Raw genomic sequence first — 72,089 nt, forward strand, 5'->3', positions numbered from 1 at the left:
CTTTTGCAAAGGATATGACATTTGCTCATATATGCATCTCCATGTTATAATGTAATGAATAAGCCAATGAATGGCCTCTGGATTTAGGTAGGTGTGGGTTAGAATTCCACTCTGCTACTTCTAAGCTATATGACTCGGGGAGGATTCTTTTCCTTGCCACAGTTTCTTCATTTAGAAAATAACAATGATCCGGGTATGATGGCACACGCTTGTAATCCCCACACTTGTGAAGCTGAGACAGGAGGATCGCACAGGTTCAAAGCCAGCCTCAGCTACTTAGTGAGGCTCTCAGCAACTTAGTGAGACCCTGTTTCCAAATAAAATATAAAATAGGTCTGGGGGTATAGCCCAGAGGTAGAAAGCCTCTGAGTTCCACCCCCAGTGCCACCAAAAAAAAAAAAAGAAAAAGAAAAGAAAATAACAATGATTGTGCCTTCAATTCAGGCTTATGGGATTACATTAAAAAAAAAAACTCACATAAACTGGGTATAGTGTCACAGGCCATTGTAATCCCAGCACTTGGGAGGCTGAGACTGGAGGATCACAGATGCAATACCAGCCTCAGCAATTTAGCAAAACTGAGCAACTTAGCAAGATCCTGTTTCAAAATGAAAATAAGAAATAAAAGGGATGGAGGTGTAAGTGAGAGTTAAAATGCCCAGGAGTTCAATCCCCAGTGCCAAAAACAAAGAAAGAAAAAATTCACATTTATGTACTTAGTACATGCCTGCCTCACAGTAATTGTCCTAGGAAGTATAGTTGTCATTATTATTACTATTATATTTCTGTAATTATTTGAGAACTTTGAAAATCTATATTATTTTATAAACCATATAAAAAATTGAACCCAAAAAGAAGCAAAGTGTATCATTGGCAAACTTAAAATATCTTTTGGACAACTTTATTTTTTTAACAATTTTTTTATTGAACATAAATAGTATACATTTAAACTATATTTGGTGCACTCTCCCTCCCCGCCCCCATTTTCCCTTCCCCCCTCCCACCAATGGTTGTCCAGGTTAACCATGTCTTACTCATAATTTTACACATGTTCAGATGTAGACCCTCATTAATCAAGATCAGCCTTCCTCCTCTCCTATCTTTCCATTCAAACTTTGCTTGTATTTCCCCTCTAATATCTGGAGTCCCACTGGTATCCTTTGTGTTTCCTAGTTTGGGCATATTAGAGGAAACATGTATCTTCTCCTTCTGTGCTTGGCTGATCTCACTTAACATAATGTTCTCCAGGGCTTTCCATCTCCTTGCAAATGACATAATTTTGTTCTTCTTTATGGCTGAATAGAATTCCATTGTGTGTATTTCCCACAGTTTTGCTATCCATTCATCTGTTGATGGTGATCTGGGTTGGTTCCATATTTTGGCTATTACAAATTGTGCTGCTATGAACATAGGTATGCATATGTTGCTATATTTCTCTGAATTCAACCCCTTTGGAAAGATACCCAGGAGTGGTAAAGCTGGATCATATGGTGGATCTATTCCCACCTTTTTTTAGGAATCTCCACACAGATCTCCATAGTGGCTGAACTAGTTTGCATTCCCACCAACAGTGTAAAAGAGTTCCTCTTTCCCCACATCCTCGCCAGCATTTGTTGTTGTTTGATTTCTTTATGCTTGCCACTCTGACTGGGGTTAGATGGAATCTCAGTGTAGTTTTGATTTGCATCTCCCTGATGGCCAGTGATGAAGAACATCTTTTCATGTTTCTATTAGCCCTTTGTATCTCTTCTTTTGTGAAGTGTCTATTTAGTTCATTTGCCCATTTCTTGATTGGGTTGTTTGTTTTGCTACTGTAGAGTCTTTTGAGCTCTTTGTATATTCTGGATATTAGCCCCCTATCAGAATGGCAGCTGGTCAACTTTAACTCTCCCTTTAGAAAAACCCATCTTTCTTGATTTTTAAAGTATTTTTTCAAAGCATTTCTGGAGAAAGAGGCATATAAATAAAGTACTCACTTACATATACTGATAAATTGCATGCCCCTGTCCTGTTGCTATCCTCCAGTGCACCTTCCCTCTTATCTGCACTCTGGCACACAACCCTGTTCTGGCCGAGGCTGTTCTGCACTACAGCTGAAATGTGATCAATAACTGGTTGAGCAGATGTGTGCTGCCAACTACACTCGGGGAAAAAGAAGGTGTAGCCCAGCTCTGTCACCAACTGTATGACCGAGTGAATTTTAAAATGGGGTTAATAATACTACCCACCTCAGAAAGCTGTGTGAGTTAATATATTAAATTGTGAAGAACAGTACTGGCCTATGGCAATGTTTCACAAAGCACAGTTTTTATTTTGGTTTGCTGAACTCAGAATAGCATTGCATGCGCATATACACACAAACAAAAAATATGTACACAAACACAAGCATATCCTTTTATGTGGCATGCTAACTACCTTTATTTGCATGGTGTATCCTTAAGTAATCCACATTGCATAGGAATCCACAAAAGATGGCATTCATTTGATTTTCCTCTTAGGATCTCATTTATGTCTTCATATTGTTAGGAATTTGGAAACCTCAAATTCTTATTTTAGGCCACAGAAGTACATTCTGTGCTCTGATGTTGTTTTATCTGAATGATGCTATATAGTATAGCTTTACTATCCAACATTTTAATCCCCCCAAAACTTTAAGGCCTGCATTGTATACTGGTAACTAAACCAACTATGAAACTAATGCACTTTGATAGGAGCCTTTTAATATCATTATAGTCAATATCTTATCTATAGCATAGTATCTAATAAGTTTATAGTTCATCAATGTGCAAGCCAAATATGCACGCACATGCGTGCGTGCGCACACACACACACACACACACACACACACACACACACACACCTAACTTCAATATGCAATTGGAGGATCTTAAGAAACATTTCTTGGGTTTTTAAAATTTCTGTAGTAAATTGACTCTTATTCTCTGTGTCTCAATGGCTCAGACATTTTGGTATCAACAATTCTAGTGACAATATCTGGGATATTAGATCCACAAAACAGTTTTTGCTAAGAAAATAAAAAGTTAACCGGACGTGGTGGCACATGCTTATAAATCCCTGTGCTTGGGACCCGGACACAGGAGGATCACCCAGGTTCTGAAGCCAGCCTCTCTGGCTTTAAGAGACCCTGTTTCCAAATAAAAATATAAAATAGGTCTGGGAGTATAGCCCGGAGGTAGAAGGGTTTCCAGGAACCCCAGTACCACCAAAAAAAAAAAAAAAAAAAAAAAGTTAGCCAGGCATTGTAGTGCATGTCTATAATCTTGGTACTTGGGAAACTAAGACATGAGGGTCACAGGTTCAAGGTCTCAGCAACATAACAAGGCCCTCAGCAAGTTAGTGAGATTCTGTTTCAAAATAAAAAGTTCTGTGGGTATAGCTCATAGGTAGAATATCTCTCAATTCAATCCCTAGTACCAAAAGTTAAGAAAAATTTTATCTTTCTTTGGAAAGACTAAGTATCCTAAGGAAAATTATATTCTTACTAGGCAAGTTAATTATTTCTATGTAGAGCATTTCTTCTTGACTTGAGAGAGGTAACTCCTTTGGGGGAGATATATTTATCATAAAATGAGAGAATTTTGTAACATCAAGTTTAGAAAGAATCAGGTGTGATACTTGATATCTATGACTTTAACTTTATTTCTAACTGCCATGTTATTAGAATTTATAGTGCTTTGCATTATTGTAGGAAAGGATATATTGCTTCAAGGTTATTATTAGAAGAATTTATAACATAAATGTTTGGAACTAAATCATGTATATGAGATAATTAGAGTCTTTAGGAAGCTGAAATCAGCCTGGTATCCACACTCAGGAACTGAGAGCTTAATAGCTTTATTAAAGATTATGAGACCCTCTGCTTTTGTATATTTGGCTAATAATTTCTTTTTTTATTTTGGCATCATTGATGCTCTTGAGAGCATTGGCCAGGACCTTCAAGTGCACCATTATGACAGAATGGAAAAATGGCAGAGGAGTAATAAAATATATTTATACATATGGGTTGAATATATATTATTTCCTAGGTTATAAGAATAAAACATAAAAATTTTGACATAAAATTACTTTATATGGATATATTTTATGACATTTTATATAATACGGTTATAGTTTTTTAAGAGTGAATAAAAAGGTCTTTTATAAAAAAAGGATTTAAGTCAGAGTAATAGAATTTAGCATAATTGTTTTAAGAATAAGGTTTTGGAGTATTTGGATCACTTGGAAAATTTCAAGAATAGTAGTCTTGCTGAACAGTTTCTTAATAACTAATCTCTCTTTTGTAAGTATTATATTAGAGATCTACTGATTTTCTCTTGCTTTTAGCCTAGTTATCTGAGTTCGTAGTCAAAAGTTTGGTAGTTATAAGTCAAATCATGGATTTTGAGGCAGCAGATTATAAATTTAGCTTATGTTAATGAAAAATGATTTCAAAGTATAAAGTACAAAGGTTAATTGTGCACACACATAGAGAAGACATTATTAAATTAAGAAGTCAACTTCAATATATGAACTAACTCGGAGCTATATATAATGAAAAATGAAGACAATTAGGCATTTTTAAAAATTGAATATTTAGGTAAAATAGATACATGTTTACTATACTTTGTCACCAAAATTGACACAAGATAATTACATTACTCTCTCAGAAATTTCAAGTTACTCAAGAATCACCACTAGAAAGTTGGTCAGCCTAAGATGTGTAAAGGTTGTTTAAACTTTCTAGGTATACACAATTACTAAGCTATCTACATTTTTGCAAAGTACCATATAAGAAAGAATTTTTTCTAATTCATTTTAAAAGAGTAGCATATATCTGATCTGAAAACCTGACAAATATAAAAAGAGAACACTATAAAGCAATTTCACTATTAATAAAGTTGCTAAAATTACAAATTAGAAAACTGAATACAGTACAGTAACATATCAAAAGAATATTGTACCCTCAGTATAGTCAACAAATTTTTTTTCCTCAACACAACTCAGACTGAGTCAATCAAGTCACCACCAACTTCAAACACACCTTATCAGTTGAAGAAAGCCTCCTCAGTTTGCTTTAGTGTTGCCCAAGATTAAAGCCAGTTGGAAGCAGAGTGTGCTGGTGCATGCCTGTAATCCCAGTACTTGCGAGGCTGAGACAAGAGGATGCAGGTTCAAGGACAGCCTCATCAAGTACTTAGATACTCATCAACCTAGGGAGATACTGTTTCAAAGTAAAAATGTTATAGGGCTGAAGGTGTAGATCAGAGGTAGAATGTCCCTGGGTTCCATCCCTAGTACTGCAAACAACAACAACAACAAACTCAAACCAATAAAAATTAAAACTCATTTGAAACTGTAAGAGTACTGATAAGTCAGGTCCCTCCCCCACGTGATCTCACAGCGGAACAGGAGGCAGAACCCCGGAAGCTAGAAGCGAAGATATCAAGAAACTCCAGGCGCCTTGAGACTCCAAACAGACAGACTCCAGAGGTCAATGAATCGGCATGTCTATAAAACATTGGTGCCTCTGATCTGCCATGTGACTCAGCTGGCTGATCAGGACTCTGCTCAACTCTCCAGACACATGGCCCATAGGTCCCTTCCTCCACACCTGGCTGACTCTCTGGAGGGGCCAGTTCCCAATCAGAGGTCTCTGATAACCCGGTTGGTGTTTTTACCTCCCTCCTAAACCCCCTAGCTCTATTTTCAACCTTTCAAGTACCTTTAAATCAAATTGCTAAAAGAATAATTGCTCATATAATAATTGCTCAATAATAAAATTTGTTTAGTTAAACAGACATGATTTTACTGAGTACAGAAATATAAATTATAAATTTTGTTTTTTTAATTTTTTATTGGTGCATTGGGGTACAAAATGGTGGAGGCATACATGCACATATCACCCAATTAGCCCTTACCCAATTCCTACAACATTCTCTCCCCACTCCCTCCTCATGTTTGGTTTAGTGACTGACTTTGATATGTTTATGAATGTACATCATGTACATTAGAAAATTTCCCTCTTTCTCCCTCCCATCCCCTCAGGTCACCTTATTTGCTCATCTATAGTATCTCCTTCTTTGTCTAGAGTTCCTCCTACAACCCATTTTCTACCTAGCTTCTGCATTTTAGGGACAGCATCCGACTTCTTTGTTGTGACTGACTAGTCTCACTTAGCATAATGTTCTCCAGTTTTATCCATTTATATAAATACATGCACACACAAACACATGAATATATGTGTGTAAATATACATGTATATATGTGTGTGTATATTTTGAAAGATAATAGCTACTCATAATCTAAAATCACTCTTATACGCAAAATATCTCATTGATTGTGAAAAAAATTAATGTCCTCTCAAAGATTTCTGCAAGTTTCTGGGAACTAATGTTCTTCCAGCTTTAAGTCCCTGCCTCTTCTGAATTATTTAAATTCAGATGTCGAGGCGACCCCCTCCCCACCCAGAAGGACTCTGAGGTCCAGGCTGCCAGGCCCCGACCCTGTGCGGATGGGCAGGCGCTGGTGGGGCACCCTTAGGCGACTCCCTCCCCACACACCCAGAATGAAAAAGAAATTTTTTTCAGATGCCGACCGAGAAAAGCGGGGCTTAAGAGCCCCGCTAACAACCAATCTCCACTACCACAAAATCAGCGCCTTTCATAGCCAGAAAACACCATCACCAGAAAAACAAAAAAAAAAACACCAGGCTCCAGAGAGAAAGCGGACTGAGAACAGAGCTCAGAGCCACAGAGGAGATCCGAGGACGCGGCAGCAGCGCCATACTGCCGGCGGCAGCAAGATGATCATTCCAAATTCACCAGACGGCTACAGCAAGCCGAGGTGAGCTGCTGCGGAACAGCCAGGCGGGATTTCTCGCCGCTGGTAAAATCTAAAGCTCCCAGTGGCTGAGCTCAGCACACGCTGCAGGTATTCAGAGTGGAAATCAAAACCAAGAAGTAATACGCCAGCCTCACGGCCGAGGGCGTAGCAGCGGCGCCATATTGCCACCAGCGGCAGCAGCAGAGAATTCACCGAATCCAGTACAGCTACATCTGCGTACTCAAGAACAGTGAGTCAAATTGCGGGCCACAGAGGAGAAATCCCAGTACTGTACTCCCTGGGACTCGACCCAGTGGGGGAGGGGCGGTGGCAGAGATATCACACCATAGGAGAACATGCAACCTGGCACCCCCCTCAGTCTAAAGCAGCCTCTATCGACTCTCTGGGTCGGAGACTCTGTGATACAACCCAGTAAAGGAGTAGTGGGGTCTGAGATACTACTGAATCAAGATCCAGGACACCTTAAGTGAAGTCATAGTGACCCTAGGGAAGAACCCAGAGAAGGCACAAACTTCCGAAATCATGGGAAAGAGGAATAATACTGGAGCAATGAATGCCCACAACCCCACAACATCAGAACCCGATAAAACAGAAATTCAGAGATTTCTAGAAGATCAAATCAGGAAAATAACTGTAGAAATAATAGAGGTGCTTCGAAAAGAACTCAGAGAGAGCCAAAAAGAGATGAAGGATGCAATTAATGAAGTAAAGGCCTCAATTCAAAGCACAAACAACCGATTAGACCACATGGAGAACAGAATCTCGCTCTTAGAAGATGATCATTCCAAAAATGAACGCATAGTTTCTAATCTAGGAAAAAAAATCCGACAGCAGGAATCTGATATTGAAGAAATATGGGCCCATTTTAAGAGAGCTAACCTAAGAATAATTGGAATAGAGGAGGGAAAAGAAAGTGAAACTAAAGGGATCAACAATCTCTTCAAGGAAGTAATAGCAGAAAATTTTCCAAACATAGAGCAAGAGGTTGATACACAGGTCCAGGAAACTTATAGAACTCCCTTTAGACAGGATCAGAGAAAAGGATCTCCACGCCACATAATTGTCAAAATGACCAATGTGGAAGCCTAGCAGAGAATCTTAAAGGCAACAAAAACAAAGGGCCAAGTGACATTCAGAGGCAAACCAATTAGAATCACTCCAGACTTCCCAAACCAAGTTATGAGAGCCAGAAGGGCTTGGAGTAACATATTCCAAACTCTGAAAGAAAACAACTTCCAGCCAAAAATTTCCTACCCAGCAAAACTTTCTATCAAATTAGATGGAGAAATAAGAAGCTTCCATGACAAACAGAAACTGAAGGAATTTATGTCTTCAAAACCAGCACTAGAGAAAATACTCAAAGAGATTAACTACAAAGAAGAAATAGGTAACACTCACCAGAACCAGAGAAACAAGAGTTTCCATCCAACAGTCAACTAAGATTGGTTATCTGCGGAGATTCATTACTTATGTTAGTCTTTTACCTATCTCTAAATGGTATTGTTTGCCTTTATTGTTGTTAATTTTTAGGATTTCTAGTTGGAATATTAATATACCTTCAGATATAGCATTTGGAAATATTTTATCCCATTCTATTAGTAACTGTTAACTCTGTTTACATTGTCTTTGGATATACAATATTTTTTTATTTTTTAGGGAGTTTGTATACTCTTCTGTTGCCTGTGCCATTGAAATCATATCCAAGAAATCACTGCCAATTTCAATGTTGTGAGGTTTTATGACCCAGATTTTCTCCTAAAAGTTTACAGTCTTAAGATTTATATTTAGGGCTTTTATCTATTTTGAGTTAATATTTGTATATGGGATTAAGTAAGGGTCCAATTTTATTCTTTTCCATGTAATTATTATGTTTCAACAATATTTAGTTAAAACATTATTATTTCCACCACCAAATGTTAATGGAAACCTTGTCAAAAATAACTTGACAATATAGGGAAGAATTTAGCTCTAGGCTTTTATTTAACTCCAATGGTTTATATATCTGCCTTTAGAATAGTACTACACTGTTTCAATTATTGTAGCTTTATATGGTTTGAAATCAGAAAATATATATCTTCTAGCTTTGTTCTTTTTCAAGATCATTTTGGGTATCTAGAGTCCATAGTCCATATTAGGATAGATTTTTTTTTCTGAAAAATAAATATAGAAATATATGATAGTTTCACCTAAAAAAAATAGAAAAAAAATATTCTCTGGTAAGAAAGAAAGTAAAAAGAAATATTGAAATGTTATCTTTAAGTCATCAAAAGCTTGGTATCAGACAAATGTAACTGTTATGTGAGATTATCATTTTTAATTTTGGATAAATTGCTAAAATACTAGATGTCAACCACTAAGCCAAGCATGGGAGGGAGGGATGGGGAGAGAATGGGGTGGGGATCGGGTGGGGGCTGACTGGGCGATGTGTGCATGTATGTCTACAAAAGTATGTATCCCACTATGATGTATGAATACAGTACACCAATAAAAATAAATAAATTTAAAAAAAAAAAGAAATTTTTTTCATCGTTACCGAGTGCCTGATCCCACATCCTCCCGAAACCACACATACTCTCTTCTCTTTTTTTAAAAAAAAAAAGGGAAAAGAAAAAAAGAAAAATATTTGAGAGGGGTTAAGATGGCCAAGGCGGCAGCTAGAATATTGGAGATGCAGACAAAGCATATACATCTGAACTAGAACTTTTGGAAAAATTCCCTGCAAAGAAGGACTGAGGCTTCTCTACATCTTTAAGAATCCTGGACGTCACCTGTAAGGAGAGAGTCTAGTAGAGACCTAGGAGGAAAGAAGTGGCAGCAGCAGTGGCGGAGATGGCAGTGGAGACTTGTCTTTGGGAGAGGCAGACATCTGATCCAACCTACCCTGATCCTCTGAAGAAATTACCCCAAAGATCGAATGCTACTGTCGCACATGCTTAGGAACACTGGACATTATGAGGTATGGGAAAAGAGCTTGGGAAAGATTTGAAATGGTGGAAGCAGTCGCATTGGCAGTGGCAAGTACTCAGGGGAGACAGAGATCTGATGTAATACACCTGGAACTTTTGAAGAAATTACCTCAGAGGTGGAATACTACCACCATGCACCTCGGGAATGTGAGACAACCTGCTGGGTGAACAGGGGGCTTGGATCGGAGCCTGCCATGAGGCAAGGCAGGTGATGGGGCCTCCAAGGCTGGGATCGGAGCCTGACGTGGGGTTAGGTCAGTGCCGGGGCCAGCAAGGCCAGGATCGGAGCCTGCTGTGAGGCAAGGCTGGTGCTGGGGCCTCCGAGGCCAGGCTCAGAGCCTGCCAAGAGTTTAGGCCAGTGCTGCGCCCAGCAAGGCCGGGATCAGAGCCTTCCGTGAGACGAGGCTGGTGCTGGGGCCTCCGAGGTCGGAACTGGAGCCAGCTGATGCGTTAGGCCAGTGCCAGAGCTGGGATCAAAGCCTGCCACGAGGCAAGGCCGGTGTTGAGGCCTCCGAGGCTGGGATCAGAGCCTGCCAAGGGGTTAGGCCAGTGCCCGGAATATCGAGGCCGGGATCAGAGCCTGCTGTGAGGCAAGGCCAGTGCTGGGGCCTCCAAGGCCTGGGTAGGAGCCTGCTGAGGGGTTAGACCAGTGCTGGGACCAGTGAGGCTGGGATCGAAGCCTGCCTTGAGGTATGGCTGGTGCTGGGGCCTCCAATGCTGGGATTGGAGCCTGCCGAGGGGTGAGGTCAGTGCCGGGGCCAATGAGGCCGGGTTCAGAGCCTGCTGTGAGGCAAGGCCGCTACTGAGGCCTCCGAGGCGGGGATCAGCGCTAGCCAAGAGGTTAGGCCGGTGCCTGGGCCAGCAAGGTTGTGATTGGAGCCAGCCATGAGGCAAGACCGGTGCTGGGACCTCAAAGGCTGGGATCGGACTCTGCCGAGAGGTAAGGCCGGTGCCAGGGCCAGTGAGGCCAAGATTGGAAACTGCCGTGAGGCAAGGATGGAGCTGGGACTTACAAGACCAGTTTAGGAGCCTGCCGAACGGTTAGGCCGGTGCCAGGGTCAGCGAGGCCGGGATCGGAGCCTGTCGTGAGGCTAGGCTGGTGCTGGGGCCTCTGAGGCTGGGAAAGGAGCCAGCCGAGGGGTTAGTTCAGTGAGGGGGCCAGCGAGGCCAGGATCAGGACCTCCCATGAGGCAAGGCCGGTACTGGAGCCAGCGAGGTCAGGATAAGAGTTCTTCGGGTGGCCAGGCCACTACTGGGGCCGACAAGAGTGGGATGGGAACTTGCAATGCGGCATGCACAGAGAGATAGCACAGAAAATAAAATCCAGATGTTTCCCCTAATTAGCAAGAACTAGGAGGAAAGGGGTAACAGGAGGAGGTCGAGTTATAGAAAGGGCCCTATTGAGAAGCAATTAAGGTGACCAATCAGAGGGGAGGGGCTGGGGGAGGATGAAATCTCTTTAAAACTCATAAGGTGCGTAAACAGTTATATCAAAGATAATCACCAATTAAGCATGGAATCGAGGGAGGGAGGGAATGGGATGAGGATTGGATGTGGGCTTATTGTATGATATGTGCTTGTATATCCTCTCAAGTCTTGTATTCCAAAGTGATGTATGATTACAAAAAATAATAATAATAAATAAATATATATTAAAAAAATAAATTCAGATGTCATCTTACCATCACCAATTTGTGTGGTTCTTGTCCTAAGCTAATAAAGGTACAACTCTTTTCACTAAGTTTCACTAAATAAATGCAAAAAACAACCAAGAACATAACAAATTTTAAAAAACCTTCATATAAGGAAATTGTGAATATAGATGACTTTATATACCAGAAACATAAAGAACTTAAAACTGAATATTTTGCCAGGTTTGGTGGCTCCTGCCTGTAATCCCAATACTCAGGAAGCTGAGACAAGAGGATTACAGGAGGATTGCAAGTTTGAGGCCAACCTCTGCAATCTAGGGAGACCCTCAGCAACTTAGACCTTATTTCAAAAATAAGGGGGGGTGCTTGGGGTGTAGCTCAGAAGTAGAATGCCCCTAGGTTAAATCTCCCATACAAAATACAACCACCCGCATACACACATACCCTGGACATTAGCTCTTTCTGTTCCAAAATAGGCTCTTAAACCTTTCACCTCCCTGAGAGATTCTGCCCTACTACAATGTAACAGTTCTTATTCCCCTCCTCTTAGTCATCCCTGCCACTCTTTCCCTCTTGGTTTGCCCTACTCTTCTCTTGTCTCTTTCCCCATCACCCGCAGACTGGCTATTACTTTTTGGTGTGATTGGTGCATGCTTTCAAGATCTCCTTTTCTACCTCAAGTCTCTAGTTAATTATTTTTTCAAAAATTTATTCCTAAGATAAAGTTTAAGCTGGAACCTGCTTAAAAAAACAGATAATATACTTTTATCCCTACTATATAATATGTAGCCAAATCAGTGAGAAGTTAATTTTTTTATATTTTTTATATTTTTTATTTTATTTTTTAAACAAATTTTTTATTGAACATAAATGGTATACATTTAAACTATATTTGGTGCCCTCTCTCCCCTGCCCCCATTTTCCCTTCCCCCTCCCACCAATGATTGTCCAGGTTAACCATGTCATATTCATAATTTTACACATATTCAGGTGTAGACCCTCATTAATCAAGATCAGCCTTCCTCCTCTCCTATCTTTCCATTCAAACTTTACTGATATTTCCCCTCCATTATCTGGAGTCCCACTGGTATCCTCTGTGTTTCCTAGTTTGGGCATATTAGAGGAAACATACCCTTATTCAGAAAGGAATTAACAATATTTTACTATCATCTAATATCAATAAATCTCCTTCTATAAACTTTGAAGTTGACTCAAATCTAAAACCTCTATGAGATCTATGTGAAATTATCTAAGCATTTCATAGTCTTATTGACATTTATAGCCATGACTATAAATTCTGGACTTAAATTTTTAAAATAATCAACTGCAGTTGGTGTGACGATGCACGATAGGCTGAGACAGGAGGATTTTAGGCTTGAGGACAGCCTCAAAAGTGAGATGCTCCTCAACCTAGTGAAACCCTGTTTCAAAGTAAATAAAATAGGGCTAGGGTTATAACTCAGAGGTAGAAAGCCTATGGATTCAATCCCCAGTGCCACAAAAAAATAAAAATAAAAGTAGTCAATTGCTGTGTTCAACCAGTGACTTAAACTAGGACTACAAAGTGGAGAGTTTGAAAACTAAGAACCTCCTATGTTTGCTGTGCTTTATAAGGAACTGAGAAAGGCTTGGCTTTTCCCTTTTTCAAAAAAAAAATGTTCCACACAATGCATGTTACTGTATACTGTTGAAGATTTTCCTTTTACTGTTGAAAAAGAAAATAAAAATTAATTCTGTTTCAAAATCACTTCTTGGGAAACAGGCTGCTACTGCCACCTGGGGGAAATTTCTTTCCACTTCCTTACAGAAAGCCAATGTGCTTGTCAGATGCATGGGTCCCTCCGTGCCCTCCTTGACTTTTGACTCTGCCCACGAAGTCGTAAGATGTTCCACATGTTTCCAAGTTCCATTAGCAGAAACACAAAGCAAAATATAATCATACTAGTGTTTCTACATCTTACATATTGTAAGAAATTATTTGGGGGAAGTATGGGAGCTACCTAATAAAAAATGGAAACAATCAATTTTAAGCTTTAGATAACAAAGTAACACCAAATTTTTTTTAATTTCTTATTTTTTGGTGTAATCATAAATAATTATGAAGTACAGAATAATAGAGGCATACATTTTAAAGAAAATTTTATTTTACCATAAGTTATAGTTAGTTGTACTCAATTTAAAACTGTTATCATTAATTGATATAAAAATTGCATGTACTGAGATAATGATGCTGGTGATTTTATCAGTTCCAATTAGATATAACTTTCAATTATATGGAAATATTCTAAAGAATTTTTTTAGAGAATTTTGAATGTATAAGATAAACACCATTATGATGTCAGTATCTAACTATGTACATATTTTATGTATCGTTTATTGAAACTTTTTATGAAGTAGTGAAAATGGTATTTATAAATTAAAATGGAAAAACTGTAGCCATTGATATGAAATTTTAAGATCTTTTATTTTTGTGCTATAGGTAAATTATTATTTATTAAAAGCACATCAAATCAAATGCTTTAATCTTAGAAGTTTCAGGAAGTATCTATTAAAATTACAAGCCTGTCAAGTTATATGCCACTGCTGATTAGAGGTGGACAACTAACCCCTCACAAAGAGGGTGTCTGGTAATAGATTAACTAAATAAAATAATACAGTATCAGTCCCCGACTGGTACAGTAACACTGTGACGAGGTTAAAGTTCATACCAAAGAACAGCTGTACTAGCTCCAGAGAAGTCTTTGGGAAGAAAGCATTTTCAAGACTGAAAAAGGTAAGTGACACACTAAAATTGGATTAGATTATATAGTTAGTTTTACAAAAAATATTATATATCTGATTCAGTAGTAAAAAGAACCCAGCTGCAACTTGGTGTGGTGGATTCAGCTCACTCACTGCAACAGGGTGAGCTGAATGAACTGGTAGAAACTTAGGGACCTCCAAATAAGTGACGCTTTGCAGGCGTGTGAGGGTCCATCAAGGTACTCATGTTTGGATCTGGAGATGCTGGGGTGAGAGGGCATTAGAGGATGAGAAAGACCTGGAGTACTTAAAACTATATAATAGAATTACAAGTATAAGCAAAAATAATAAATATGCTGCATTTTATGTGTTTAAGTATTAAGTGTTGCTGTATTAAATATCGGACTCTGCATCAGCAGACTGAGCCCCTCTGGCCATTGACCAGTAGCTCTGCTTAGAGGATTGATGACCCTAAAATGCTTTGAGAGCATATGCTCTGTACAAAAGACGAACTGTAACTGGAGTAGACGTTCCCGAGATTCTCCTACCTTGGAAACAAACTGCACAGTGTCCCAGGTTTCACTTTCTTTATTAAAGAGTCAATACTTTGCAATAATCAACCATGGAGAAAATTTAGTAATATTTTCATAAGAGAGATTATAAGTAGTTCTCATTTTCCTCAGAATTGTTGCCTGGTTGTAATAAAAAGAAATACTAGGTAAACAAAAATAGGATTCTTCATTGACATTACTTGCATGCCATAGGAGAGAAGCACTCAGGAAGTAGACAAAGGTGAGGATTTATAGATAGCATGTGTATTCAGGGAACAGAAGATAGGAAAGTAGACACTGTTAAAATGCTTAAAGGACTGTTGCTTCCACTGATTTGTTCCTATTTCTTTAGTAGTGAAAAATTTTCATGTACTTGTTTTGTTTCTGAGCTCAGGAACCTGAGAACTCACTCCTAAACCAGCTTACCTACCAAACCGATGTGTTAACATAGTCTTCCTAAATCTGTTATGTTCACGTAATTTGGGTTTCCCCCATTTTCCCACAATTGTTACTTCCTCTTACCTTCCTTATTTATATTTGACTTTTCTCTGTTTTCCTACTGTAAACCACTAATATTAGCTCAATCTTCACTTCTGTCTCTGTGGCATCTCTGCTTCAGCACAGCACCCCTCCATACGTAGTCACTATGAATGAGAGGAAGGCCAGTCAGAGAGTGGACAGTCAGTCCTCCATATCCACGTGTACTCTATCTGTGCATTCAGCTAAGCATGGATTGAAAACAGAAAAAAAAAATGTGTCTGTATTGATCCAGGTCCAGACTCTTCTTTGTGGGTTATGATACTGAAAGACCACTGTATATATATGGAAAGTTCCAGGCCAGGTAAGAAGCCTTCCACTTGTGGAGGTAGACCATGCTTATGCTGTGACTCTGCTTACCCACAGCCATGACAGACAACAAGATGATTATCAACTTGGCGCTGTTCGGCAGGACTCAGAGTGGAAAAAGTTTTGCTGGAAACATTCTGCTGGGGAGCGCTGACTTCCGCAGCAGCTTTGCTCCCTGCTCTGTAACCAAGGCCTGCAGCCTGTGCCGCAGTTGTCATCTCCACAGCTTCATGCGTCGAGGGGGGCAAGAGATAACCCTGCAGGTCCGGGTGCTGGACACTCCAGGCTATCCGCACAGCGGGCTGAGCATGGATTGCGTGAAACAGGAAGTCAAAAATGCCTTGATACAGCACTTTGGACAAGAGGGTCTCCACCTCGCACTGCTGGTCCAGAGAGCAGACGTGCCCTTCTGTGGACAAGAAGCATCTTACCCAGTTCAACTGATCCAGGTAATACAAGGATGCAATTAATACTAGCACCATTTGAAGGACATTATCCTGATTTTTTTAAAAAATGAAAAAACTACTTTAAAAAGCCATTTAAACCATAAAGTAGTAAGTAGTCACTTAGGAATAGTTAGTATTACTTGATTTTGCGCTAAGAATCATTTGTGCAATTTCCTTTAGAAGAATTTAGTCATTTTACAACTGTGTTACAAAAAAGAAAGATGAGAAAGTAACCTTGAGAAGTTAAATAATCTTCAGCTGAGTGTGGGGCACAGGCCTATACTCCCAGGACTCGGGAAGCTGAAAGAAGAGGATCATAGGATCAAGGCCAGGCTCAGCAACTTAGTGAGAGAGACCCCCATTTCAAAATTTTAAAAATAGCCGGGCGTGGTGGAGCACGCTTGTAATCCCAGCACTTGGGAGGCTGAGACAGGAAGATCGCACAGGTTCAAAGCCAGCCTCAGCTACTTAGTGAAGCTCTCAGCAACTTAGTGAGACCCTGTTTCCAAATGAAATATAAAAAGATAGGTTTGGGAGTATAGCCTGGAAGGTAGAAATCCTCTGGGTTCCACCCCAAGTACCACCCAAAAAAATATTTTTTAAAATATAAAGGGTGGGATGTTAGCTCAAAGATAAAAATCCCCTGAGTTCAATTCCCAGTACCCCAAAAGAAAAAAGTTTACTAGTCCTCAATACCTAAGAACTATAAACCTAAATAAGTTTATACAGTGTAGTCCCTGACTCTGCATCAGAATCAACTGGGCTACTTGTTAGAACAAAGATTCACCCAAGACCTACTGAAACAACATCTCTACAGAAGGGCCGGCATATATGCATTTTCGTTTCCTTTTTCTTTCTTTCATATTTGTTGTTGTTTTTGTTGCTCTTGTCTGGTTGTTGTTCTTGTCTGGTATCTTACTGGGGATTGAATCCTGAGGCATTCTGTCTCCAAGCTATTCCCCAGTCCTATTTTTTTTTTTTAATTCTGAAACAAGTTCTCTCTAAGTTCCTGAGGTTGGTCTCGAAACTTCAAGCCTCCAGTCTCAGCCTCTCAAGTGCTAGTATTACAGGCATGCAACACCCAGCTAGATCTACATTTTTTTTCTTGTATTTCCATATATTTGTTAAAATCAATTAGGTTTCAAAACCACTGAACTAAGACACTCACTTGCATTTATTAAATACCAAGGGAAGAGCTCATTGTGATTCAGCCCTAAATGGATGTTCACTCATTGATTAGGTTATTAACACCGTATGGAACACCTGCAAAGAGCTTAATAACTGGTAGAGACATGAGCCCTGACTTCCTAAAGTCTACAGTCCAGAAAAGGCAAATAAGTAAACAGGTCAGAATATTACAATACATTATTGCCAAAGTCATGTAACATGAGAGGGGCTTCATAAAACTCAGGATCATGGTAAGCATTCCGAGAAGAGCTATTTATTATTTATAGGAAAGAAATCAGGAGTCTCATTTACTTTGCCTGCCTCTTCATCTGTAGTATAGGAAACCGTCCCATCCACAAGGCAACCACAGGCACATCAGGTTGAACATAAATGATAGATGCCACTTTTACCTGGAGGGATCCCTGTTTGTTCATTCATCATAAATTGCTAAGTTAGAGGCTTATTCAGGTTACCTAGGAGAGGAGATGGGTGAGGGGATAAGTCCTGTGGGAAGAACTAGGAGATGGAGGAAGCATATATATTTACTCTACCTGTGTACAGTATATAGAAGCAAGGCCTATGAAGACTATCACTAACAATTCTTAGAAAATATTCATTGAGTTTCCCATTATATTCAACCTGTTGATTTTCTACTCAGGAACCATTGAGATTTAACTTCTGGACTTTACTAGTATTACTCAAGAGCTTCTTTGAGCCACTAAGTTCAGAGAAGCCAAGTCTACTAGAGGCTCCACAGGTAAACTATATGTAAAATAGAGAACAAACATTTTCCATTCAAAAAGAGTTTGGAGAAAAGCTGCTCTTAAATGTGTCCAATCTCAAGCCATGCTAATGTAGGCCCTGTGTGTCAAGAAAGATGGCATAGTTTGCTTTAATGATGAATTTTGTTTTACTTTTAACTAGTAAAGACAAAAATGATTGTTCTAAATGACAGACACACATTTTGTTTTTCGGTAATTGTGCATGTTTCCAAAATGAAAAAAAAAAAAAAAACATATGTGTAATCAGAAGAAACTAGTGGAAAAAATTAGGGTGACAATGGTATAAAGAATAATTCTCATCAGCCAACTCCTGAAAAATCAAGGACATGCTGCACAAAAGGAAAGAAGAAGAGATGATTGCAATTAAGACAAAATACAGAACCTAAGAAAGCTCATAACCCTCCCCAGACTGCTAAATCCTGCCTTTCAAGCAGTGTTTCTGGTAGAAATCAAGGGAAGGGCAACCTGTGCCCATGACATCAGTTTAATTTCTAAGCAGTGTTCAAATTTCACATAAAGCTACACTGAATCAACATTTAGATTAAACTATGGGTGGATGTTATTCAGTAAATTTGCTAAATGCACAGACTATTTCTCAAAAGCTACCCTGACTCTTCCCATATGCCCCCACGATATATTTTTCCTATGATGTGCCTATGCTGAGCACCAAAGGACATTTTCAATGGCATACATTTTGAAATGAATTTTTTTCTAGCTTTAGAATATAGAACAGTATTGTAATACCCTAAATTAACTTTATCCTTACTCCTCTCTGGTCTTTTAGAATCATGTCTGGCATCCGGCTGTCTTCTCTGGCAGTTGCCTCCCTTACGTTAGTGTCCAATTCATGAGTTGAAAAAAGAGAGGAAGTAGAAAAGGGCAAAGCTCAAATCTATAATATTTTTTTCCAGAGTAACTTCTGTCTCCTAGAAAACCTCAGCAGCCAAGATTTAGTAATCCTCAAAGAGCTCCATGAATCCTGGGAGGCACTGCACATCTCTTCTGGAGTCTTACCACGGTCTTTGGTTGATGGCTTCCAAAGCACAGACTGGACCTTTCTGACTTTCTTCCTGAAGGTGACTCAGAGGCTCATGGTGGCCATCTGTGTGTACTCACAGATTGGGAGTAGCTGCCAGATGTCTGACTATTCAACAGCACCAGCAGTCATTAGCAAGGCACTAGGAGCTGTTAAGGTTCTTGGGTTCCAGGCATATCCTGGATTACTTTTACTTCTTCTCTAATAAAAAAATAAAATAGAGCATCTTCCTTCCTTCTCCTTTTTCCTTTTTTTTTTTTTTTAATTGCAGTACTGGGGATGAAACCCAGGGGCATTCTACCTCAGAGCTACATGCCCAACCCTATTTTTTATTCTTTATTTTGAAACAGGGTCTCACTGAGATGCAAAGGGCCTCACCAAGTAGTAGCTGAGGCTGTCCTCGAACCGCGATCCTCCTGTCTCAGTCTCCCAAATGCTGGGATTACAAGCGTGAACCACCACATCCAGCTCCCCTTTTCCTTTATATCCTTTTTGGGGAATGCTGATGTCTGCCATGAGAAGAGTTTGCGAGGCCAGTGCCAGATATCTGTCCTCTCCTTTCCTGCACCTCCTTGTTTTCTGTTTAAATCTCTTTCCTGGTCTGTGTTCTAATATTTTGCAGGGTGGTTATAGGCTGCCAGTTATGACAATTGAAATGTTTCCTCAAATGATTCCTTTTATTAATTTAAAGCAAAATGATGAGATGTTAGTGAGTCATCGCCCCCAAATTGTGAAATAAAAGGAATGATTCATCTAAATGGTTTCTGGGATGTTATTTGAATATTAAAAACAAAACCCACAAGTAGTGGATCAGAGAAGACATAATAGTCACCTCGAGGAAAAAGCTAGCACGTAGCCAAGCTGCTCTAGGAACTGAACCCGAGAGCTCACTGACTGAGGCGCATATGCTTCCCCCATCATGTTATTATACATATTACTGGGCACAAATAGGCTTCTAGCATGGACTTTTGTTTCATAATCAACAGCTCAGCTGTTGATATTGTAGGTGAGAATGTAAACAAAGGGCTCAGAAAGGCCAATACAGGACCTGAATATAACTCAGATCGCAAGCTTAGTCGTTAGATACTAAGTTCTTTTTTCTTTTATTTTTGTGGTATTGGGGCTTGAACGCAAGGACACTCTACCTTGGAACTATAATAGCCCTACTTTATTTTATTTTTTAATTTAATTTAATTTAATTTTTTTTAATTTTAATTTTTTTAATTTTTTAATTTTTTAATTTTTAATTTAATTTAATTTAATTTTTAATTTAAAACGAGATTTTACCAAGTTGCTGAGGACTATGCTAAGTTGCTGAAGCTGTCCTTGAACCTGTAGTCCTCCTGTCTCAGCCTCCCCCAAGTACTTGGATTACAGACATGTACCGCCACACCCAGATTTAATGTAAATAAATTTTTCTTAATTTCATTTTCTCACTTGAAAAATGGGATAATTTTTCTTTTTTTAAATAGTTCTGAGCATTAGATTTAATAAATGTGACATGCTTGGCCACTGTGCCTAACTTAGAGTCACAGAAAAGATAAAGCATTGCTCTAATTGCAGTTGTTCCCAGACTGTGATATGTATTTATCCAAATAAACTAAATATGATGCGGGTGACATCAAGAGGTTAAAAGTGTCGGTTCTAAGTAAGTGACAGCTTCTCCTTAGCTAGTTATTTACTCTGTGACCACAGGCAAGTAACTTCTTTGAACTTCACTGGTAACATTAGGAATGATAATAGTATTTGCTTCTTTGGGTAAATTTGGAAATTAATGTCATCTTAATGCATCAAATTGTTTAACTGAGACATGGCAAGTGAGTAAATTTTAGCTCTGGTAACTCTCTTGAATAGTTATTATTTGTTTTATTCTAAAACAGGGACATAGCATTTGTAGAAATAAATTTATCTTGTGAAAGATAATAAAAGAATGGAATAAAATTTACATGGCTCTGATTTCTAACTACAAAGAGTCTCCTTATTAATTTTAAAAAATTTGGAAAAAACCTACTGGCTAATAGAGGGCAATGGAGAAGCCCCATTCAGTGGGAATACTGCAGCCTAATTGGGAATTCCTTTCCAGGCCCAGGCCTGGCAGTGCTTAGCTGTGTGGCTTTGTCAGAACTGTCGAACATCAAATGGCCTCAATGCTCTCATCTGTACAATGAGGCAGTGTGGACAGATGCTCTAAGGCTGAATATTCTCTTAGTCTTATCACTCAGTCTTGGCTCTATGAGTGGGAAAATGTGGCACTTTAAAGTGGAATGAGAGTAAGGGAATATCATAAAATATAAAAAATGGTCCTTATTGTCCTCCTCTTCTATAATTTTTTTCTCAGTTGATGTAATAGTTGGCTTTTTAAAAAGTTTCCCCCTAAAAAGTCCAGATGCTATGATTTCATCAACCACAAACAAATGGGGCAGGGCTGGTGAGGTCCTGGGAAAATGAATATAATTCCTGGAAAACAAAGTTTATATCCCAACTAGTTGTCCCAAAAGGACTAGATGGACTCCTACCCATTAGCACTCTGAAACCAAACAATTCATGATTGTAAAATGTCCATTTAGCTTAGTAGTATTTAAATTATTAACAACAAATAACTTAGATTAACTAATCTTACTCGTGTGTGTGTGTGTGTGTGTGTGTGTGTGTGTGTGTGCGTGCACATGTGTGTGTTATCAATCAACTGTGATTATTCTTTCTCTGGGTCCACAGAGAACATGTTTGGCCATTCACATGATAATTCTACACCAAGTGACACTACTTTTAAATATTCAACTCTTCTGGCCAAAAATAGATTAAAAGCTAAATCAACCACTCTCTTCTGCTTTTTGGCAGTAATTCAAAAGTGCAATTTCTCTGACAGTTTAGGACATGATCCTCCTTTCATAAATAATTATCGACATGCAGAAACCTTTCAGTGGCTGAACACATGGGCTTGTAAGTAATACATAACTTAGGATTCTCTTAGCCTTAGGTGCTTAAACTCACTTCCCCTGAATGAGATAATGGTTTAAAGTATATAAAATGTTTGATGTTAATAAAGAGTTCATTATTATAATATAGAAAATCTGAAACTAAAGAGATACTGTGAAAGATATGTCATTTACCTCCATAAGTACTAACCTTGCAAGAGAATAAGTCTGTGTTGTGGTATATTTCTTAGAAAAAGGCTGTTGTTCAGTTCATTTACCATGTACTTTTTATATGGAGCTTTTAAAAAATTACTAAATAATAAGTATGGTCCGGAAATCAACCAATTCATAGTGTAGATTTTGGCAGTGCTCAGGGGTTAAGGAAAGTAGCAATTTACTAACTTTTATGTAAACATTTTAATATGATGACAGTATGGTCACATTAATAGTATACAGAGTGAGTACACTACTGCATGCACTGGTTCAGCTATAAATCTGAGAAACTTTCAGGGATAAAATTTGTCAGGGATCTATAGCTATACTTGCATAGAAAGTCAACACTATATGATTCATTGTGTCATACTGGTCCATCAGTCATGCTCATTAGTCACACACACACACACACACACACACACACACACACACACACACGAGTAAGGTTAGTTAATCTAAGTTATTTGTTGTTAATAATTTAAATGTACTACTAAGCTAGATGGACATTTTACAATCATGAATTGTTTGGTTTCAGAGTGCTAATGGGTAGGAGTCCATCTTGTCCATCAGTTATGCTCATTCTGTTAATTCTCTTATTAACTCCTATGCACTTTTTTCAGGAATCAGCTCGAGGCATCATCACATGCAAGCAAGTTTTCCTGAGCCTTTCTCTTTACTTCCTCTTCCCACCCTTACCCCAAACTGTGCTAAATGTTTACCTTTATATGATCAGTATAATTTCTATCATAATACTTGAAACTACAACAAATTAAATATATTTATTTTCTGTCTGTCCCCTTTTTTCGCTCCATTTTAATACACGAGACTCTCCACTGGATATACACAGGAGATATATCTGTCTTGTTCTACACTGTGTTCAACACTGTGAAACATGCACAGAATAAAGTAGACCTTCAATAAATGTGTACAGAAAGAGTAAACCATTTGGAATTCTAGATAAAACTCAAGTCACCAGGCTCCAATGCTAAGCATTTTGATGCATTTAAAGTAAGCATCCTAGGTTGATTTTTTAAAATATGCTTGTATTGGTGTATTATAGTCTCACATCATAATGTAAATCATGTTAACAGTGACCTACATGCACACAGCACTTGGTGCCCCCTTCCCTTCCTCCCCATTTCCCCCTTCCCAGTATCAGAGTCCTGACACTAACGTTGGTTTATTCACATTTGTACACATAGTCAATTGTAGTATTTCCATTAATGAACCTCAATCTTCCCCCACCCCTTCCCTTAGACTACATTCCTGGCTCCACTGAGGTTTCTCCCCTGTTATCTATAGTCCCTCTGGTATCCTAATTACTTCCAGGCTTGTGCATATTAGAAAAAATCATACGACTTTCTGTGACTGGCCAATCTTATTTATTTATTTATTTATTTATTTATTTATTTATTTGGTGGTACTGGGGATGGAACCCAGGGGCCTTTTACCTTTGGGCTACACTCCCAGACCTATTTTATATTTCATTTGGAAACAGGGTATCTTAAGCCAGCTGAGGCTGATTTTGAACCTATGTGATCCTCCTGTCTCAGCCTCCCAAGCATTGGAATTACAAGCATGCGCCACCACGCCCAGCTTAATCTCATTTAAGATATAATGTGCTGGAAGATGGCAACCAAGAAAAGCGGGGCTTAAGAGCCCCGCTAACAACCAATCTTCATTACCACAAAATCAGCGCTTTTCATAGCCAGAAAACACCATCACCAGAGAAACAAAAAAATCACCAGGCTCCAGAGAGGAAGGGAACTCAGAACAGAGCTCAGAGCCACAGAGGAGATACACCGGCCTCACACCCGAGGACGCGACAGCAGCGCCTTACTGCCGGCGGCAGCGGCGAGTTCACCGGATGGCTACAGCGAGCCGAGGTGAGCCGCTGCAGAACAGCCAGGCAGGATTTTTTGGCACAGGGAGCATCTAAAGCTCCTAGTGGCTGAGCTCAGCACATGCTGCAGGGACTGAGAGAAGAGCTCAAATCCAGAGAAGAAATATGCCAGCCTCACGGCCGAGGGCATGGCAGCGGCGCCATATTGCCACCGGCGGCAGCAGCAGCGAATTCACCGAGTCCACTACAGCTACATCTGCATACTCAACAACAGTGAGTTAAATTGTGGGCCCTGGAGGAGAAATTTCAGAACTGTACTACCAGGGACTTGACCCAGTGGGGGAGTGGTGGTGGCAGAAAAATCACACCATAGGAGAACGCTCAACCTGGCACCCCCTATAGTCTAAAGCAGCCTCTATCGACTCCCTGGGTCTGAGACTCTGTGATACAACCCAGTAAAGGAGTAGTGGGGTCTGAGATACCACAGACTCGAGATCCAGAGCATCTTAAGTGAAGTCATACTGACCCAAGGGAAGAACCCAGAGAAGGCATAAACTTTCGAAATCATGGGAAAGAGGAATAACAATGGAGCAATGAATGCCCACAACCCCACAACATCAGAGCCTGATAAAACAGAAATTCAGAGATTTCTAGAAGATCAAATCAGGAAAATAACTGTAGAAATAATAGAGGTGTTTCGAAAAGAATTCAGAGAGAGCCAAAAAGAGATAAAGGATGCAATTAATGAAGTAAAGGCCTCAATTCAAAGTACAAACAACCGATTAGACCACATGGAGAATAGAATCTCGCTCTTAGAAGATGATCATTCCAAAAATGAACGCATAGTTTCTAATCTAGAAAAAAATATCCAACAGCAGGAATCTGACATTGAAGAAATATGGGCCCATTTTAAGAGAACTAACCTAAGAATAATTGGAATTGAGGAGGGAAAAGAAGGTGAAACCAAAGGGATAAATAATCTCTTCAAGGAAGTAATAGCAGAAAATTTTCCAAACATAGAGCAAGAGGTCGATACACAGGTCCAGGAAACTTATAGAACTCCCTTTAGACAGGATCGGAGAAGAGGATCCCCACGCCACATAATTGTCAAAATGACCAATGTGGAAGCCAAGCAGAGAATCTTAAAGGCAACAAAAACAAAGGGCCAAGTGACATTCAGAGGCAAACCAATTAGAATCACTCCAGACTTCCCAAACCAAGTCATGAGAGCCAGAGGGCTTGGAGTAACATATTCCAAACTCTGAAAGAAAACAACTTCCAGCCAAAAATTTCCTACCCAGCAAAACTTTCTATCAAATTAGATGGAAAAATAAGAAGCTTCCATGACAAACAGAAACTGAAGGAATTTATGTCTTCAAAAACAGCGCTAGAAAAAATACTCAAAGAGATTAACTACAAAGAAGAAATAGGTAACACACACCAGAACCAGAGAAATAAGAGTTTCCATCCAACAGACAATTAAGATTGGTTATCTGTGGAGATTCATTATTTATGTTAGTCTTTTACCTATCTCTAAATTGTATTGTTTGCTTTTATTGTTGCTAATTTTTAGGATTTCTAGTTGGAATATTAATATACCTTCAGATATAGCATTTGGAAACATTTTATCCCATTCTATCAGTAACTTTTAACTCTGTTTACATTGTCTTTGGATGTACAATTTTTTTTTTATTTTTTAGGGAGTTTGTATACTCTTCTGTTGCCTGTGCTATTGAAATCATATCCAAGAAATCACTGCCAATTTCAATGTTGTGAGGTTTTATGACCCAGATTTTCTTCTAAAAGTTTATAGTATTAAGATTTATATTTAGGTCTTTTATCTATCTTGAGTTAATATTTGTATATGGGATTAGGTAAAGGTCCATTTTTATTCTTTTTCATGTAATTATTATTTTTCAACAATATTTAGTTAAAAGATTATTATTTCCCCCACCAAATGTTCGTAGAAACCTTGTCAAAAATAACTTGACAATATATGGAAGAATTTATCTCTAGGCTTTTATTTAACTCCAGTGGTTTATATATCTGCCTTTAGAACAGCACTACACTGTTTCAATTATTGTAGCTTTATATGGTTTGAAATCAGAAAATATATATCTTCTAGCTTTGTTCTTTTTCGAGATCATTTTGGGTATCTAGAGTCCATATTCCATATTAGGATAGAGTTTTTTTTCCTGAAAAATAAATATAGAAATATATGATAGTTTCACCTTAAAAAAAAGAAAAAAATATTCTCTGGTAAGAAAGAAAGTAAAAAGAAATATTGAAATGTTATCTTTAAGTCATCAAAAGCTTGGTATCAGACAAATGAAACTGTTATGTGAGATTATCATTTTTAATTTTGGATAAATTGCTATAATACTAGATTTCAACCACTAAGCCAAGCATAGGAAGAAGGGATGGGGAGGGAATGGGGTGGGGATCGGGTGGGGGCTGACTGGGCAATGTGTGCATGTATGTCTACAAAAGTTTGTATCCCACTATGATGTATGAATACAGTGCACCAATAAAAAATTTTTAAAAAGACATGTAAAAAAAGACATAAATGAATGAATGAATGAAAAAAAAGATATAATGTTTTTCAGGTCCTTCGATTTTCTTGCAAATGACATAATTTTTTTCTTAATTTCTGAGTAGAATTCTCATAATTTTGTAATCCATTTATCTGTTGATGGACACCTAAATTGGTCCTATATTTTGGCCACTGTAAATTGTGCTTCAGTGATCATGGATATGCATATATTACTGTAGTTCTCCGATTTGGGCCCCTTTGGAAAGATAACTAGGAGTGATATAGCCAGATCATATGGTGGATCTATTCCTAGTTTTCTGAGGAATCTCCACTCTGATTTCTATATCAGCTGAACTAATTTGCAATTCCACCAACAATGTAGAAGAGTTCCTTTTTCCTCACATCCTTTACAACATTTATTGGTTTTTTACTTCTTAATAATTGTCATTCTGACTGGGGTTAGATGGAATTTCAGTGTAGTTTTGATTTGTATCTCCCTGATTGCTAATGATGTTGAATGCTTTTTTTTTTTTCATGTATTTATTGGCCATTTGTATTGTTTCTTTAGTGAAGTTTCTATTCAATTCAATTTTCTTGATTGGGTTATTTGATGTGTGTGTGTGTGTGTGTGTGTGTGTGTGTGTGTGTGTGTGTGTGTGTGTGTAAAGTCTTTTAAGTTCTTTATATACTCTAGATATTAGTCATCTGTCAGAGGGATACCTGGCAAAGATCTTCTTCTATTCTGTAGGCTTCCTCTTTAGATTCATGATGTTTTCCTTTAATGAACAGAAACTTTTTAGTTTAATGCCACCCCACTTATTAATTATTTTAATTTCCTGAGCTTTGGGGATTCTATTCGTTGAGTGTTGAGCCTATGCCTTCCTTGGTAGCTTCATAGTCTCTGATCTAATTAATTTCTGGGTCTTTGATCCATTTCGAGTTGACTCTTGTGCAGGGTGAAAGGTAAGAATTCCATTTTTCTATGAATAGATAACCAGTTTTTCAAGCACCATTTGTGGAAAAGGCTGTATTTTCTCTGAAATACATGTCTGGCATTTTTATCAAAAATCAGTTGTCTATAAGTATGTCATTTTGTTTCTGTATCTTCTATTCTTAGTCCATTGGTCTGTATGTTTTTGTGCCAATACCATGCTGTTTTGTTTTGTCTAGTTTTGATGTTTGTTTGTTTGTTTGTTTGTTTGTTTGTTTGTTTGTTTTATGGTACTGGGGAATGAACTCAGGGATACACCCCCAGCCCTATTTTTTATTCTTTGTTTTGAAGAATCTCACTAAGTTGCAGAGGTCCTCACTAAGTAGCTGAGGCTGACTTCAAACCTGCGTAATCCTCCTGTCTCAGCCTTCCAAGTACTGGAATTACAAGCATGTGCCACCATGCCCAGCTCATGCTGTTTTTTTTATTACTATAGTTCTGTAGTATAATTTGAAATCAGGAATTGTGATGCCTCTTGTATGGTTCTTATTGCTGAGAATTGTCTGGGTCTTTTGTTTCTCCATACTAAATTTGTGAATAATTTTTCTAGGTCTGTGAAGAATGATATTGGTACATTGGCTCTGTAGATCACTTTTAGTAGCATGGCCATTTTGATAATATTTATTTTGCGTACCCAAGTGCAAGTGATATCTTTTCTTCTTCTAAGCTCTTCTTCAATTTCTTTTGTTAGTGTTTTATATTTTTTATTGTAGAGGTCTTTTACTTCTTTGGTTAGGTTTATTCCTAGATATTTTATTTGTTTTGAAATTATTGAAAATAGAATTGTTTTCTGGATTTCTTTTTCAGTAGATTCATAGTTGGCATATAGGAAAACACCCTTTTTTTAGGTTGATTTTGTATCCCACTACTTTACTGAATTTGTTAATCAGCTCTACTAGTCTTTTGGTTAAGTTTTTGGGTCTTCAATATATAGGATCATGTAATCTTCAAGTGAAGATAATTTGAAATTTTCCTTTCCTATTTGAATTCCTTTGATATCCTTCTCTTGTCTTATTGCTCTGGCTAGTCTCGAGTACTGTATTGAAAAGGAGTGGTGAGAGTGGGCATCCCTGTCTTATTCCTGATTTTTTTTTATTGGTGCACTGTATTCATACATCATAGTGGGATACAAACTTTTGTATACATACATGCACACATCGCCCAGTCAGCCCCCACCCAATCCCCACCCCATTCTCTCCCCATCCCTCCCTCCCATGCTTGGCTTAGTAGTTGACATCTAGTATTATAGCAATTTATCCAAAATTAAAAATGATAATCTCACATAACATAAAAGCTTGGATACCAAGCTTTTAATGACTTAAAGATAACATTTCAATATTTCTTTTCACTTTCTTTCTTACCAGAGAATATTTTTTTTCTATTTTTTTAGGTGAAACTATCATATATTTATATATTTATTTTTCAGAAAAAAACTCTATCCTAATATGGAATATGGACTCTAGATACCCAAAAAAGGGAATTCCTGCAGTTTTTCCCTCATTCAGTATGATGTTGGCTTTGGATTTATTGTATATTGCCTTCAAGATGTTGATGCTCTGCAGTGTTTTATGTGGTACTTGGGGTAGAACCCAGAGGCTTTCTACCTTGGGACTATACTCCCAACCTTTTTTTTTTTTTTTTTTTTTCTTTTGGAAACAGGGTCTCACTAAATTGCTGAGAGCCTCACTAAGTAGCTGAGGCTGGCTTCGAACCCATGCGATCCTCCTGTTTCAGCCTCCCAAGCACGGGGATTACAAGCGTGCGCCACCACGCCCGGCTTCTGCAGTGTTTTTAATCCCCAGTGATTTTGATGTAAATTGTCCTTAAATCTTTCTATTGCCAGAGCCTACATCTGACATATGTTATACTTGATTAACTTTTTGACCATTTCCTTGCTAGGGCTGCTGTAACAAAATACTACATATTGGGTAACTTAAACAGTAAATATTTTTTGTCTCAGTTCTAGAGGCTGAAGGTCTAAAATCAAGGTGTTGGCAACTTTTATTCCTCCTGTATGTTCTTTTCCAGCCCCTCTCCTTGGCATGTGGCTAAACATTTTCATGAACACATGGAGTTTTTGCTGTATTTGTGTCTTTGTCCAAATTATCTTGTTTTATTTGTACATCAACTATATTGGAGTAGGAATTCACCCTAATCACTTACTTTACATCTGCAATGACCTTATTTGCTCATAAGGTCACATTCTGAGGAACTTGGGTTTAGGACTTCAACATACAAATTGGGAGGAAGGACACAACTCAACCCCAAACACCTCTCTTCATGTACTTTGCAACTCTGTGTCCCCTTTCCAATAAGATCTATTACAGTACAAAGTATATGACAAAAACCTAGGGGCCATTTACTATGGAGCTACATCCCCAGCCCTTTTTGTTTCTTTTGAAATAGGGTCTTGCAGCCGGGCGTGGTGGTGCACGCTTGTAATCCCCGCGCTTGGGAGGCTGAGACAGGAGAATCGCACGGGTTCGAAGCCATCCTCAGCTACTTAGTGAGGCTCTCAGCAACCTAGTGAGACCCTGTTTCCAAATAAAATACACATATAAAAAAAGGTCTGGGAGTATAGCCCGGAGGTAGAAAGCCTCTGGGTTCCACCCCCAGTACCACCAATACTTGAAATAGGGTCTTGCTAAGTTGCTGAGGCTGCCCTCAAACTTGCAATCCTTCTGCCTCAGCCTCCCAAGTAAGCTGGGATGACAGGCCTGTACTTACACACTTTGCCAGATAGTTCTTGTTTTGTTTATTCCTAGGCATTTTGCACTTTTCTTGCCATATTAAATTGGTAATAACTTTGAAAATATTTTGATGATGGGAGTGTTTGAAATGGAGAAAATTAATTTATTGTAACATTGTCATGATTTCACATAACTGCAGAAACATTCAAAATAATTTAATGGTTCTGGGCATGGTGTCTCATGCTTGTAATCCCAGCATTTAGGAGGCTGAGACCAGAGGATCATGGTTCTCGGACAGCCTCAGCTACTTAGTGAGGCCCTGTGCAACTCAGGAGACCCTGTTTCAAAATAAAGAATAAAAAATAGGGATGGAGGTGTAGCTCGGAGGTAGAATGCCCCTGGGTCCCATCTCTACTACTGAAAAAAAAAAAAGTTAAATGGTTATTTCTAAATGACTTTCATATTGTGTGATTTGCCACATGCTATTACTTCTGCTTTATATCAGTCTATTTTCACTAATCAAACAAATGTATTACATAACCAATTTTCACATATTACTAAACAAAGGAACACCCGTCTAACGGTTTTCGACCATATTAGAAGTCATTCAATAATTTGTGTTTGGTTCTAGACATGTGGCCTGAGAAAGTGAGAATTACAGTATTACTTTGTAGTCGTTCCAAATCACCAAATGTATTTCGATCTTAGCTGTTCCATTATATGTGTCTGATTAATCAGCAGAATGCAACAGATTATGTGTTTTAAGCATATGATATTTTAAATGGTGATAACACATCCCTTAAAAAATGGTGTATGTGTGTGTGTGTGTTTGAGAGAGAGAGAGAGAGAGAGAGAGAGAGATTGATTTTCCTTGGGCTAGGCCCTTTGACTTAAAGAAATTTCGTGGTTCTAACAGAGTCAGGTTGTCAAGCAAGAAAAAATGATTAATGAATGTTATAATTATGTCACATGCAACATAATCAGATAATATTCAGTGTTGACGTTGTATACATTTATTGTAACAGGAAAACATTTTTTTTCAGAAAGCCCATTCATCTCCCTGTATTTGCTTACAGTACTTGACTTCATTTCTGCTTCCCATTACATATATCAGCTTTCAGAAATACAGTGACACATGGAACTGTTAGCTAATTGTATTGACCTTAACAACTCCTTCACTCATTTCTGAGGAATAGAGTCCAAGGTAAATAGCAATTTAACTTTTTCTGTCTTTCAGGAACTTCTGGGACATAGTTGGAAGAATCATACTGCTGTTCTTTTCACCCATGCAGAAAAAATAGAAGAGGCTGGGCTCAGTGAAAATGAATATTTAAGTGAGGCCTCTGATACACTGCTAACCCTTCTCAATTCTATCCAGCACAGATATGTTTTCCAGTATAAAAAAAGAAACTCATATAATGAACAAAGAATGAAAATCTTAGAAAGAATTGTGGATTTTATAAAAGAGAATTGTTATCAAGTTCTTACCTTTAAATAAAATTTAAGAGAAAGAAAAAGAGCATTGAATATTAGAGTCATAAACCTGGTTTCAAAAACTGCCTTTGTTAGCATGGCTGTAGACCATGAGAATTTCATACATAATTAGAAAGTGTACATTGACTAATCACTTTGGAAAACTGTAAGTTAAAAAGAGTCTCAAAAACTCAAGATTTCTAATGCAAATCATTTGATATCACAATTAAATTCCCAAGTGTATAGCCAGCAGAAAGGTACACATTTGTGTACTGAAAAACATTCATATACAAGAATGTTCATAGTCGTACTAGTCATAATAGCTAAAAACTAGAAACTATCCTAATGTTCATTAATGCTTTATTAACAGAATGAGTATGCGAACGAGTAAATTGAATATACATAGTAATGTTACCCAATTGCCAAACTGTCAAAAGAAAAAGCCAGACAAAAAAGAACATGTACTCTAATTCTGTTTTTATAAACTTCAAAAACAGTCAAAAATAATGTAACATAAACTACTGTGATGGTAAAAGTGCTCGGGGTCTGGAGAGATTATCCGTGAGGAGGGGACAGTAAGCAAAAGATGCACTGGGGATAGCTTCTGACATTTAGGAAATTCTGTGTGGGTTTTGTGTGTTTGTTTTTAATCTGGAAGCTGGTTTCATATTGAGCATTTGCCTTGTGAAAATGCAACCACCAGTGCTTGTGATTATGAACTACTGAGGTTACGTTATATCTCAAAAAAAAAAAAAAAGCTTAATGAATAGTCCTTAAAAACCAGCTCCACTGCTTAATTGAAGGACTTAGAAAACGTAGAAAAGGAAAAGTTTGCTTTATCTTGTCAGAGTCTATTTCTTCATTTGGAATACTCATTCATAGTTATTGATGACTAAATGACTTGGCACATGGCAGATAGTAAGTATCTTTTCCACTTTTTTCTTTCTTTCTTTTTAAATATATTTTTATTGGTGCATTGCAATTAGACATCAAAGTGAGGTTCAATGTGATACAAACATGCAGAGCATTTGGTGTGATTCTCACCCTACTCCTCCTTCCCTACCCCCATCCCTGGTACATGTTAGTGAGATTGGTAGTGATGCTTTCATATATGGACATAGCATTATCGAATTTATTCATTCATCAATCCTCCTTTTCTTTCTCCCCACCTCCCTTCCCCAATCCGCTTCCAGTATTCCACTGGTCTCTCTCCTAATTTATCTGAAGTACCCTTTGTTTTCTATTTTCTTTCTAGCTTTTGAGCCACCACGCCCGGCTAGTAATTTCAAACAATAAATATATCATAGATTGTTTTAACCAATAGTTACCCTACTGTGCTAAAGAAGAACCAGCAGTAATTTCATTTTATGCTTTGGTGTATCCCCAGAACTACAAAAAACAAACAAACAAAAAACTAGCTTCTCTTATGCCTTCTCAGATCATTATTTTTAATTTCAAAAAATTATTTTGTATTGTGTATGTACATGTGTGACAAATTACATTCTGTGATATTAAATCATTTCTTATAAACACATTGGATGCTTCTCCACATTCATTTTTTATTTTGTTTGTTTGTTTGTTTGTTTGTTTGTTTTGTGGTACTGGGGTTCCTGGAAACCCTTCTACCTCCGGGCTACAATCCCAGACACCTATTTTATATATATTTATATATATTTTTTATTTGGAAACAGGGTTTCCTAAGCCAGTGCGGCTGGCTTCGAACCTGTGGGATCCTCCTGTCTCTGCCTCTCAAGCGCGGGGATTACAAGCATGTGCCACCACGCCCAGCCATTATTTATTTTGTATTACAGTTTATCTGAAATTTATTTCCTCTAGCTTTGCTAATTTGGTAAAGTTGTTACTAATTGCATTTTTCTCCTTGATCATTAAGAATTTACTCTACTTTATACCCATTAAAGATTACCAGAATCAAGCCAGGTGTGGTGGCACACACTTGTAATCCCCGCACTTGGGAGGCGGAGACAGGAGGATGGCGCAGGTTCGAAGCCAGCCGTGCTGGCCTAAGAAAACTTGTTTCCAAATTTAAAAAGTATAAAAATAGGTCTGGGAGTGGAGCCCAGAGGTAGAAGGGTTTCCAGGAACACCAGGAACACACACACACACACACACACACACACACACACACACACACACAGAGATTACCAGAATTAGACACATTTTTTTTTTCTTTTTTGAGTGTCTGTAGTACTGGGATTGAACCCAGAGACATTCTACTGCTAAGCTACACTCAGCCCTTTTTATTTTTTGTTTTGAAATAGGGCTCACTAGGTTGCTGAGGCTGTCCTTGAACCTGCAATTCTTCTGTTTCAGCCTCCCAAGTACTGTGATCACAAGCATGTATCCCTATACCAGGTATGGTGGTGCCTGTTTGTAATCCTAGTATAGGGAGGCTGAGATAGGATGGCAGGTTTGTAGCCAGCCTCAGCAATTTGTGAGGCCCTCCACAACTTCGTGAGACCCTATTACAAAATACAAAATTTTACTCAGAGGCAGAAAGCTACTGGGTCCAATCCCTAGTACCACAAAATAAGTAGTAATAATAATAATTATTATTATCGTTTTGTTGCTGGGCAGTAATAGCTTTCTGTTACTAGGTGGTAATCCCTTTCTCAGTTCTTCCAAGAGAAAGAATTCTCATAGAAAGCACATATAGGGAAATATAAGAGGTTTGTTGGGAATAGAGTATTTGGGAGGAAGTAGGAGCCAATGTGCAAGAAGGACACATTTCCAAGAAAAGAGGTCTGGAACGACTGCTTTCTGGAGTGGAGAACAGCCTTGAACGAAGAAGTTATACTCCAGAGAGAGGGTTTGCTCCATTTCTTGGAGTGGAAAAATGGCATGAATCCTCCATGAGGCGAGCTCTATTCAGTCAGGAAACTTTACTCTCTTACGCATATGCATTTGAGAGGTCTCTATCTCTCTTTTAACACCTGAATGTGTTTGTGATGTTCTTGCCATGTTGGGAAATGTGGGATCTTTCCCATGGAGTCTAAGCACAACCCTTAACTGCACAACCCTTAACTAAGCACAGCCTCTTAACTGCAGCTAGGAGGAGAGTATTTTCAGTCAAGGGGGCCTGCTTAAATCTTCCCCTAATGTCAGTCAAGTTTGCTTACCACAGTCTTGCCCACCTGAAGTTTTTGTTCTCTATGTGCTGTTATAAGACATTACCTTTTATTATGAAAACTGAAGATTATAAAAGAAGTTATTTCAAACAAAATCATTTTCTTTGCTAAACTTTTGTTCGCATTTTTCATTAATTTTTTTTTTTAAGAGAAATTCAGTGGTGGAGTTGATTTTGGATGACTGCCGGTTCTTTCCAAATTTCCCAGGTGTGAAAATTTTAGTGGGTTTTAAATAAACAAGTGTCAGCTAAATATGTAATTTTAGGGCTGAAAACTTAAATGGATGTACATATTGAGACCCTTTCTTTATGAGATATTTAAGATTCTAATGAGATAATTTTAAAAAACTAATGTTAAACTTGGTCAAAAGGCTTTGACATGAAGGCTTATCACATAAATGCTATAGAAGACAGAAGATATTAACAATAGCTATTTTGACAATTCTATAGGCCTGAAGCAATGGGAAAGACAGTGTAGTTCACCATCTATTTAAATGGAGTATTTCTTCTTGCAATTACTGAACCCAACTCTGTTCCGGCTTCTCTTGCTGAGAACCATAGCCTGCCAGACAGGAAACAATGTTGACAAAGACATAAAATAACATATACACACATTTTTCACTTAAAAATCTAGAGAATTGGAAATGGAATGTGTTAGGAGGTAGTGGAAGTTAGGAATGACATAAAAAAAAAAAACAAGGGACTACGTAAGCGTGAAAAAATAATAATTAATTCACACTCTGAAATTTCATATGGCTCATTTTTTGTGTGTGTGTGGTACTGGGGTTCCTGGAAGCCCTTCTACCTCCAGGCTACACTCCCAGACCTATTTTTACATTTTATATTTGGAAACAGGGTCTCTTAAGCCAGCGAGGCTGGCTTCGAACCTGCGCGATCCTCCTGTCTCTGCCTCCCAAGCGTGGGGATTACAAGCATGTGCCACCACGCCCAGCCAGATGGCTCATTTTTAAATCAACAATTATTTAATTGTTCTGGGTCCATTCTCCAAATATATGTATATATTTGTTACAGTTATACTCCAATGAATTATCTTTGGCAACTCTTATTCAAAGGACAAGCGCTAACTATTTAAAGTACAATAAACAAGTTTGTGTGAGTTAGTCTTCCAATTCCAACAAATTGCTAGCTAGAGAAGATTCACTTTTGTACAGAGGCATATTAACCATCAGCCATTATTGTAATTTTCATTATTACTGAAAATTTTAGGGTTTCTGATTATACACACAATTCGGCATAATTGGGTATAATCAGAAAGAGTTGCTCCTGTTTTATTATACCCAACTTGGGTATAATAAAAAAGAGTTGCTCCTGTTTTAAATTTTGTCTCTCTCAGTCTGGAATTTAGTTACTTCTCTCACATGTTGGCTTTGGAATGTACTGTCATTACAGGTTCAGTGCCTTCAACAACAGTGTACTACTCAAAAAATCAAGGCACATGGGTATTTAAAAAGGCAACAGCTGTCAGCAGCCAGGTTTGCCAAGTAAATTCTTCCTAGGAACTCTCATAGCTATAAGAAAATATCTGATAAATTCTCTTCATAAGTACTCCAGAGAAATGTTTAATGACCTCATCTCTTCTTTAAGCATTTTAAATATTTCACCTAAAGAACTACTCTTAGCTCCTTAGATGAACTACTAATAGTAAGTTATTTTACTGTTGTCTGTATCTCTCTTTCCTTAAAAGTTTAATAATAAGCCGGGCTTGGTGGCGCACGCTTGTAATCCCAGCATTTGGGAGGCTGAGACCGGAGGATCACGGTTCGTGGACAGCCTCAGCTACTTAGTGAGGCCCTCTGCAACTCAGTGAGACCCGGTTTCAAAATAAAGAATAAAAAATAGGGCAGGAGGTGTAGCTCAGAGGTCGAATGCCCCTGGGTTCCGTCTCCAGGCCTGAAAAAAAAGTTTAATAATAAAAATACCTTTCTTAACTTTTCAGATAAAAGAAACCACATGACTAGTTAACATGAAAGAAAGTATACTATAGTGGAGAAGAGTACCATATTAGTAAAAGCTAGAAGACCTAGGTATCAGCTTGCTACAGGTATTTAAATTTTTGTTGATTTTTAAAAATTAAATAGTTGAGCTACCTTTTAAGGAGTTAAGAAATAAAGGTATAAAAACATTTTACAAGCTGTAAAACAGTATCTTAATAATTCTATAATAAATCCATGACATAAATATTACTGCTATATCCCCCTTGTTAGAGAAGGCAGTTATTCCTTCATTAAAATTTTGAAGGATGCAGTTTTCTCCACAAGGCAGTAATGTGCCCTATTATTGTCAGTTTAATTACACTAACTTGCTGCCCCTTAATTCATTTTTATTTTGTATCTTGATAATACAGCTGTAATTTGTACTCTGTGAAATAGCACTGAGAACCAAGAGTTGTTTCATAATTTGTGATCTTAGCACATTTTAAGTATGTGGCTAATGTTGTCTGTACCTAAAGATACTTTTATTTTGTGATATAAGAGATTGAACCCAGGGGTGCTTTCTACCACAGAGCTGATTCCCCAGCCCCCCTTTTTTTTTATCTCTGAAACAAGGTCTCCCTAAATTGCTGAGGCTGACCTCAAATTTGTGAGCTTCCGATCTCAGTTTTTCAGTGCTGGGATTGTAATCATGCATCACTGCACGTGGCTTCAGGATATTTTTAAATTTTTGAAAATATATTTTATTTCCTAAAACTTGAAGAGGTATAATCTTGCCCCTGTGATGCCCAGTTATAAGAAATTGTGAAGTGGTTGGGCTTCTACCCTTCCCCTCCAATTTGGAAATTATTGTTTCTGCTTACATAAACCAATCAACACAAAATACTCAGAAATACATTGTTTTTCTAGTCTAAGGTCATTATAAAACTATCTGAAATATTATCAGTGATAGTAAAACCAGTAAAAAGTATCTATGGACAGGGTTGACAAAAATCTAAAAAATGTATTTCAGTAGAAGTAGAGGTAAAGGAAGAAAAGTGTTAGTAATGAACATCTACAATGAGAAAAGAGACATTGCTTGTATAGAGGACCAATAAGGTCTATTAGGATAGGACTCTCATTCCATATAAAACATACTCTCTTGAACAGAAAATCAACCTTTTCAAAATGTAAACTAGGAATAGGGACATAAGGGATAGGAACACTAGTTTTTGAAGAAGAATATACCCAACAAAAATTAATATCAACAGGTATACATCTATTACATCCTTCAAAGTCTAAGTACTTCTGCTTTCAACCTACAGGTGAGAGAAGTAATGTATATAGAAGCCAGCCAGTTGCTATGGTAACACAGGCATTTAAGTACTAGAAAATGGAATCAAACTAGATCAACTAGCTTCACAACCCAAACTAGTAAGCTCTCCAGATTTAGTAAACCTAATAGTCATCTACAAATGCAAGAATAGGTCCTGAAAATCCAAGGCCTAAATTTGCAGATCTCGTTATATTCACCAATATTACTCTGCAAGACCCTTTACTGAGGTACCTTCTCCTATCCACAACTTTATCTTCCTGATATGTTTCTTATTCATTGGCATCATCAATAATACAATGGGAGGCTGAGAAAGAAAGATTGCAGGTTCACAGCCAGCCTCAGCAACCAAGGGAGGCTCGCCGCAACTGAGTGAGAGCTGGTTTCAAAATAAAAATAAAATAGGGCTGGAAATACAGCTCAGAGATAGGGGCCCCTGCCCTCAACCCCCGGTACCACAAATGTATATATTACAAATAACAATAAATGCTGGAAAGGATACAGAGAAAAGGTACTCTTAAACACTTGGTGGGATAGTATAGAGGTTCCTCAAAAGACTAAGAATGGAGCCACTATATGATCCTGCTATACCTCTTTTAGTATTGATCTAAAAGAATTAAAAGCCAGGATATTACAGTATACATGCATACTCATGTTTATACCTGTGCAATTTACAATAGCCAAATTATGGAACCAATATTGATGTCCATCAACAGATGAATCGATAAAAAAAAATGTGGTACACATTGGGATTTTATTCCACCATAAAGAATGGCATTATGTCACTTGGAGAAAACTGGAGTACATCATGGTAAGCAAGATGAGCAAACTCAGAAAAGGTAAACTAGAGAACGAAAGAGAAAAAAAATCTTAAAAAAAATAGAAAGGAAACCAGTAGAGGAATAGGATCAGTGGAAGGGAGAAGAGAGGTACTGGGGAATTAAATTGATCAAATTATGTTATGTGCATGTATGGATATGTCACAATGAATTCACCATTTATTTGTAATCATTGTGCCAATGAAATATTTTTTAATTTATATAAATACTTGCAATTTTATAAATAATTTAGGCATCTATATATTTTTAAAAAGCAGTAACAAAAAAGTAGAAAATAAAAAAATACAGAAAATCAACAAAACCAAAAGCTGGTTTCTTGAAAAAATCAACAAGATAGACGAACCACTATCCAACCTAACTAAAGAGAGAGAGAGAGAGAGAGAGAGAGAGAGAGAGAGAGAGAGAGAGAGAGAGGAGAATCAACCCAAATTATGAAGATAAGGGATGAAAAAGGAGATATTACTACTGACAATGTAGAAATCCAGAGGATTATCAGAAACTACTTTGATAAACTATACTCCAACAAAATGCAAAATCTGGAGGAAACTGACAACTTTCTAGATAAATACAACCTTCCTAAACTGAGACAAGAAGATATAGAACATTTAAGCCAACCAATAACAATCAAAGAGATTGAAACAGCAATAAAGAGCCTACCATCAAAGAAAAACCCAGGACCAGATGTTTTCCCAAGTGAATACTATAAAACCTTTATAGAAAAACTAATACCAATACCCCTCAATCTATTTCGTGAAATTGAAAAAAAAAAAAAAAAAAACAGAACTCTCCCAATACATTCTATGAAGCCAACATCACAATGCCAAAACCAAATAAAGACAGTTCAAGGAAGGAAGACTACAGGCCTATATCTTTGATGAATTTGGATGCAAAACTGCTAAACAAAATACTAAAAACACACATTAAAAACCACATAAAGAGGTTGAGTGTGGTGGCACATGCTTGTAATCCCCGCACTTGGGTGGTGGAGACAGGAGGATTGTGCAGGTTTGAAGCCAGCCTCGCTGGCTTAAAAGAACCCTGTTTCCAAATTAAAAAAAAAATATATATATATATATATATATATATATATATATATATATATATTATATATGTATATACATACATATATATTATAAAAACATATATACATATATATGTATATATAATAGGTCTATATATAATATATACATATATATATATACACAATAGGTATATATATATAAAATAGGTCTATATATATAATAGGTCTGGGAGTGTAGCCCAGAGGTAGAAGTGGTTACAGAAAACCCAGTGCCACCAAAAAAATAAATAAATAAATAAATAAGGAAAATCATACACCATGACCAGGTAGGATCCAGGCATGCAAGGCTGGTTCAACATACAGAAATCAATCCATGTAATTCATCATATAAACAGAACCAAATACAAAAATCATATGATCATTTCAATAGATGCTGAAAAAGCCTTTGATAAAATCCAACATTCATTTATGATAAAAGCACTGCCTGCAATCAGAATAGAAGGAACATATTTCAACATCACAAAGGCAATCTACAATAAGCCCGCCACCAACATCATATTACAAGGGGAAAAACTTCAAGAATTTCCCCCTAAAAACAGAAACAAGACAAAGATGTCCATTATCACAACTTCTCTTCAATATAGCACTAGACACTCTAGCTAGAGCAATAAGGCAAGGAAAGGAAATCAAAGGAGTACAAATAGGAAAAAAGAACTCGAACTTTCACTATTTGCAGATGACATGATACTTTGTTTAGAAAATGCAACAAATTAAACCAAAAGGCTTATAGAACTGATCAACAAATTCAGCAAAGTGTCTGGATACAAAATCAATCTTAAAAAATAAGAAGCTTTTCTGTACACCAACCATAAATCCACTAAAAAGGAAATTCAGAAAACACTTTCACTCAGGATTTTCCACAAAAATAAAATATGTAGGAATAAACTTAACCAAGGATGTAAAAGATCTCTACAAAGAAAATTATAAAACATTGAAAAAAGAAAATGAAGATCTTAGAAGATGGAAAGATCAGCCATGTTCATGGATAGGCAGAATAAATAACATTAAAATGGCCATACTTCCAAAAGTAATCCACAGATTCAATGAAATGCCCATTAAATTACCAAGATCATTCCTCACGGACACAGAAAAACCAGTATGTAAATTCACTTAAATGCTGGGCATGGTGGAGCATGCTTGTAATTCCCATGCTTGGGAGGTGGAGACAGGAGGATCATGCAGATTTGAAGCCAGTTTCGCTGGCTTAAGAGACCCTGCTTCCAAATAAAGTATAAAATAGGTCTGGGAATGTAGCCCAAAGGTGGAATGGTTACATCCCCAGTACCACACACACACACACAAAAAAAAACTTTACTTGGAACAACAAAGAGCCCAGAATAGCCAAAGTAGTTCTCAGAAATAAAAACCATGCAGGAGCAATCACAATACCTAACTTTAAACTATACTACAAAGACATTGTAATAAAAACAGCATGGTACTGGCACAAAAACAGATACATAGACCAATGAAGCAGAATAGAAAACCCAGAAACAAGTCCACACACTTACAGCCAATTGATCTTTGACAAAGGGGCCAAAAACATACACTGGAAAAAAGATAGCCTGTTCAACAAATGGTGTTAGCGAAACTGGTTAACCATATGCAGGAAATTAGAAATTAATCCCACTTTCTCACCCTGCACAAAAGTCAATTCAAAATGGATCAAAGACTTGGAAATTAGACCAGAGACCTTGAGGCTCCTTGAAGAGGGCATAGGTCCAACACTGCAACAAATAGACACAGATAAAAACTTTCTCAACAAGACCCCAAAGACACAACAAATTAAAAGGTGAATCAATACATAGGATTGCATGAAACTAAAGAGCTTCTGTACAAGAAAGGAAACTGTCAATAACCTCAATCGAGAGCCAACCCAATGGGAGAAGATTTTTTCCACCTACCCCTGTGATAGAGGACTAATATCTAGAATATACAGAGAACTCAAGAAACTCGACACTAAAAAACAAATCATCCAATCAAAAAATGGCCAAAGAAATAGACACTTCACAAAAGAAGAAATTCAAGTGGCCAATAAATGCATAAAAAATGCTCAACATCATTGGTAATCAGAGAGATGCAAATCAAAACTACCCTGAGAATTTACCATACCCCAACTAGAATGGCAATGGCAATCATTCAAAACACAAACAACAACAAATGCTGGCAAGGATGTGGAGAAGTAGGAACTTTAAAACATTGTTTGTGGGATTGCAAATTAGTGCAACCACTTTGGAAAACAGTATGGAGAATCCTCAGAAGAATAGGAATAAATCTACCATTTGATCCAGCAATACCACTTCTGGGTATCTACTCAAAAGAAAGAAAACCAAAGTACCAAACTAATGCATGTGTAACTATAATCATAGCTGCACAATTCACCATAGCCAAACTATGAAACCAGCCAAGATGCCCATCAAAAATGAATGGATTACAAAAATGTGGGATATATACACAATGGAATTTTACTTAGCCATAAAAAAGAAACCACAATTGCATTTACAGGGAAATTATGGAATTCAAGGACATTGTGCTAAGCAAGATTAGTCAGTCAAAAAAAAGTAAGGAATTGGATATTTTTCTTAATATGTGAAAGCTAAGGAGAAATGGGTCATAGGAGGAACACCAGGTAGAAAAAGAGATCCTATAGAGGAGCAAATAAGGCAACCTAACTATGGAGATGGGAGGGAAGGAGAAGGAAACTTTTGAAAGTGCATGATGTACTTATTCATATCATAGTCAACCACTAAGCCAAGCATGGGAGAGAGGGATGGAGAGGGAGTGGAGTGGGAACTGGGGGGGATGACTGGGTGAGGTGTGCATTTATAACTATACAAGTTTTTTACTCCATTATGATATATAAATACAATGAACCAATAAATAAATAATAAAAATAAAAATAAAAAGCAGTAACAAATGATTGGTTTGCTGGGCACTTGATATTCATGGAAGAAATAAGGTGGAAAATATATTTCTATTATATTACAATCAAAATGTCCTCAAATATTCCTCTCAAAAGAAAATATTCATAAAAAATTTAAATATAGATGTTCCATGACTTACAACTGGGCTATGTTCTGATAAATCCATTGGAAGTTGAAAACATTATCAAGTTGAAAATGCACTTAACGTATCTAACAAATATCATACCTTCACAATGTAACACACTGTAGAAAATTGGTCATTTACCTTTGTGATCTTTATGCTAACTAGAAGCTGTGGCTTTACTGCTACTGCCCAGGATTTTTAGAAAGTATCATAGTGCATATTGTGAAATCATAAAAAGATCAACATTTAAAATATGAAGTACAATTTTTACTGAATACATATTGCTATTACACCATCATATGCTTAAAGATCACAAGTCAAATCATCATAATGCAGGGAGTATCTATCTCTATAAGAAAAGAGAGGTCTCATTTATTTTCCATATGTAGAAGCTAGAAAGAAAAAAAAAAGGACCTCATAAAAATCAGGGATGAGACAAATAGAGTAGTGGAAGGTCATCAGGGATGAAGGGAAGAAAAGGGGAAGTATGAAGAAGGACAAAGACCAAACAATGTTATATGCATATATGAATGTATCAGTACAAATCTCACTATCATGTACAATTACAATGCACCAACAAAAAAACTTTTCTAAAGAAAATGGCAAATTCTCCTCAGAGGAAAAAAAGCTAATACTGTTCTCTTCACCTTTTAAATGTTTATTGCAAGTCTTCTCTTAGACCCACAGTTTTGTGCTATTTTCATGCATTACAAAAATATGCAAAGCTTAATTTTCTTATTTATGAATTTACCTTATTCTCACCATATTTTGTATTTTGTGGAACCATGTACCTAAAATATTTTGTGATTAAAGCCAGAACAGAAATATCAAATTATATTAACAAATAATACTGTATTAATCTCAGAAGTGCGACGTGAACAAACCCATATACCCATGCATTTAATTAAGCTGGATTCAAACAAAGTTAACTATTAAATTATTGTATCAAGGTAGTGTATGAATGAGAACTCTTGTAAGATGCATCTTTGTGTGTGTGCGGGGGGTAGGGGTTACTGGGGATGAAACTCAGGGGCATTCTACCTCCAAGTTACACCCCCAAACATATTTTTTATTTTATATTTTGAAACAGGATCTCACTGAATTTCAAGGGGCCTCACTAAGTAGCTGAGGCTGTCTGTAAACCTTGATTGTCCTGTCTCCGCCTCTCAAATGCTGATATTACAAGTGTGCACCACCATATCTGGTAAGATGCATCTTTTAAGAAGCAAGAAAAGCTAGTGTTTTGTATTTTTATTTTTATGTGGATTGTATTGGAAAAGGCATACATTTGCGCAATGGTTGGTACCCTCCCCCTGATTCCCCTCCCCCCCCAACAATGAGTGTCCAGGTTGACCCTACTATATTCACACTTATGCACATATTTGAATGTAGTGCTTCCATTAATCAACTTCAGCCTCCTTTCTTCTTTTCCTACCCTTACTTTCTAGATTTGCTGAGGTTTACCCTGCATTATCTGGAGTCCCTCTCATATCCCTAATACTCCCTAATTTGGGCATATTAGAGAAAACATATGTCCCTTCTCTTTCTGTGCTTGGCTGATCTCACTTAACATAATGTTCTCCAGGTCTTTACATATTCTTGCAAATGATGTGATTTTGTTCTTCATTATTGCTAAGTAGAATTCCATTGTGTATATTTCCCATAATCTTGCAATCCAATCATCTGTTGATGGAGACCTAGGTGGGTTCCATATTTTGGCTATTACAAATTGTGCTGCTATGAACATGGGTATGCATATGTTACTGTATTTCTCTGATATTAACCCCTTTGGAAAGATACCCAAGAGTGGTATAGCCATATCATATGGTGGATCCATTCCCAGTTTTCTAAGGAATCTCCACACTGATCTCCGTAGCTCTGTAGTATAATTTGAAGTCAGGGATTGTGATGCCTCCTGCATGATTATTATTGCTGAGAATTGCTTTGGCTATTCTGGGTCTTTTCTTTCTCCATATTTCTTTTGGCAGGATGGCCATTTTGATGATATTTATTCTGCCTATTCATGAACAAGGGAAATCTTTCCATCTTCTAAGGTCTTCTTCAATTTCTTTAATATTTTATAGTTTTCATTGTAGAGATCTTTTACATCTTTGGTTAGGTTGAGGTTATTGTGAATGGAATTGTTTTCTTTTGTTATGGATTCATTATTGGCATACAGAAAAGCAACTGATTTCTTTAGGTTGATTTTGTATCCTTCAACTTTGCTGAATTGGTTAGTCAGCTTCAGTAAGTAGTCTTTTGGCTGAGTTCTTTGGGTCTTCTAGATGAAGGATCATGTCATTGGCAAACAAGAATAATTATTTTTAATTCCTCTTTTCCAATTAAATTCCTTTGATATTCTTCTCTTGTCTTATTGATGTCGCTAGAGTCTCCAGGACTATATTGAAAAGGAGTGGTGATAGTGGGTATCCTTGTCTTGTTCCTGATTTTAGAGGGAATTCTTGCAGTTTTTTCTCATTTAATATGATGTTGTCTTTGGGTTTATTACATATTGTCTTAATGATGTTCCTTCTATTCCAATTTTCTGCAGTGTTTTTAAATGCCTTTTCAGCATCTATTGATATGATCATGTGTTTTTTTGTTCTCAGTTTTATTTATGTGGTGAATAACATATATTGATTTGCATGTGTTGAACCAGCCTTGTTTTTCTGAAATGGAACCAACTTGGTTGTGGTGTACAATTCTCTTGATATGGTTCTGAATGCGTATAGCTAGTATTTTGTTTAGAATTTTTGCATCTATGTTCATCAAGTATATTGGTCTATAATTTTCTTTCCTTGAAGTATCTTTATTTGGTTTTGGTACAAATGTGATACTGGCCTTATAGAGGGAGTTTGGAAGAATTCCATCTCTTTCTATTTCCTGGAACAAGTTGTGAAGTATTGGGATTAGTTCTTTACTGAATGTTTTGTAGAATTCAGCTGGAAACCTGTCAGGGCCTGAGATTTTTTTTTTTATGGCAGAATTTTATTGCTGTTTTTATTTCTTTGCTTGCTATTGGTTGCTTTAGGCTTGCTATGTCCTCTTGGTTCAATTTAGGTAGGTTATATGTGCCTAGAAATATATCAATTTCTTCCATATTTTCCAGTCTATTGGAGTATAAATTTTCAAAATAGTTTCTGAAAATCCTTTGAATTTCCCCACTGTCTATGGTGATGTCTCCTTTTTCATTTTTGTTTTTAATAATTTTAGTTGATTGTCTTTTCTTTTGGTTAGGTAGGTTGGCCAGGGATTTGCCAATCTTATTAATTTTTTCAAAAATAAAGCTTTTTGTTTTGTTGATTCTTTGAAATTGTTTTTATCTATTTCATTTATTTATGCTCTGATTTTAACTATTTTCTGCCTTCTGCTGGCTTTGGGATTAGACTGTTACAGTTTTTCTAGTTCCTTAAGATGTGTCATTAGGTTGTTTACTTGATGACTCTTTGTTCTTATGTGGGCACTCAATGCTATAAACTGTCCTTTTAACACTACCTTCAGAGCCGGGCATGGTGGTGCACACTTGTAATCCCCGCGCTTGGGAGGCTGAGACAGGAGGATCATGCAGGTTTGAAGCCAGCCACACGTGCTGGCTTAGGAGACCCCGTTTTCAAAATAAAAATGTAAAAAAAATAGGAAAAATAGGTCTGGGAATGTAGCCCGGAGGTAGAAGGGCTTCCAGGAACCCCAGTACCACCAAAATAATAATAATTAAAAAAATAACACTACCTTCAAAGTGTTCCATAGATTTTGGTATGTTGTGTCTCTATTTTCATTTAATTCCAGGATTTTTTTATTTCTCCTCTTATTTCTGATCTTACCCACTCATCATTCAATAGTGTATCATTGCATCTCCATGTGTTTAAATAGTTTCGTTTGGTTTTCTGGTTGTTGATTTCTACTTTCATTCCATTGTGATCTGAAAAGATTCAGGGAATTATATTACATCTTTTGAATTTGCTGGTGCCTGCTTTGTGGTCCAGGATGTGATCTATTTTGGAGAAGGTTCCATGGACTGCTGACAAGAACATATTCTGCTCTTCCTGATAGAAATATTCTGTGTATGTCTATTAGGTTCACTTGGTTTATAATTTTCTTTAGTTCTGAAGAGCCTTTACTCATTTTTTGCCTTGAAGATTGATCTAGTGGTGTGAGTGGTGTGTTGATGTCTCACAATATTATTGTATTTGGGTCTATTTGAGATCTGATGTCCTGAAGCTTTTGTTTTACAAGTGTGGGTGTACCTATATTTAGGACATAAATATTTACTATAATTATATCTTCTTGGTGAATTGTTCCTTTTAATAAAAGGAAGTGCCCTGCTTTGTCTCTTCTGATGTGTTTTAGCTTAAAGTCTGTTTTGTTGGATATCAGCGTTGCCACCCTGCCTGTTTTTGGTCTCCATTAGCATAATATATTTTTTTCAATCTTTTCACTTTCAGCCTATGGATGTCTTTGTTTGTGAGTTTCTTGCAAGCAGCATATATTTGGATTATTTTATTCCACATTGCCAGTCTATGTCTTTTGATGATTTAAAACTTTGACAATCAGGGTTATTATTGATATATGATTTTTGTTTCCTGTCATTTTGTGTTCTTATTTCTGTTTGATATGTTATTTCTTCTTTGCTTAGTTGCCCCATTGATCAACTTCATCTCTTTTCTGGTTCTGAAATTTGCTTCTTTATGGCTTATTTCTTTAAGTATTTTCTCTAAGTTTGGTTTTGTATTCATGAATTTTTTGAGATTCTCCCCATCTTGAAACACTTTTGTTTCTTCATCAATTTTGAATAATGACCTTGCTGGATATAGCAGTTTTGGTTGGAAGTTGTTTTCTTCCAGGGTCTGGATTACATTATACCAGTATCTCTTGGCATTCATGACTTGGGTAGTAAATTCTGGAATGATTTTTAATTGTTTTGTCCCTGTATGTCACCCTTTCTTTTGTTCTCACTGCTTTTAAGATTTTTTTCCTTAGCCTCTATGTTGGTCATTTTGATTATTACATGGCATTGTTGATCCTTCTTTGATCTTGTTGTAATGGTGTTTTGTATGTCTTCTGTATGTTTATGTCCAAATCTCTTTCCATGTTTGGAAAATTCTCTGAAATTATTTCTCTGAAGAGATTATGAATACCCTTGGTCTGTACCTCTATACCTTCTTCAATGCCTTTTATTCATAATTTAGGATGTTTTATGTTGTCCCATAGTTTTTGGATGTGTAGGTTTTGTTGCTCTAATAAGTTCTGTATGCTGTTGACTGTGCTTTTGGGTTTTTTAATGAACTGTCTTCTAGCAGTGATATTCTGTTTTCCATTTCATCTAATCTTCCAGAATTTCTATTGCTGTCTTCATTTCATTTAATGACTCTTCTATTTCATTTCAGACCTATTTCTGATTCTTTCTTAATATCTCCATTTCCTCTTTCATTTCCTGTACACATGCTTTGAGGACTTTCAGAATTCTCCTTCTTTCATTTCTCGTAGGTCAGTGTTTGTGATTTCCCTCAAATCCTCACTGCTCCTAGTTCTCTAATTATCAGGGCAGTCGGGCTTTTGTTTTTGATGTCTTGCCATCTTTTTTGTGTGTGACTCTGTGGGTAATCTGTCTGATCCAATTTTAGCAGTAGAAATTTAGAGATGTCAGCAGTTCATGCATGGTAAACAGTGCTTTTTTCAATGGTGAGGGTCAGGTAAGTGGAGAGGAGCTGTGGTGATAGGTACAGGAGTCCAGTAAAGAGGATATGATTAAGTTGAGTAAGAATATAAGTATTATAAGGTAGTATCTGGTTGAGAATGAGAAGATTATATAGTAGGATTCTTGTGGTTAGTAGAGTATTTAGGTCTGGTGATATGAAATAAGTTGAATATAAAACGAGGAGATACAGTAGGGAAACATTTTGAGAGAAGAGAGTAGATAGGCTAAAGTGAGGAAGTTCATAAAAGAAATGGGGGCGGGGCAAACAAACATGCATAAAGTAACAAAACAAATTACAAAAACTAACAATTATAATCAATTAAAAAACAAAAGAAAAAAGGAAGGGAAGAATTAAAATCAAAATTAAAAAAATAGAACAAAAAGAACTAGGGACAGCATGTGAGGAAAGAAAACCCCCCAAAACATCAGTCCTGCTCATTTACATATTTTTGACTCAGGCTCATGTAATATCTGATGTCTGTTCACTGTGATAGATTCTGGAGTATATTCCAATGTCTCTCATTTGCTCTGCAAACTGTTGTCAGCTTTTGGACCCACTTTATGAATGTTTGAGCCTCTCTCTCACCTCTGACACGTTTATGTTTAGGTGTCAGGGCATTGATGTCACTATTAATGAGTTCTGTGTAAGCCCTCTGGCCCTGGGCTCCACGCTTTCCAGCCCTGGCTCTGCAATCTTGGGCCTTGTCCTCAGTGCCTTCCTGCACTAGGCAAGTGCCTCCCTATCTGCCCAGGGAGAGGGTGTCCAGTGTAGTTTGGAGCAACCCCCTTTGATCCCATGCAGGCACTGCACCTTGAGCACTATGACTGGGATAGACCACCAGATCTCAGCCCACTGGCGGGTCCATAGCTGCTCTGGGCTGAGTAAGGAGACCCAGTTACCTTGCTGTCCTATGGCTGGGTTTCTGGAGGACACAGTGCATTGCTGCAGGTGCTGCCTCTGATGAATGCACAGGCTTTTGGATATTTTTCTATACCCCTGAAGCATGGTGCTGGTTGCCTAAGATGTTGGAGCTCTACCCTGCTTTCTGCACTTCAAGTTCTTGGAATATTTGTTAGGATTTCTTGGGGCTGCAGCGCCAGAGCAGATAAACACAGTATCAGACTGGCAGCCTGAGATGGGGCCAGCTGCCACACCAGGTCAGTTGTGCACTCAGGGTTTCTGCAGTCGATTTCAAGTTCAGAGCACTGGATTTCCCTCTGCCGTGATTCACAATTCATGTTAGTTCGTACTTCTGCTGCTTTATTTTGTCTGTCAAAACACTGCCGTCTCCGTAGTTGAACTTTATTTGTTCAAGCTACTGAGATGTGCTGTGTCTCAGTCACCATTTTGAAGAGCTGCAAAGCTAGTATTTTTAACACTTTAAGATAGTGGAGTAACAGAAGCAAGCATATTGAGGGAGAGCTGCGTGATTTTTTTTTTTTTTTCTGGTTTAGTCTGCAACACATAAATATACATCTAGAAAGTGAATAATCCGGGATCAAGAAGTACCAACTGTTTTGCCTCTGACCTAACATCTTTTACTACCGACATACTTAAAATGCAGAATACTAGTCAGAAGCCAGGAGGATTATGTCCATTTCATTAACGTCATTTTTTTGTTTGTTGATTCCCTAAGAAATCTCTTCCATCTTAGCAATACAAATAAAGCATAATTAAACTTTCTGTAAAAAATAAGGACGAGGAACTGAAATGGTAACTTGATTAATGCTTTTACTTAACTTGAACAATCATTTGTTAATTCCAAACTTTTCTTTAGCATGCTTCTTTCTTGAAACAGGGTCTAAGTTGTGGAGGGCCTCAATGAGTAGCTGAGGCTGTCAGTGAAGCACATTTAAAATTCCATTTTTTTTAGTTAGTAGATGCTAAATGATACTCTGTTCATTTTTAGTTTTTGAGAATGAAGATATATTTATACTGGTACATTATCCTGCCTAAATGAACTTTGTCTTTTATTACAAATGAAGTGGTGTTATAGTGAAGGATGTAGATGTTGACAGTGTTGGAATATCCCCCACCCCCACATCTGTACTCTTGCCTCCATGAACCTTTCTTTTATTTTCATAAGGGAGGGGATCGGCTGGGGTGTATCCAAAATCCCCAGTCATCATCTAAAGGCTGGTGACCCGGAGACTCATGATTCCAAGTTAATTTTCATTGTTCCTATATTTTTAAGATGAGTTAAAAAAGGTATTTATACCTTAATGTATGAGTGATTGTTAAGTTTTATGCTATAATCCTTTAATATATAGAATTTTGATATATATAAAAACAAAATATATCAATCTTAAATATTCTAGATAAAATTTAATAAGATTTTGCTATGTGGATAAAGTTCAATACACAGAAATTTTAATTTAAAAAAAAAATCATGCTGGGCATGGTGGTGCACACTTGTAATCCCCGCACTTGGGAGGCAAAGACAGAAGGATCGAGCTGGTTCGGAGCCAGCCTTGCTGGCTTAAGAGACCGTTTCCAAATTAAAAAATATAAAATAGGTTTGGGAGTGTAGCCCGGAGGTAGAAGGGCTTCCAGGAACCCCAGTACCACAAAAAAAAAAAAAAAATATATATATATATATATATATATATATATATATATCACTATATTAGAAATTAGGGTTACTTTGGAAAGAAATCATAAAACACTCAAATAATGTGTCTCTTAGTTTTTATAATGTCTGGCTTTTTAAATCAACATTTGGTCATTTTTGCCATTATAACAAATCAAGAAGTGTAACAAAAATTCTGAGTTGTCATTTTTGAAGAGGAGAACATTCATAATATACATACATATGATCCAGCAATACCACTTCTGGGTATCTACCCAGAAGAATGGAAACCAAACTACAAAACTAATGCATGCATACCTATGTTCAGAGCTGCACAATTTGTCATTGCCAAAGTATGGAATCAGGCATAAAGAAGAACAAAATCACATCATTTACAATGAAATGGAACTGGAGAACATTATGTTAGGTGAGATTAATCAGTCAAAAAAAAAATTAAGAAATTCAATGCTTTCCTTAATTATGTGGAAGCTAGGGAAAAAATGGGTCATAGGAACTCCAGATGAAGGAGAAACTATAGATGAGCAAATAAGATGACCTAACTGAGGGGAATGGGAGGAGGGAAATTCCCTTATGTATAGGATATACATTAACAAACCAAGTCAAGAACTAAGCCAAAAATGAGGAGAGAGGTGGGAGGGAATGGGGTGGGAACTGGATGCGGGCTAATTGGATGATGTGTCAATGTATGCTTCTACTGTCTTGTACTCCATTAAGATGTACAACAGTGTACTAATAAAAAATTTTTTAAAAATACACATAAAAATACACTGAAATTCTAGAAGCTTGAAATTTCATGCATCATATATACCTACAAATAAGGAAATATTAATCTAGTTCAAGTTATCCAAATGCATAAAGAAAAAAAATCTAACCAATATCCCCACTAAAAATAAATTATCACAATACACAAGCAACTGCCTTTCTCTATTATAAATGAGGAAAAACCATATGTAAAAATTGAGTATATCCCTAATCAATGAAAAACAACATATACCAGGTAGATAACTAGTTCATTTTAAAAGAGAAATAATAAAAAACGAGCCAGTCACAAGGTATAAGTGACAAATATATTCCTTTTTATTGTTATTTAAGTTATCTCAAATGTATTTCATTCTTATTTGATTCCACTGTTGGCCATGGTTTGAGCCTTACATACTCCCTTGCCTTTTACTTCGAAGGGAGCTCCTTTGTATGTGGCCACACACTCATCATTAGTGTACAGGTCAGGCTGGATCTGCTCCCAAATCTTCTTCTTAGGATTTAGCTCCTTGTCAGGCTCTCCTGTTGGGGAGGAGAAAACCCAAAATAAATCAATAAGTAAGTTGATAGCAAAAACAGGCCCCAGAAATTTCTAATGAATTACTTTGGCAGCACTTTCTGATCATTAGACCCAAATATGTATTAAGAGTTATATCTGGCCCAGACTTAAAACTAAACAATTCCTCTATGTAATGCTAGGAAAGTAGATAGTAAAATGTATTAAGTTTAGTACCTGGGGATGTTCAATAATATTTGAAATGAAGACTCAGTTCAAGAAATAGTGAAGTAATCTATCTCTTAATTAAATATTCAAATTTTTCTATAAGTAATAAATATATACCTTTGTATTCTTTTCCCCAGTGACTCCTGAAAACAAACTTCTTGGGGATTACTAGCTCTTTAGACTATGAAACTGGCAACAACATTCAGAACTACTATGACAGAGGGTTTCAGAGATGACTGTCATACCCATAACATAAAAGTACAAGTGAAGTGTTGATGTACAGATGTAACAATTTATCCAGAAAAATCTAACCGAGTAATGAAGGTATAGACAAAACAGCAGATTTTCAATGTAAATAAAACAGCTTCATATTGGACAAGATGCCATGTAGCACGTTTAGAGCCTGAGAGAAATCAATAGCTGAATTTAAAATTTCAAAGGATAGGCTATATTAGCCATTGTTAGTGGCTAGTATAGCTAGCAACTTAACTTGAAGCCGATGTTCATTTACTATTGCAAAAGTCCTAGGGCTCTCAGGAATCATACTAAACCTACTTTGGCTATAAATAGAACAAGAAACCCTGGATGACATCACATCTGCTTATGACATGGTTTACAGAATACATTAAGCCCACTCTTGAGGCTACTGCTCAATGTGGCAAACTTCATGGTTGTCTTATTTTAAGAAATTGCCACAGCCACTCGAACATTTAGCAATAACCACCCTTAACAGTCAGTGGCTATCAACAAAGAAAAAAATCCTCCATGAGCAAGCAAATGTTAAAGGTTCTGGTGATCATTAGCATTTTTAAAAATAAACATTTTTTAAATTAAGGTAAATGCATTTTTAGATATAATGCTATTATTACACACTGAATGTTCTATATTATAGTGTTAACAAAACTTTTTTTTTTTTTGCGGGTCTGGGGATGGAACCCAGGGGCATTTGACCTCTGAGCTACACCCCCTGCCCTATTTTTTATTCTTTTATTTTGAAACCGGGTCTCACTGAGTTGCAGAGGGCCTCACTAAGTAGCTGAGGCTGTCCGCGAACCGTGATCCTTCGGGTCTCAGCCTCCCGAATGCTGGGATTACAAGCGTGCGCCACCACGCCCGGCTCTGTTAACAAAACTTTTATATACTCTAGGAAACCAAAAAATGCATGTTATTTGCTTACTGAGCTTTTCAGTTTATTGTGGTGGTTAGAAATGAATCTGCAGTGTCTCTACATATGCCTGAACTTTGGAAGATTTTCAGATCATTAAGTTTTAAATTGTAATTAAAATCTAGCACAATTAGTACATTATGAGCACTGACTATAAATTGAGCTAAAAGTTTTGGATGCAATTTTATCTTTCTGGCTTACTCAAAAAATGCTTCTTGACAATATACTATTTGGTATGGTGTAAAGCTAACTTAAAATGAGAGGATGAATTCTCTTCCTTCAAAAATATACCTAGGTGTTTTTTTTTTTTTTTTAAAGGAATTGAGGGTTGAACCCAGGGGCATTCTACCTCCATGCTACATCCCCAGCCCTATTTTTTATTTTCGATTTCGAAACAGGGTCTCACTAAGTTGTGAAGGACTCAGCGAAGTAGCTGAGGATGGCCACCAACCTGCAATCCTCCTGTCTCAGCCTCCCAAGTATTGGGGTTACAAGTGTGTGCCATGACACCTGTCTACACAAAAGTTCTGAGAAATTTCTTTTTTAAAAATGAGCTATATTTTCCAGAGAGGTTTCCTCTCATTCCTCTGTGTTATCACCTACTATTATAGATTCCTAAACTTCTTTGGCCAACTGCTCCCTTTTCAGGGGGAAAAATATTAGTGCCCCCTGCCAAAAATCTACCTTATTTAAACAAATACACAGAGCCGGATATGGTAGCGCACACTTATAATCCCAGTGCTTGGGAGGCTGAGACAGGAGGATTGCACAGGTTCAAAGCCAGTCTAAGCTACTTAGTGAGGCTCTCAGCAACTTAGTGAGACCCTTTTTCCAAATAAAGTACAAAAAAGACATGAGAGTATAGCCCAGAGGTAAAAAAAAGGCCCTGGGTCCCACCCCCAGTACCACAAAACAAACAAACAAACAAACAAACAAACAAACAAACAAACAAAAAGATACACATAATCATAGGAAGGGGAAGCTGTATTTCAAGGAAATTAATCCAGGCTTCAATCCATATTTTCTATCTATTTCAAAGTTAAAACTTCATATTCTAAAATTTCATCAAAACAGTTAACATAAAATTTAAAAAAATGCCTATGTAAAATTCAGCTGTTTCTACAAATGTCTCCAGATTATTAAATTTTTTTAACCCAATGCATTTGCTTTTAACAAATAATCAAATCAGCATTTTTTAGGTAAACATATTCTATTGACTTTTAACTTTTCATCTTATAAGGTTCTCCTCCTTTTGTAAGCAAAATATTTATTCTACACATCTGCCAATCATCCTTTCTCTTCTGCTTCAAAAACCTATTATTTTTAACTATTCAACTATAATTTTCTTTTAAAAAACTAGTACAGTAAAATAATATATCATAATGGAGTGATGGAGACATATAAGCACAAAACACTTGGTGAGCTTCTCCCAGCTCCCAACCCACTCCCTCCCCTTCCCCATACACTTCTTCCTTACTTTCCCATGCTAGACTCCCTCTATCACTGCACTGGGGTTCCTCCTCCTTTACCTGGAGTACTCTTGTATCCTCTTTCCCCACCTAGCTTCCACATAAAAAGGAAAAGGGAAACATGTGATCCTTCATTTTTCTTTTTGTGACTGGCTAATCTCAGCATAATATTCCTAATTCCATTCCTGCAAATGACATATTTTTGTTCTTCTTTATGGCTGAGTTGAATTCCATTGTGTATATATTCCACAATTTTATACTGTATTCATCTGTTGATGGACACTTAGGCTGGTTCCATAATGTTGTATATTGTGAATTGTGTTGCTACTTATGTGGATATGCATGAATAACTATAATATTTTGGTTTCAATCCCTTTGGAAATATACCCAGGAGTAGTATAGCTGGATCAAATGGTAGTTCCATTTCTAGCCTTCTGAGGAAAATCCCCACTGATCTCCAAAGTGGTTGCATGAACTTGCAATCCACCAACACCAACAGCACTTAAAAATTCCTATTTCCCCACAACCTTGCCAGCATTTATTATTGTTTGTATTCAGACCTGTCTAAAAAAATGTTCTCATACATTATGAAAATTCATTTGCTTCAAGGACATTTCCATGAGATATAAATATAAAATAAACATTCTTCTATATTATTAATGAAACTTTGATTTTCCTCTATACCCTGAGGTCAAATAAAAGCACATGCAAGCAATTAGATGGATTTTGAGAATCATGTACCTTTCCCCCAGGCCTGAACTTTCCATGTCTTTGTCTTTTTGTTTCAGTCTGAGACAATACACAGAGGTTCCTAAGCTTATTTGGCTTAGTACCTCCTTTTCAAAAAAAAATTACTCAGTAACCTCCTCCAATCTATCTTTTTTAAGCAATAAACAGAAAGAGGCTGTGACAAATTTGCATGCTTTCATACATCAATACTTAGCTTCAGCATTCTCCAAACAAGGTGGGTTTATTATCAATCACTTTTGGAATCTTTGACAGCTTAAATGACTGAAAGGGAAAATAACTTGTTCTTTACTTATATTATTCTGCTATGTAGCTCTCAATATTAGTATTTTATAGAGGACAAAATCTCTATCTATGTTTTATATGTGTGTTTTCATGAAAAGGAAGCTGGTTACATGGTTATGCTCAATACAACACTTTGAATCTTCTCAAAACACTTAGTACTTTTTTTTTTTTTGCGGTACTGGGGATGGAACCTAGGGCATTCTACCTCCAAGTGACACCCCCAGCCCTACTTTTTATTCTTTATTTTGAAACAGACTCTCACTGAGTTGCAAAGGGCCTAAGTAGCTGAGGCTGCCCATGAACCACGATCCTCCTGTCTCAGCCTCCTGAATGCTGAGATTACAAGTGTGCGCCACCATGCCCAGCTCAGTAATATTCAATAATGATCATTTAATGCAAAGCCTTGTAATTTATATAGGGGACTGATTTTTAACCTCTAAACATTATAAACATCATCCCTAAAACTGATCTCAAACTAAATGATTACTAAATATTTACCAGGGAAAGCATCAAAAGTAATTCTGTCTCCAGGAACAGATCCATTGGGAGGAGCCAAAATTTCAACCTTCTCTGGTGAACTAGCACACATCACCATTGCTTGAGACAGTACTCCCCTCATCTTCGCAGGTTTCAGGTTACAAAGCAAAACTACCATCCGATTTTGCATCTGTGTGAAACATAAATTGGTGACTAAAGATGTAAATAGAATAATCAAAACTAGAATACATAGACACATTTGTTATAGTAAATATCAAATGTTCTACTTTTGTAGACATAGCTTTGTCTTTCTGTGTCCAGAATCTACTATTGTTAGAAAACCCAATATAAACATGAAAAAACCTCCATTATGCATTATGGCTAAAAAAACAATCAAAATATTTATCAAATAAATAAATAATTGAGTAAAAGAGATTTGGTTTTGAATTTAGGCTAATTTTGGTTTTAAATTAGCATTGGGAATATAGAAAGTTGATCTTTCTGTTTTCCTTGGAAAATTAGGGAAATAACATTGACATTAAAGAGCTTTCATAAAGATTAAATCATAACACACGTAAAGCACTTATCTTAGCATTAGCACTGAAATAAATGTACCCTGTTACAAAGTACATCATTTCTTTATACAGTCGGTCATTTCCAATACTATGCAAAATTTCATTAAAGAAAAATTAATTATTTCAAATTTTTGAGCACTATGCATCATGGTACAATTAACATGTAGAGAGATCCCTACAATTTTTTATAGAAGTGAAGAGAAATTTCTTTAATCTTCAAAAGTTGAAGTGTTTTAAGCCGGGCGTGGTGGCACATGCTTGTAATCCCAGCATTTGGGAGGCTGAGACTGGAAGATCAGTTAGAAGAAAGCCTCAGCTACTCAGTGAGGCCCTCTGTAACATAGTGAGATCTTGTTTCAAAATAAAGAATAAAAAATAGGGCAGGGGGGTATAGCTTGGAAGTCAAATGCCCCTGGGTTCCATCCCCAGACCCGAAAAACAACAACAAAAAAGTTGTAGTGTCTTAAATTTTTCCCCAACTAGAAAAAAATAAGATATTCATTTTTTCAATTTCTTTTTCAAAAAGCGTCAAATAAAAAAAATATAAGAGGACTATTGCTGCATGGAGAAAAAAAAAAGACACATCTGGATAAGAGATAGTTTTAAAATATATGTTATGTTTAAGTTTACTTCCAAACACTATGACTTAAAAAAAAAAAATGGGCCTAAGATTTGAATTAAAAATAGCTTTTTTGGGGGGAGGTCTTTATGCATAATACTCATTTTCAAGCCTTCAAATAACTTGAAAATGTCCCATTATAACAACTCTAAAAAAGCAAAAATATATAAGAATAGCAAGTGGATTAGCTAGATACAAGCTTTTAAGGATCTGATAATAGCTACAAATTTTTTCCTTAGAAAAATACATAATCTTATAAAACTGAGTATGCAATTTTGGAGGCTAAGTGATCCTGACTTAAAGGACTACTATATAGTTTATACTTTACTAGTACTGTCTTGATGGCTTAGATTGATTTGCATGTAAGCTTTGCTTATGGCTGTGAATGACAGCTTGTAGAAGAGAATAAAAAGTCTGTAACCTATGTGAATAGAAAAAGAAAAATGAAGGGCTGGGGATATAGCGTGGTGGTAGAGCACTTGTCTAGTGTATATGTTTGAGGCCATGGGCTCATTCCTGGGGGGCAAGAAAGGGGAGGAGGAAGAAAGAAAAGTTGAGGCACAAATGAAGAGTTTCTCCAATCTGAGTTGGCTCAATATCAGTTGTTTTTTTTTCTCTAATTCCTTATGAATCTAACTTCATAAGTATAGAACCCTATACAAGGAATAAGTCCTATACCAGGTAAAGGTTAGAAAGGAATAGAAACACACACATGCCAAGTCTGTCTTTTTTTTTCACAATTAAGGGAAACTTCAATCATTTCCTTAAGATCAACCCCTGCCTCCTTCAACAGAGCAGCAAAAACTATCCTATTAAAATTTTGTGAACTAGACCACATTACTCCTTTGCTCAGAATTCCTCCAGTGGCTTTCATTTGAAGCAGAATAAAAGCCAAATTCTCAATAATGATCTATAAGACTCTATATCATTTAGCGCTCTCCTTAAATATTCTAGGTACACACTTGTCCCAGTCCTGCAATTTAACATACAACATATTTATGTCTTACTTGCTTTCTGACTCCTTCATAAAAATGTCAATAAAGGTAGAGCTTTGTTTTTTTTTTTTTTTTGGTGGTACTGGGGTTCCTGGAAGCCCTTCTACCTCCGGGCTACACTCCCAGACCTATTTTATATTTTTGAAACAGGGTCTCTTACGCCAGCGTGGCTGGCTTCGAACCTGCGCGATCCTCCTGTCTCCGCCTCCCAAGCATGGGGATTACAAGCGTGCGCCACCACGCCCGGCTAGGTAGAGCTATTTAAAAAAAATCTATCTATATATCTAAGTACTATTTTAATTTGCTGCTATATCCTTTGACTAGAATAGTGCCCGTACATAGCAGGTGCTCAATAAATGTATACATCAAGAAATATGAGTGAATGTAGGAATTGATTCATCTAAGTTTATAAAGTCAAGAAGTGGCAGAGAAGTAGAAATTAATGTTGCAAAGTCCATATTCTCTTCAATTACTCTGAAGCACCATAGGCAGAAAAGGCAAATGATTTAAGTTACTACAGAAGACATTTAAAAAGGAAAAATTAAGCCAAGTGTAGTGGCACATGCTAGTAATCTCAGTACTTGGGAGGCTGAGACAGGAGGCTCCTGGGTTCACGGCCAGCCTCAGTTACTTAGTGAGGCCCTTTACAACTTAGACGTGTTTCAAAATAAAGAAAAATAGAGCTGTGAGTATGGATTGGATGCAGAATGCCCCTGGGTTCAATGCTCAGCACCAAATACCAAAAAAAAAAAAAAAAAAAAAACTATTCTGATTCCTTCTGTTATTAGGATTTTTTAAATTGCTTAATTCTTCAAGAAGACAAATCTAATATCAAAATAAAGGAAAAGGAAAAGAAGCAAACTTATGTTAAAAAGATATGAAAAATTATAAGAAATAGCTGCAGTGAAGAAACACTGTTTTGAAGGGTATCATCATAGAGTATTAATCTGCCTCTTTTTTTTTTAATATACTGGAGGGGGATTAAATCAAGGGGCCTTTTATCTCTGAGCTATAACCAAGCCCTATTAATTTATATTTTTGAAATAGTATCTCACTAAGTTTCTGATGGCCTCTTTAAGTTGCTGAGACTAGCTGAGAACCTGTGATTCTAATGACAGCCTCTCCAGTACTGGGATTATTAGGCACCAGCATGCCTGGCTTAATGTATTTTAAAAATGGTTATCATGCAAGCTTATCTTTCTTAAATTTACCATAATTACTTTTCAGATACCCCAAATATAAAGCTCTATTTCTACTGAAGAAATAATTCAATTTTAAATAGGGAGTAATATAAACTATAGCTATGGTTTGCTTTAAAAATGCTGCTATATAAAAGCACATTTCAGGGTGCTAAACCTACCAGAAGAGAGAAGTTGGGATTTCAATATCTGATCTCTTCCTCACTACCAATTTACGAAATACTTAAAACCCAAACTTCACTGGCTCAACAATTAAACACTAAAGACCTAAAAAAAAAAAAAAGCTTGTTAAATAGGAGGTAGAAATCACTTTCTTGCACTCCTGATGATAGGTCAATATTGTCCTATGCTCTGGCAGTGCTGAAATTAATTAAGGGAGGTACACAATAGCCCAGATCATGGGGAAAAAAAAAATTATGTGTGTGTGTGTGTGTGTGTGTGTATGGTTTTTTTTTCTTATTTAGTACTTTTCTTGTTTTCCTAGAACATGGTACAAGAGATAGTTCATGCACCTATTAACCATCGATAGTATATAGCTAGTAGAAGAATAATGATAACACACTGAACAATTGCAATTGACCTGATACCTCAGCTTTCATCCTATACCTCAATTATGCAATGGCTGAAACTATGCATAGGATATTACTAGTATCAGCCAATTTTTGCTTGGAGAAAGCAGGAGGCAGGAGAGGTGGGGGCTTAGCTCTGAATTTAAATAATCAAGACATCTCCATTTTCATGTGAAATTCCACATGTTTAAACACTTTAAAGATAAATAATGATAGAACTTTCTGGGATTGCATTCTTTCCATAGCCCAACAGGTTATGATTTATGGCCTCTATAATATGTATGGCACTGCAACCTGTACAGGACTTGCTGATAGAAGCTCAAGACTGACTCACTTACTCTGAATCGTTCAAAGGAAAGCCAGCAGGCATCTCAGTGTTGGAGTCAATGAATGGGTGATATATACCTGTTAAGTGCACACATTGCTTCAATTTCCTAAATAAGGATACTGTCTAATATAGTCATATAGTAAATAAAACAGAAAAATGGAAAGCTAATGCATTAAGTACTTTAAATTGTTTTTATCATTGTTCCACCATGAACTTTTTATCATTCCGATTTAAAAAAAAAGTTACATAAATCTATAAAGAACCAATTTAATAGTATGTAAACAAGTTTTAATTCTTTATGACCCAGAAAATATTTTCATATTTGAAAAAAAGTCCTATTATAAATAGAGGAGTCTATTTTTAATATTTAATTTTTAAATTTTTAATTTGCTATTTTTAAGACTCCTCTATTCATTAAAATTTGAATGTCTGGTATTTTGTTGTAATTTAGATATTTTAAAGACACACAGGCACATGCACACAAACATTTTAAAAACAGAAAAATAATACATTATTCTTCTTTCTGTCCACATGAATTCTATCTTTATTTACAAATCCCTTTCAAGTCTGTGGTGATTTTCATACACCATTTTCTGGAATTTACCACATTCAAACCAATTATTTGAACTAATCAATAGTGATTTCATGTCACAGGGTCATCTGATATGAAATTATAATGGAAGGGCATGAAGAAAGAGGATATAAAAGTGACATATGGCCAGGTGTGGTGGCGCACACTTGTAATCCCCCTGGCTTGGGAGGCAGAGACAGGAGAATCACGCAGGTTCAAAGTCAGCCTCACTGGCTTAAGAGACCCTGTTATCAAATAAAAATATAAAAATAGGTCTGGGAGTGTAGCCCAGAGGTAGAAGGGTTTCCAGGAACCCCAGTACGACTATCACCACAACCACCCAAAAAAAAAAAAAAGTGACATATGTAACCAACAGTAATTTTAATTATAGAGATTACCTGTTCAAGAGGAACATGATTCACCAGGCCACTGACAACTGTTCTTGGGGTTGTTTCTCCAACATCTACTTCTTCTACATACAAAGAATCTGCATCAGGATGCTTTTTGGCAGTAATTATGCAACCAATTCGAAGATCCAGACGGGAAACATCTATCGGCTTAGAGTCTGCACTTCCTGCTAATGATTGCTGTTTTTTCTCCTTCTTCTCCCCTAAAAAGTATTTTGAGTGGGTAAGCATCAGAAATAAAAAATACACTATGAGAAACTCATGTATCAATACTGATGAACCTAAAAGAAAAACAAAACAAAACCAAGAAAAACACAAGACATCTCTTACTTTAGTTAGTAACAAAGGGAAGAATTATTCAAGTCATAAAATCATATACACTCTTTTAGCTATTTTTCTGAATATCTGCCTATATTTCTATTTAAAGATATAGTGTAAATTTTGGTGAAATGTGCCTCCTGAGTCCAATCTACCTTGCTGCCTATAAATTTTAATGGAATACAATCCACATTCTCTCACAATTTATCTATGAATTATCTACACTATAGCTGAGCTGAGTGGTTGTGATAAAGACTTTAAAGTCCTCGAAGCCTAATACGACTTTCTGTGAAACAAGGTTATAGAAAGTCCTTTTTTTTTTTTTTTTTTTTTTTGGCAGTACTGGGAATGGAACCCAGGGACACTCTATTTTTTTACTCTTTATTTTGAAACAGGGTCTCACTGAGTTGCAAACGGTCTAAGCAGCTGAGGCTGTCCAAAAAACACTACCCTCCATCTCTGCCTCCCAAATGCAAAATTTATTTTTGGTGGTACTGGGGTTCCTGGAAACCCATCTACCTCCAGGCTATATTCCCAGACCTATTTTATATTTTTATTTGAAAACAGGGTCTCTTAAGCCAGTGAGACTAGCTTGCGCGATCCTCCTGTCTCCACCTCCCAAGTGCGGGGATTACAAGAGTGCGCCACCACGCCCAGCCCTCCTTTAAATTTTTCTAATGGATCTTTTGGAAGGTAAAAAATCCTGTATTTAGAAAAATCACCACAATTAGTAGGTACCATTTTACTGATGTTTCTCTCATCAGTTATATTTAATAGTAAGCATATGCTGTTTCCAAATTAAAAAAAAATAAAATCTGACTGAGTGTACAGCATGAAGGTAGAATGCCCCTGGGTTCAAATCCCCAAAATCCCCAGCATCACTAACACACACACACACACACACACACACACACACACACACACACACACACACACACACGTGTGTGTGAGCATAGTAAGTATATAGTGCATTTCTCCATTTCTTAGATTTCTCATTGGGGGCTTTCCCTCTGAGGACTTTAGGTTCACCTATAACTATCTGAACAGAAAATACTATTTTATTCACATTATATTGTAATAATACTGTGTGTGTGTGTGTTAATGAGACTGAAGCCAGGGGCATTCTATCTTCAAGATACACCCTCAGCCCTATTTTTATTCTTTATTTTGAAGCTTTATTTTATTACGTTGCTGAGGCTGGCTGAGAACCTGCAATCCCCAGCCACCTAAGAACTGGGATTACAAGTGTTTGCTACCACCTCTGGCTTCCTACTTTTATTTGTATGCTAAAAATAAAATTTATTAATATATGGCCATTTTATCCAGAGTCAAATGCAACCTGTAAGAGAATTTATATTCCTTAAGTCTACAATTACCTTTTTTATTACAAAGAATGTGAAATAAAAATAAAAACTTATTTACCTTTTAATCTGTAGGGTAGAAATAAGCTATTGTAACTTAGAAGCATTCCTTCTTAACTATGCCTTTCCAACTAACACTACTAAGGCACAGGAAATAGCATGAGGCATTGGAAACAGTAAGGTGAGTGGCCCATCTTATCTAGGTACTCAAAAATCTTTTAGGAAAGACATACAATAGTCTCTCTTATCTATAGTTTCACTTCTCATGTTTTAGCTACCAACAGTCAATTGTAGTCTGAAAATACTACATGGAGAGTATTAGAAGTAAACAATTTCTAAGTTAAAAAATACCCACTGTTCTGAGAAGCACAATAAAATTTTTAGCCACCCAACTTCATCATGTCTGAAGGTGAATTATTCCTTTATCTAATATATCTATTTTGTACATGTTACCTGCCCATTATTGCCTTTGTTATCTGATTGCTGAGATATCATGGTGCTTTTATTCAAAGAATCCTTCTTTTATTTAATGACTCCAAAGTGGAAAGCAATGATGCTGGCATTTTATTAAAGTATACTGTTATAATCATTTTCTTTAATTAGTAGTTATCATCTCTTACTGTGCCTAGTATATAAATTAACCTTTATCATATGTATTATGTGTAGAAAGAAACAGTATATATAGGGTTCAGTACTATTTAAAATTTCAGGAATCCACCTGGGGTCTAGAAATGTCTTCCTTATATATAAGGCGGGAGATTACTATAATGACTATGTAAGAAACATTACAGATCTAGAAAAATATAGAAGCACATGGAAGAATAATTGTGCATCAAAGAGTAAAAGAGAATTCTGTGAAAGGACATTTATAGTTTATCTGAAGATAGATTACAAAAGAGAAGATAGAACTAGTTTAAAAAACTGATAATTTTAACCTTATCAGGAAGCTTTAAAAATACTATTTTTCATATAATAAAATAGTAAAAATTTTGCAATGGTGAAAACTATTATATGCTTAACTTCAAAATACTCTAAAATACAATTTATCTATAGACATATATATATATATATTTACTTCATTTCATAGGTATTTGAAATATCTTTATCAGAAACTCACATTCCAGACATGACTCCAAGTATCAAAATCTATATACCACAAGCTTTGCTTACCACATCAGTTTTAAATCATCAACACTACTATGTTTTAGTTCAGATATTCTGCTTGAACAGTACATCTCTTTTATATTGTCACAACTGGTTTTACACCAGCTTCCTAACTGTGACTTTTTTCAAACAATGTCTTAAATATATACTAAAACTTAGCCAACTATATATGGATTCCTACACTTAATGTCTAACTCTGTATTTTTATTTACACTGGCTTCTCCACTTAAAAAGTCATACTTTGCCATTTTGAACTAGGCAATATTTCGTTTCTATGTTCCAGTAGCATACTGTTAATTTTACTCTAGCTCATAAAAATTTAAACTTTATTTGATACCACTGCAATTATCATAAAAATTGTTAACATTATCTGATCAACCAATCAATAGTCATAAGTTTAATCATCAAACTACCTTTCTTTTCAGTTTTCTCTTTCATCTTCTTTTCTTCTCCTCCCTCTACTTTTATTTGTTCTTTTGCACCAGAAGATATGGTTGTTACTGGTGTAGACTGTATCACATTTTCAGAAATAATGGAATTAGATTGCAGCGTAGTGCCAGAAGGGAACGGTATCTGCTTCACTGAAAAGAGAGAAAAAACAAAAACAAACAAAAACAAAACAAATAATGCCATTTATATTAAAGCAACAAGGACAAAGGGCATAGTTCAATGGTATGTGTGAGGCTTTGGGAGAACTAAAAAAACAAAAACAAATAAGAGTATATTGTATTTGGACAGAAATGGCCTGAGGAAATTATAGTAAACCAACAAGATAAAACAGAATTAAAGCTAGGTGTAGTAGCACACGCTTGTAATCCCCTTGCTTGGGAGGAGGGGACAGGAGGATCGCGCAGGTTCGAAGCCAGCCTTGCTGGCTTAAGAGACTCTGTTTCCAAATAAAAATATAAAAATAGGTCTGGGAGTGTAGCCTGGAGGTAGAAGGGTTTCCAGGAACCCCAGTACCACCGAAAAAACAAAAACAAACAAACAAACAACAAAAAAAATCCAGAATTAATCACAAATAGGAAGTTATTTTTTGGATTCCAGACTAAGACTGGAAGATGGCAGATTGGAGGACAGCCTTAGCAAGCAGTGAGACTCTCATCGCCCTAGAGAGAACCTGTTTCAAAATAAAAATAAAACAGGGCCAGGAGTACAGCAGAGGTAGAATGCCTCTGGATTCAACTCCCAATATCAAAAGAAAATCCAAAAACCCCCAAAGGCTTCCTGTTGAGTACTTTACAATGATTTAACTCTTAACAAAACTATTATATTGTTTTACCAAAAACCTAATTTAAGTTTTATTTACATCAGTTAAAATTATGATTATCTGCTGACTTGAATAATTTAAAACTTAAGTGATTTTAGGCAAGTAACTTTGTATCTCTAAGCTTCAATTTTTCTATAAAGAAAATAAGGATATTTGTGTACAAAAAACTTCTAAGGATTAACCCTAAACTTAAAATAAACCCCTAGCCTTAAAATAAACTATAAATGTTTATTTTAAATAAATAACCCAGCATAAGTTACATTGCATAAAGTACATTTTTGTGTGTGTGTGTGGTACTGGGGTTCCTGGAAGCCCTTCTATATCCAGGCTACACTCCCTATTTTTTTTTTAGTTTTGGAAACAGGGTCTCTTAAGCCAGCGTGGCTGGCTTCGAACCTGCGCGATCTTCCTGTCTCCGCCTCCCAAGTGCGGGGATTACAAGCGTGCATCACCACGCCCGGCTGCATAAAGTACATTTTAACAAATGTTAAGTACTATTATAGTGACTTTCCAGTAAGCATTCGATAGAGAGTGCAGGGACACTCAAGTTGAAGTACAAAATAAAAATTAAAAAATTAAAGCACAGATTTTTACATTCTAGTTTTGTCACTTTTTGTGTGACCTTGGACATGATCATGTGCCTTTTCTAAGACTTTATTTTCTCTTTGTAAAGGAAGAGGAAAGCACAGAAGTGATGTGAGCAAACAGGCATTTGAGCCAGGAATAGTGGCTCATGCTTATAATCTTAGTATTTGGGAGGCTGAGACAGGAAAATCACAGTCAGCCTCAGTTACTTAGTGAACCCCTCTGCCACTTAGTGAGATCCTGTTTCAAAAAAAAGAATAAAAAGTAAGTCTGGGGGTGTAGCTTAGAGGTAGAATGCACCTGGCACTCAGTCCCAGTTCAGCACACACACACACAAAAAAACCCAACCACCAAGAAACAAACACCAGGCATATGCTTGTGTATATGTGTCACTGTCAACATGATTTACATTATGATGTGAGACTATATAGTACACCAATAAAAGCACATAAAACAAAAAACAAGCATAACACTTAAATATATAAAATCAAAGCAACCTATCATTTCTATATTTAATCACCTCCATTTTGAATTTCTGCCTGAATTAGCTCTTGTTTCAGTTCTTCGATTTCTTTTTTCAATTTAGCATTTTCAACTCGAAGTTTCTTTTCTTCTCTCAATGTTGCTTGCAAAACTATGATCAAGAAAATCCAGTTAAAATGTTTACTTTTTCAGTTTTCTTTTGATTATCATTTGAAAACAGCATAGTCAGTAATAAGTACAGCTAGAATAACACAAAGACAAATGTTTGGCCATTCCTTCTAAGACGGTTTAATATTTATCAGAACATGATAAATCCATCTTTTCTTATCTGTGGAACACTGCTTTCAAGATTGCTGCAGATATCAAGTCTCTGGATTCTCAAGTCCTTTAAAATGATGTATTTGCATATAACCTATACTTATCCTTAATTATATTTTAAGTTATATGTAAATTACTTATAATATAAAAAAATTCAATGTAAATGCTATGTAAATAGTTGTTAAATGTTTAAGGAATGCTATCAATTTTAGAGAAAAATGAAAAAAAAGTCTGAAAATGTTTAGTACACATTTTTCACCTTGAATATATTTTTGATCTGCAATTGGCTAAATAAACTACTTTTCTTTTTATCTCTTTTATATTACACACAGGCTTAATATATATCTTGAAATTGTGTGTTAGGTTATTATTATTATTGTCTGTCTGTCTGTCTGTCTGTCTATTTATTTATTTATTTATTTTTTTTATTTATTTATTTATTTATTTATTTATTTATTTATTTATTTATTTATTTATTTATTTATTTGTGGTACTGGAGTTCCTGGAAGCCCTTCTACACTCCCAGACCTTTTTTTATACTTTTTTTATTTGGAAACAGGGTCTCTTAAGCCAGCGTGGCTGACTTCGAACCTGCTCGATCCTGTTTCTGCCTCCCAAGCGCAGGAATTACAAACATGCGCCACCACGCCTGGCTAGGTTATTAAGAAGTACTTTATTTTTAGGATATTAAGAGATTTTTAAAATGTTTATTGTTAAAATAGAAATATTGGATTGAGAACCACCAAGATAGGCTACCAAGGAATAATAAGACTGAAGAATAAGCAAGTTGAATGGTCTTCTTCTTCTCCTTCTCCTTCTTCTTTTTTCTTTTTTGCAGTACTGTGTTGGGCCCCAGGGGCATTCTACCTCTGAGCCACACACACCCTCAGCTATATTTTTCTTTATTTTGAAACAGGGTCTGACTGAGTCGCAAAGGGCCTCACTAAGTAGCTAAGGCTGTTTATGAACTCAGATCCTTCTGTTTCAGCCTTTTAAGTGCTGAGATTACAAGTGTGCGCCACCACGCCTGGCCTTATTCTTTTTAATTAGCAAAACTAAAGTGCAAACGTTTAGATGCTAAGAAATGGATAGCCTTACGAAAAAACTCAGTTTATAATAATTTATCTATCATATAAAAGCAATGATAATCTGCAATCTTAATAATGGAAAAAATATTAAGAATTTTAAGAAAAATAACTGGAGAAATCTTAGGAAACATCATCAAAAGAAGTAATGACTGAGACAGGAGGATCACAAGTTCCAGACCAACTTAACAAGACTGTTTAAAACTAAAAATAAGAGGGGGAAAGACTGTAGTTTGAAAGTAGAATGCCCGAGTTCAACCCCCCAGGATAAATATAAATAGTTAGTTAAAATGGTGTATTAAAACTTGAAACAAACTGGTAAAGGAAAAACTTTTTGAAAAGTAAGCCATTCTTAGTTTTATAAGAAAATATAGGGCGACCTCAGGAAGATGGTGACCGAAAGAAGCAGCACTTCTGAGGCCTGCTGACACTTGATCTCCATTGACTCAAAAACAGTGCTCTATAAAGCCATAAATTACTATAAATAGAGGAATAAAAATGATAAATACAAGGAACAGAGGAAAAGATTAAAAGACTGATGAGAGAGCAGAAATAAAACCTTTCCACCTTCCGGTGGCGGGAGCTGCAAAGGCGCAGTCTAGCCTCACAGTACAGCACTTCAGAAACAAAAAGGAAAACAAGGATATGAAGTGAGTGGCTGCAGATCCAAGAGTTGTAATTCATCAGTTCTTCCTGCGCAAAAACCTGCTACAACTTCCAGGAGCTCACCGCGCCCACCAGAGATCCAGAACAGTGTGCACCAAAATCATAAGTGAAACTGTGGTCCCCAAAGGAGAACTCCCAGCGCTGTTCCCCTAGGGCTTCTTGCAGCCTTGATAAACTTCATGGGTCTGAGATTTTGGAGTTCAACCCAGTGAAGGAGTAGTAGTGGCAGAGATTACCACACTCTAGAGATCCAGAGTGGTGCTCATGCTCAAAAACACCATAAGAGAAGTTGTAGTTCCCATGGGAAAGCGCCCAGCTGGGTGCACTCAGGGACTTGTGCACTCCCGATAAATTCCTTGAATCTGAGACTTTTAGATACAACAGGAGAAATTGGGAATGGGGTCTGCTGTTGGATATAACAGAAGCTCAGAGAGACTCAGGCTCTGATCAGTGGAAAGTATTGGGAGAGACTTATGCTTAACACAAGAACCAAAAGTAGGATTTCTGGGATTGCCTCAGACCTCCCAATTGTGGCGAGCGGGGAGAAGTCAGACTAGCCCAGCCCTAGCTGTGGAGAACAGAGACTCCTACGTTGAGTTTGGTCTCAGAGGTATGCGCCACCAATGGTGACAGGGAGAGACCAAGACTCCAAATCTGTGAAAAGCTTGTAGGGTGACCTGTGCTTAATAGTAAATCCAGCCCCAAAGATTCAGAGACAGAGAACCAGACTCACAGCGGGAAAGGTGCCTGTGGCACTTGGTATCTGCAGAGAGAAAGACTGCAGAGGACCTATCTGCTGAATAGTCATTTATTTGTAGAGTTGCATTAATTTGTTGCTGGGGTTGTTTTGTTTTTTTGTTATTTCTGTGTGTGTGAGTGTATATGCCTGGTTGGTTTATTTTGTTTGTTTTGTTTTTACCCTCTTCCCAAACTCTCTCCCAAGCTTCACTCTTTTTACATACCTACTACTCTCTACTCACTATTCCTTTTCTATCTTTTTTCTTTTTATCTCTCCATTGTCTTGTATTAAATCTACTTCATATCACTATAACAGAAACTCTACATTGGTTATTAGAATACTACTACATTTTTACTATCTCTAATCTCCAGTATGTACTACCTTACCAAACTCACATTCATTCTATTCGACCTATCTGAGACTTTACACTTTTCCCATTTACTCCTTCACTTCCCTCCTTCCTTGTCCTTCACTGTTGAATAATATACAACCTACTCTTGAGTATACCAGCTGACACCTAGAGACTGAGAGAAATCTACCAAAAACAACAGATACATACTTCTGAAACCATGAGAAGGAGGAACAGCAAGGGAGCAATGAGGTCCCACAACCCCACAATAACAGAACTCACTAACACAGAATTGGAGAGATTTCCATAAGGTCAAATCAGGAATGAAACCATAGAAATAATACAGGAATTCTGAAAAGAATTTAGAGAAAGTCTGAAGCAAATAAAGAATGCAATCACTGAAGTTAAGGCATCTATTAAACTATAAACAATCGATTAGACCACATGGAGAATAGAATCTAGTTCCGAGAAGATGATTACTACAAAAATGAACACACAGTTTATAGCTTAGAAAAAAACAATTCGAAGCCGGACTTGGTGCCACAAGCTTGTAATCCCAGTATCCAGGAGGCGGAGACCAGAGGATCATGGTTCGCGGACAGCCTCAGCTACTTAGTGAGGCCCTCTGCAACTCAGTGAGACCAGGTTTCAAATTAAAGAATAAAAAATAGGGCAGGGGGTGTATGTAGATCAGAGGTTGAATGCCCCTGGGTTCCATCCCAAGACCCGCAAAAACAAAACAAAACAAAACCAATTCGAATTAGGAATTAAAAATCATCTTTCAATAATCACACCGAATGTAAATGGCCTTAACTCCCCAATAAAAGACATGAAGTGGCAAAATGGATTAAAAACCAGAGCCCATCTATCTGCTACTTGCAAGAAACACACCTTACAAGATAGTAACAAACTTAAGTTAAAGGGCTAGAGCAAAGTAATCCATGCCAATGAAACTCAAAGACAAGCATGAATAGCAACTATGATATCAGATAAGTTAGACTTCAAGCCCAAGCTTATTAGAAGAGACAAAGAAGGTCAATTTTTTATTGGTAAAAGGAATAAGCCAGCATGAGGAAATAATGATAATCAACATTTATGCCCCAAACCTAGATGCAGCTACTTTCATAAAACAAACTCTTTGTGACATTAAGTCACATATAAATCCCAATACAGTAATACTGGGAGACTTCAACACACCATTAGACTGATCTTCTAAGAAAAAAGGTCAGTAAAAATGTCTCAGACTTAAAGAACACCATTAATCAAATGGATCTGTTAGACACATATAGAATATTTCACCCAACTACAGCACAGTTTACATTTTTCTTTTCTTTTCTTTTTTTGCGGTACTGGAGATGGAACCTAGGGAAATTCTACCTCCAAGCCACACACACCCCCGCCCTATTTTTTATTCTTTATTTTGAAACAGGGTCACAGGGAGTTGCAAAGGGCCTAAGTAGCTGAGGCTGGCTGTGAACTGCCATCCTCCAGACTCAGCCTCCCAAATGCTGGG

At 36.8% G+C, this 72,089-nt stretch overlaps 2 protein-coding genes across 2 annotated transcripts in view; one reads left to right on the top strand and one right to left on the bottom strand.

Moving 5' to 3' along the window:
- Positions 1–15,650: 15,650 nt before the first annotated feature.
- On the top strand, positions 15,651–31,714 carry GIMD1 (GIMAP family P-loop NTPase domain containing 1; the record flags this gene model as incomplete). The annotated part of the gene is made up of 2 exons (XM_080697106.1): positions 15,651–16,049; positions 31,454–31,714. Exons 1-2 carry the CDS (start codon positions 15,660–15,662, stop codon positions 31,712–31,714), a joined length of 651 nt encoding a protein of 216 aa, XP_080553232.1. The 5' UTR covers positions 15,651–15,659.
- Positions 31,715–52,463: 20,749 nt separating this feature from the next.
- The window catches only part of AIMP1 (aminoacyl tRNA synthetase complex interacting multifunctional protein 1), a gene marked incomplete at its 3' end in the record, with an annotated part of 24,416 nt that continues 4,790 nt past the window's right edge, over positions 52,464–72,089 (bottom strand). Inside the window, exons 2-6 of the mRNA XM_080697633.1 lie at positions 67,457–67,570; positions 65,495–65,662; positions 62,230–62,441; positions 56,997–57,165; positions 52,464–52,630 (exon numbers count right to left, since the gene is read on the bottom strand). Of these exons, the coding sequence (XP_080553759.1) occupies positions 52,464–52,630; positions 56,997–57,165; positions 62,230–62,441; positions 65,495–65,662; positions 67,457–67,570 (830 nt within the window). The remainder of the gene's footprint in view (positions 52,631–56,996; positions 57,166–62,229; positions 62,442–65,494; positions 65,663–67,456; positions 67,571–72,089) is intronic.

Source organism: Muscardinus avellanarius (genome assembly GCF_963383645.1).
Source record: "Muscardinus avellanarius genome assembly, chromosome: 6".
Classification (NCBI taxonomy): domain Eukaryota; kingdom Metazoa; phylum Chordata; class Mammalia; order Rodentia; family Gliridae; genus Muscardinus; species Muscardinus avellanarius.